Source organism: Danio rerio, chromosome 15, assembly GCF_052040795.2.
Source record: "Danio rerio strain M-AB ecotype USA chromosome 15, GRCz13ab, whole genome shotgun sequence".
In the NCBI taxonomy this organism is placed as follows: Eukaryota; Metazoa; Chordata; class Actinopteri; order Cypriniformes; family Danionidae; genus Danio; species Danio rerio.
The window spans coordinates 15,152,584-15,213,531 of NC_141035.1; the positions used below are offsets into that span (position 1 = coordinate 15,152,584).

Genomic DNA, 60,948 nt, shown 5'->3' on the forward strand with positions numbered 1-60,948 from the left:
TCAGAACAGTGTGCGTAATGTATAACTCGCACAGTAAAATGAGTTAGAAGGTAATGGGGAATTGATTTGTTCTCTTCAAAAGTTTGCAGCAAAGTAATTTAAATGTGCGGCTCTTCAAATACTTGTATTGATCTTTTGGAAGTGAGGTGTTTGCGTTGCTGGTCTACCTCTACAAGTTTTGGACCTTCAATCTAAATCTGATTAGATTGATGTGATTTGTATCGCATAAAACATTGGTTCAAAGAACATCGTGTCCAGACAAAACCCCATTATTACAGTACATGGGCAGTATTTCAATAGTGCTGATCTAAATTTCTGAAAATCCCAACATAGGCTCATTCTGAAAACGTAGCCCTTTATACGTTTCTGCATTTTGTCTTTAAAATGAACACTACATGGCAGTATAACTAGGGATGGGCAATATTTATGATACAAGCATTTGAATACGTATTTTAAATACAAAATAGTATTTTGTAGTTTGTATTTTATGGGGTTTATGAAATTGTGTTTATATTTTGTATAAAATACTTTAGTGTCTTGTATTTTTGTATTTAAAAATACTGTAAAATACTTTGTAAGAAGTCTACATGATGATTTCATAAAAAAATATGACCTCTAATTGGTGCTTTCTCAGTTATTTGCCTGGGCTTGAAATCAGAACAAAAAATTAATTGATATTAAAAACGGTAGTCAATGCTTGGAGGATGAATGGAAATTAAGCAACTCAGATGAGGAAAATAACTGACGAATGCATGGGTATATTTGGGAGCAAGTTCACAATCATTGAAAATAGTACACTGCAGAACGCTGAGACCAGTAACATTTTGTGGCAGTAAAGTGTACTATTCATCAGCAATTTTGCTTAAGAAATGAGATGGAATAAAATATCAGTCCAAAAATCAGAAATATGGAACCTACAGCACATAATCATTCTCAGTCTCAGTGCTGCAGTTGAAAATGCAGAGGAAGCTTAGAAATAATACATTAAAAAACAGCTAAAGATGGTGTACTGGTGTCCACTAAGAGGGTAAACTGAGACTCTTTCAGTTAAAAAACTGAAAAACTCTCAGGAGAATGAGTAAACTGCACAAATACTACAAGTTGTAGATGAATTGCTGATGTAGATGCCAAGAAAATAAGAAATTGACAACATTAAAATAAGTCAGACAGTGGCGATACCTACAATACTTCACTGGCTGCTTCAAATAACAACAGTTCCTCTGCAGGTGTACTTTATAGTAAATAAAGAGAAAAGATGTCTGTCCAAAGATGTCAGTGGCACAATACAGTATATTAGACACAAATATGTGATAATACTCCAGTCTATACAGACTGGTAAAAAATAAATAATAGACTCCCGTTACACGGCTGCAGGAGGATGTACAGTATATTAAGAGTCTATTTGCAAAACCAGACAAAATGTTTTATGTTGTGCACTGAAGAGTACAAAAGCAATTGGACATCTAAATTTATTCAAAAAATAACGTGAGCAAAAAATGTAAATAACCTCTTTATATATCACTATTTTACAACCTATAAGACTGTTAAAAGATGTTGTCAATTTTACTGATCACGGAATGGATGGAAACACAAAAAATAGATAAACTGTAGTTCTATGATCTAACTTAAGTACAGGGGCCTCATGTACAAAGACTTGCGTTGAATTAATACTAAAACATTGCGTATGCCAAAAGCTGTAAATGTGTGTATGCAGTAAAAAAATTAGATGTATGAAACACTGCGTACCAAGAATCCCACGCATATTCTCGTACATCTAAATGAATGTGAAACTGAGTGCACTTGCACGAGCGCAAAACTACGGTGGCCGGGAAGTGCAAAACTGTCATGACTGTTTGTCCACCAGATGCCACTGTTGTTCGCCAGCAACCACCAGCGGACTACAGTGGCTTTAAGACTACATTTCCATACATTCTTTCGCACACACACCCGGTCTGTCATCTACACTGATTTGCAACCACAGCTGTCTCCGTTCTCCGTTGATTACCTGGACTATATATTTAGTCATTCATCCTCTGTTTGTCAGTTGGTCGTTGTCATTGTTGGTATGTTGTTCCTGATCCTGATCCTGATCCTGATCCTGATCTTTATCTTTATCTTTATCTTGATCTTGCTCTTGCTATTGTATCTTGTCTTAGTGTTAAAGTTTAGTCCAAGTTTAATCTGTTTGAGTTGCTCATTTGTTTGTTTATTTTGTTAATTTGTTACTTTGATTTTTGGATTTTGTCACTGTTGCTGCACTTTCACATTAAAGATCTGCACTTGGATTCTACACCTGTTTTTGTTCCTGTTTCAATCCTGAATCGTGACACAAAACAACATTACAAAGTGTGAAACACTTTTACAAAACTCGAGACAAATTTACATTTTGAATCAATCAATACAATCAATGCTTTTTAAAACACTATTGATTGGGTTTAGGGAAGGGGACAGGTAGGGGATCGGTCGGTCATTCAGTCTACAGGAGCCTCTGGTGGATTTAAGCCAGAAGAGTATGTGCGAATGACACTCGCTAGAGAAATCTAATATCTCAAAATCGCATACACAGCGGCTTTTAGTAGAATATCGAAAACAAAAAAAAACTGCAAAAAAATTACCTCCTTGGACACATTTAGCTCTCTCCATACACGTATATAGTGGTACATTTTCAGGATGAGCCTGGGTTGGAAAATCCTCTGTCTACAGTCATGACTGTTGTCTAATTTAGATTTCTATGCTAAAAGCATGTATTTGTTCTGCCTAAATCTTTCTCATGTCACATTTTCCTATTTCTAGTAACACTTGACCAGTTTTATACCTGATGCAAAGCACATTCCATTCCCAGCGAATATCTGCAAATGACCACAGGGGAAGAACACATCCAGATACTCCATCAGCACAATCCAGTTGGCAGCCATTTTACAGTACAAAGCAAGTAATTAGTGCCTCTTCCAGTCAGCCAAGAATCTGTTGCCATCTCAAATAACAACCCAGGTCCAACATGCCAGCAGACTTGTTCAGGTCTGAAAAGCACACTAAAAACAGGAGAGGGGGGGAGGGGGGGGAATCTCCAAATGTCAGCTCCTTCTGCATTCGTGTGTAATAAGCAGTGACAGTTTTGTAGCTAAATCATTTGGTAATTTGAATAACAAAGTCTGCTCCCTCTCTAAGTGTAATCTCATTTAAGAATAGTGAGCATCTGACATTTTATGATTATAATTCTAACAATTTGTGAATTAATTTTCCCAGCGATTCGGCTTCTGATGGAGGATTTACAAATTCTCCAGATAATTGATTGAAACCTAAATATCAGATGTTAACAAATTGTTTTCTGAATGTGATATTTAGGATTGTCCACATTGTTATTTACTAGTGATCAAATAAGATTTATTTTCAGGAAATGTGATCATTTTCTCTCTACTATGGTTGCCATAGTAATTATGTTGGCATCCACACTATGCTAAGCAGTTTTCTTGTATAATGAGGAACAGTAAGCTGGCAGCATGTAGGGCGACAGATTTGTCCACTGTGGCATCTAGAGGAAGATCTATGTGTTGCTTTATTTGTAACCACTCACTCGCCAGAATGGCTGTATTTTAGTGTGTAGAAATGAAAAATCTGTTCAAGGACTATTTATAGAAGGACTTTAATTTTAAGTTTTAAGTAAATTAAATTTTCTAGACACATGCTAGCAATTTATCAGTGTTTTCACGTTAAAACATGATAGTAGCCCTGCTACTAACAACATGCTAATCCATGACAGCATTTTAAAATCATGGTAAACTTTTGTCCCACAAGGCAGTTTATTTAGCAGTTAAAACATGTGTACTACACTACTATATGCCACAATAATAAACCACAGTTTTTGTATGGCTATTGTTGGAACATCACATGCAGAAACTAGTTAACTAATTTTAGCAATATTGTAAATGCTATCATGCTAACAACATATTAATCCCTGCTAGCAAAGTAACCTAATACAAAAACAAAAACAATCTTAGGGTGCTTTCACACCTACACTTTTGTTTCGGAACGTATCTCGTTTGCCCAGTTAGCGCGGTTCGATTGGCATATGTGAACAGGGCAATCACGCTCTGTTCCGCGCCAAAGTAATCGCTCCGAGATCGCTTGAGTGAGGTGGTCTCGGCTCGATTGAAACGAACCCTGGAGCGGTTCGATTGCAGTGAGAAAGCGATCCGATCCGAGCGCGGTTATATTACAGTGTTTTATGGATATGTAATAGGCTTACGGCTACACGAAGAGAGAATTATGAGTAGGGCGGGAAGTTTCGCGAGTCTCCGGATGCCTGCAAACGAGTGATGATCTCCCGGTAATCTCGCGTCTCTCCCAGTCCTCAAATAGGCATCGTCGCGCACCCTTCTCACCCCTCCCCACCGTGTCTCTCCTCAGACACGTCACGCGCGCGCACCCTGTCAATCACCACCAAACCACCATCTCTCCTGACAGCTGAGCGGGACGCAGCAAAATAAACCCTGACACTCTGACCAATGTAAGGAGAGTTTACTCGCACGTGACTTGTTTTAGCCCTTTTGGTCCGATTAGAAACTTTGCAGTGTGAAAGCGAACCGCTCCAAGAGCAAAGAGCAACAATGTAACAATTTTAATCTCTGTTTCGGAACAACTGAATCGATTCAGAGGTGTGAAAGCACCCTTAATCAATGATTGCAGAACAATGTTAGAAGCAGAGCAACATGTTAGTGTAAAACATACCAGCTGCATGTTAAACATGCTTAACAATTGTTAGCCATTTAAGTTGCTTGAAAGGTTCTAGTATACTGATAAAACCTGCTAGAAACATATAGCATTTTGAATGTTAGCTAGACTGTATCACCAAGGAGGACACTGGCACCCAGAAACACGGCGGCCCAACTCACCCTAAACAGGCTAAATTTGACTTTTGTGCAGGATCGGGAGTAAAGGTGCCTTCTGAATATGAAGAGAAGTGTAGCTGCTTATGCTGTTCACATATCTTTTGCGCGCTGGATTGCATTGGGATTGCATATTGAGTGCGTTCAACTTTCCCAAGTTTACCCAGTTGAAAACCATGAGCCACGAGCCAAGAACTGACGGATCAGCTTCAGGCTTTGTATGGAATATATATTTCTGTAGTATAATTATCTCAGACAAACTCAGGACAATCAAACACTGCAGTGCTTTTTCATACTATGGATGTCAGTGATTACAGGTATCCAGTTTTCTTCTAAATGTCTTCTTTTGTGTTCAAAAAAAAAAAAAAAAAAGGACTGATGAGTTTTTGGTGAACTCTTTATGTTTTGAATATGTTAAGTTGCTGTGATCAACACAATGTAAAGTTTTTATTGAATATTAAATTACTGATAGAGCTGGAGTTTATTCTGTATTTCTATAGATATATTTTATATGTTTTAGAAGAAACTTCAAAGTAAAGTAATTATAGTAATCTGATGTATTTTTACATTAAGTAATCCATTACTAATCCATTTACTTTTTACTACTGTAATCTATTATGTTTTTTTTTTAAGTAACTTGCCCAACACTGTATATTCATGTACACTACCAGTCAAATGTTTGGGGTCAGTTTTTTTTTTTTTCATGTTTTTTTTAAGAAAATGATTTTGTTCATCAAGTTGTCATTTTTGATTTTTTTTATCTTAAATTGTTTAATATTTAAAATTGTAAATAACTGCTTTCTTATTTTATGTAGTTTCAAATGAAATTATTCCAGTCATTTCTGCTTTTATTACTATTAACATTTATTATAATAATTATAATATTAATAATAATACTTAATATTAGAGTGATTTCTGAAGGATCATGTGACTCTGAAGACTGGAGTAATGAAGCTAAAAATTCATCATTAAAATCACTGGAATAAATGATTAATTAAATAATAAACTACTTTTGAACAGTTTTTTTACAGTGCAATAACATTTTACAATTTTACAATGTGTTCTGTATTTTTGATTAAATAAATGGAGCCTCGGCCAGCAGAAGCTTATTTCAAAACATACAAGAATCAGACTGACCCCAAATTTTGACCGGTAGTATATATATATATATATATATAGTTGTACAAATGTTTTCTAACTCTTTATTTTTCAACATTTTGTTTAATAATTGTTTTAGCTGAATGTTATTTGTATTGATTAAAGTAAATTTTATTGTAATTTTTGTTGTGTGATTTACTCAGTTAATATATGTGGTCTGTCACATGTGGGCCACATAAGGGCCACAGAACTCAGCCTTACTAATCTTGAATACAAGGCCCATATCTGGGCCACATAAAAAAAAAAAAATAAATAAATAAAAATATTTGGCTCAAGCTTGGTGGAGATGTGGCACTACTTTGGTTCAGTTCTGGCTACAAGGATGTGGGCCAGTACTGGGCCGGGGAACACTAACTGATCTGGACCACATCTTAGCTGTTTATTTGGGCCAGATCAGGGCCAAAGGAAATTTGTTGACTGGGTATGTGCTAAAACCAAGTGTGCCGCACTCCTGCTTTTGAGTGACGCTCCCGGCCATTAGATGGCCCCCTGGGGGCTGGCTGCAGTACAAGTCATAAACCCCACCTCCGTTGTGTTAATGAACAAGCACACATAAATAAATTAATCACACATGCAATAAAATGTCCCGAAAGACATTTTGAGTTTCGGCATGTTATTGAGTTAATCTACTGAATTTGCTGTTAAAAAATGTGAATGTTCTAGAAACTGAATCTCATGTAACAAAGAAAGCTGTAAATGTTATATATTATTTATATACATCATTTATCTTTGGCTTTTTATTTGAAATACCTAATAAACAATACAAAATAAGGTAAATTCTTCTTTGCCAGATATTTAGGTATTGAATAAACCAAATGAAAACAGAGGCAAACAATGGTAAACAATACACAATTGATGCTGCGGCAGCTGATGTTTATTGTGCAAATTGATAAGGATTCTTGTATATAGTGCAGGGTAGGGATGTGTAAATATTTTGTTAATATTTAGAAATATTGCTGTATTTATCTTTTAAACAAACAATTTTTCACGGATGGTAAATAGCTGTCCGTGATAGGTATATTTTGGGTCCAATTGATTGCTAATTAAAAAAAAAAAAACTTTCTAAAAATGTTTGTGTTATTTGTATGTTTTTGCTTATATTTTAGAAGTGCTATTTCTACCCCTATGAAGATATAGTAAATACCAACAACCTGTTATAAGAGAAATATACACGGTACACGGCAGGACAAGACAAGGCAAAATACGTCATAATGTTCACTTGACATCTTACAAGACTCAGCAATGTGTGTGTGTATGTGTATGCGTGTGTGTGTTTGGGAGGTGTAAAGATGGACTGTGTAATTTGTCCTGAACAGCTTCAGCTGTGTCTGTTTGCAATCATGGGGGATCTAGGCCAGGTGTGTGAGTGAAGTACATGATAGGATTTGTAGTGCAGTTTAATTTGTTGTCCAGCAGCCTGCAAGAGCAACACGGCTTGTGATCATAATACTAGCATCATGCTAATTAATATTATAAATATTTCTGTCTTTCTTTCTTTTTTTCTTTCTTTTCCTTCCTTCTTCCTTCCTTTCTTTCTTTTTCTTTCTTTCTACTTCACCATGTTTAATTGTTCCAAACTAACTAGCTTTACATTTTATTTTCCCTACACATTTTTTTACTTTTTGAAAACATTTAGTTTAATTTGATGTTTTAGAGTTCAGTATTCTCTTTCAAAATTATTGTATGCAGTTTTGGATTTGTTTAAGCTGTAGCACTCTACTAGTTTTGTGATAGAAATAGAGACAGAAAAGAAAGAGAGAGAGGCATGTCAATTATATTCTTTGCATTATTGTATTGCACTCTATTGTATTGTGCACATTTATGCAACCTAAAAAGCAAGGCAGAAATTAAAAAAAAGACTTTGCTAGAATGTGTTCTCTCAAATATTTTTGGCAAGTTTTACTCATTTGAGAAAACTACTTTTAATCATGAGCGGATTTCAGCCTGGCAACTTTCAAAGTATATGTTCCTCAACACTGAGTATTGCTAGGTTGAGGCAAAGGTCCTTTTGAACCTGCAGTGGTGGGACGGTAGCCAATTTTGGCAGATGAGCTTGAGAAAGTTGCCGCCGTCTGGCAGGGGAAGAGTAATGTCTGTGGACCCGTCTGATGTGTTGGCCCTGTTCTGCTGTAACAGATCCTGGATGCTCATCTGTCCTGTGAGCCGTCTGAGATGTTTTCTGAGATGTGTGTCTGGAAACACTGACACATGACATGTCCGCCTGCAGCATGCCAGTTGCCCACTCTTTTGCTTCTGGTGATATGAGACATAATGGAAATTATGTGTAGTTGTATTTTTTTTTACACTTTCATTGAACAAAATAGTAGATATGCTATGTATACTACACAAAGCTGTGGACTAAATGTTATTATTTTGCAAATAATCTTCAGTTTCTTGCAAAGGCGTGTGTTTCATCAGCCTGATCTCACGAGAAAACGTAAGTATTTTACGTTTTGGCAGTTTAGTGGCTAATTCGTACAAATTCGTACGAGTTCAGTCGTAAGAAAATGTACGATTTTAAAAAGGAGGCGTGGCACCTAACCCCACCCCTAAACCCAACCGTCATTGGGGGATACGCAAATCGTACTAAAATCTACGAATTAGATCGTACGAATTTGTACGAATTAGCCACTAAATGAAAAAGTTACGAATTGCCGTGAGATTGTGTTGGTTTCATAAGACCTCAGTGTAGGAGTCACAGGTATTAACTTTTTATGCCTTTTATTTTTAAAGCACCAGAAGCTGTTGATTTGCATTGTATAAATCACAAAGTTAATATTCGTCTAAGAAAAAAAAATCCCATTTAATTTTTATCATACTGAAATTATAATTCAGCAAATTCAGACATATTTGAAATCATTAAAAACTCTGTATGTTAAAGGGTTAGTTCACTCAAAAATTCATCACATACAGTGCTTGCCACACAGACTTTACTTGGGTGGGCTGCACAGTTTTATTGACAGTAGAGCTGGGCGATATGGCAAAAAAAAATATCACGATAATTTTTTTTCATATAAGTCGATATCGATATTTATCACAATAAACGTAAAATCTTTATATCTATCAATTTTACAAGATTTTCAGTATGCCAATCGCTTTGTGCAGCTGATTTAACTCATTTAGTGAAATGTTTTAGCTGTCTGACAATATAAATAATAAAAAAAGTTTTAAGTTCTTTTTCAAAAACACCATAATGTCCACATTCTCAGATGAGATGCTTGATCTCTGTGCAGACCCAGACATAGTGATGCTCATTTTTGATTAAGTTTTCGTTTAGATAGATAGGTTTCCATTTAAATTAATGATAAAAATATACATATACTGTGTATGTAAAGTGTTTTTAAATAACATATTCACCAGTAAAATACATTGCAGTTTTGTTGGAAACTTTTGTTACGGTTGTAGCAATAAAGGTTGTAATTTTGCCTGCCGTTCGTGATGCGTATATGGCGGTTATATCTGCGGGCGCTGCGGATAAACCGCAGGGCGAGTAATAAAAAAATACATTTTAATTAGCTAATTGCAGGTCAGTTGCGGGTGTATAGCGGGACATGGCAGTGGATCAGCTTAAAAGCAAAGAGTGGGCTTTGCAGAATGGGAAGATATGAGAAGCCCAATAATGGAGGAAGTGCAAGAGTAGCCTACTGTTCAAAGTTTCAGTTAGAGGAGTCAGAGAAAAATCTGCCATCGCCCTGGGAGAAACAAGATCGATTATTTCCACGACTGCAGCCTTGCCTTGCGAGTGCAAGTGAATGCTCATTCACTGCAGTCTGCAGCTGACCGCGTTTCGGAGGCGAGGCGGAGATGTCGCGGCCACGCGGGGAGAGCGCGCCTTTTCCTTTGATCTCGTTTTTTGTGTATTTTGCTGACATGATTATGATTTTTGTTGTTTTTGCTTTCCCAACAATATTGAGCTATATCTCCTCAAATTCCCTTTTTTTTCTCAGAATAAAGTGGATAGGGAAGATGTCTTACGACTTCCATTTTGCAAACATGTAGATAATGTATTGTTAAAGACATCAGAGATGAACGTCATCTTTATATTTATTTTATATGGAAGAATGTAGTGCACTGCGCTGAAGGACTTTCTTTTCTTTTCATCAGTTTTTAGCAAGGTAAGAGGGGTTATTTATAAATTAGAATTGTTTTGTTATATTTCTTACTTTTCTTTGGCTTCACTATCGTCCCCTTACTCGAGTTTAACAATTTTTTGTTTTGTTTGAATTTGCTACTTTATTATATTATTTTTTATTAGTGTAAATGTTGTAGTGTAAATATCCTTAATGCAGCCTGTAGAGCAAGCATCAAGTTTTCATTGAGATGTAATTGAGATTGTGTTGTCTGTTATATTTTTTGTCTGTCTTTTCAGGTTTTTTTCTCGTAAGGCACGGCTTTCGAAAATGATGACATGAGACTGGTTTACCGGCACTTGTTTAGGTCTGTAATTTCTTAGCATCTTCATAAGAGTGGTGTTGTTTTAAATGATGAAACAGGCTTGTGGTGTTGCCTGCTTTTGATGACACGAGTCGTCTGCGCAGTTTGCTGTGCTCGTTGCTACAGTACACAGTAGCTCAAGACTGAGGTCTAATTACGTTTCTTGTCAACAATGTCTGTGACTCTGACCTTTTTTACCCTTTTTTTCTTACTCCTTTAAGTAAAACTAACACTGTATGGCTTTAAACTTGTATGGCGTGCGGCATCTGGAAGGGAAGGCTGCAAAATGCATGCGCAATGTTACGCATAGTGCGTAAATATTATCGAGCAATTATTGAACTGTCATTATCGTTTTATCGAAAAATTTTATATCGTTATAATTATCGATATCGAATTATCGCCCAGACCTAATTGACAGCTTACTATTATTATCATTCTTTTACTTTTTTTGTATCCGCACAAGACAACCATACATCCGTGATTGATTATGCACAACCAGTGGAAAATTTTCTCTTCCCCTACATGTTTCATAATGCTCGTTGTGTGTGCACGAGAACTGACAACACATCCCACATGCTTTGCAGAGATGCGCCTTTTTGGGATTAAAAAATCCATCCAGCCGTCACTTAAATCTCCCAAAATGTCCAGGATTTGCCTTTCACTGTCGCTCTCTAAGCTGTTGTTAATTGTATGTGTTTTGCAATACCTTTTTAATTAAGCCTGATATACTTTTGCTTGGCATCACAGCTGACTGCATGTGCACAGCCGCGAGAGTGAAATAAACAATAAATATTTTATTATTTATTCTAAACGCCTCAGAAAAAACTTTACTATATACTCAGAGTGTGAGAATTCATTAAGTAGCACCATCTTTCAGCCCCTTCAACCCAATGATCTTGAGGAACCAGTGCAATTGGGGAGAAGTAGATTGACTTAGACTGAACAGGATTGGCGAAAGAAGAAGTGATGCTGTCTCTACTGTGGAAAGCCAGGCCACTTCAGCTCCACTTGCCCTGAACTGACAGGAAAACCCATCTCTTGTCCAGAAAAAGTGGGACCCTGGCAAGAGTGGATACTTACACCTGTGCTTTGACTTCCAGAGTGTCTGTTCAAGCCACTATCACCCAAGGCAACCAACTTCACCACCTTAGTACCTTCATTAGTTCCGGAGCTGCTGGTTTATGGATATCAATGTGGCCAGTGATCTAGATATTAGAACTATAGTCCTCCAGAGACCCCTCACCATCACAGCACTACACAGCAGACCTCTTAAAGATAGGGGCACACAGAGAAGAGATACCCTTGATATCCTTCCCCTGGATTAGTCTATCATAACCTTTTATAGACTGTCCCAGATGTGTTGTGAAGAGTTAGGGTACTAACTGCTGTTTTTCTGATTTTTTTACATTTGCCATTCTCTTGAGCCACTGGAAATATTTCTTGGACCTCAGCCACATCCCTCCAGATTTCCTTCAGCCCTCACTACAACCATACCCACCACAGAAGAATGACTTCTTTTTTGTTTCCAGATGGATTGAAGCCTTTGGCCCTGTATTGATTATAAAGGTTTGAATTATATCACCATTATCACCATCGCTATCAATTACCCCCAGATAAACACCGCTTTTGAGATACTGCATGGCGTCACCATCTTCACAAAGTTGGATCTCTGACATGCCTACCATCTGGTCAGGATCAAAGAAAGAGATGAGTTGAAGACTGCTTTCAACACTCCAACAGGCCACTATGACATTCTCATTTTTTTCAGTAACTATCAAGAACATGTACAACATGTCCGAGAGGTTCTCCTCCAGTTGCTGAGAAACAGGCTTTTCATTAAGCTGGAAAAGAGTGCCATGTCTCCAAAGTGTTGTTTCTTAGGTACAAAGTATCCAAATGTAGCCTTCAGACAGATCCTGGCAAGATAGATCGGCCAAAACCATGTTCAGTTAAGGAGGAACAACAATTTTTGGGGTTTGCCAATTTATATAAGAGAACCCCTCTCTTCCCTCACCAAGAAGACTGCCAAGTAATTTGAGTGGACTAACATGGCCAATAAGGCCTTCAACAAACTGAAGCTTCTTTTCACATCTGCCCCCATTTTAACTTATCCAGATCCACAGCTTCCTTTTGTAGTGGAGGTGGATTTTTCTGACATGCTTCTGAGTCCAAAAGACCCGCGTTCAATCCTCATTTATGGCCTGTTTCCATGGAGTGGTACAGTACAGTACAATACGGGTCACCTTTATCAGACTTGCATTTCCACTGCCAAAAGGGTGCCAAAAGGGTACCATTGGTTCAGCTTTGCGTCTTGTGCTGCTTTTTAGTACACTTTTGTTGTGCTGGATATTTGTCTGTAAGGGCACCCAAAAGTTAGTACAGTTCGGTTCCCTTTTAGGTACCTTTTGATAGTGGAAATGGCCATAAAAGCATACCGAACCGAACCACGTCACACAGAGAGAATGAACTGACATCTAAACTTGCTGCAAAATATGTGTACACCTTTAGAAATGGTTTATCAACTCATTTGCCTTATTTAAATAATCTACACTTTTTAGTCTTGTAATTATTATAATTTTTAGAGATAACATCAGCTAAATTATTTCTAATTTGCTCTATATAATATTAATTTGATGACTCTGATTTATTAAATATTTTGTATGTACATAAAGTGTTTTGGCAATACAATTTAAAATGTTAAATTAGAATTATAAATAAAATTATTTGTCATCATTCCAGTCCATTGACACCTTCAGTATAATATCTTTAAAACACAATGTAAGATATTTTGGATTCAATTTTAAAGCTCTCTCATCCTCCTTAGACAGCACTGGTCCCGGCTCAGAAAAATATCCACAAAACATATTTTATGCCTTCAGTGGTTTAATCTGAAACTTATTTAGCTACAATAATATATTTGTGTGTACATAAAACAAAAAATACAACTTTGTCCAACCGTTTCTTCTCTTCAGTGTCAGTATATTGTGCACGTTTTGTCAGTAAATGCTGTTTTTTTTTCTTTTTTTTTCATTATTGGCTGAACTAACCTTTTAACCCAATAAACTGTGTCACATTTCATTTGTCTGACATTTTCAGCTTTACTCCAATACAGTTTGACAGACAGATCACTTGTTACAGCCTGGCCCATGGACGGCAACAGATTTTTTGTCTCTCTGGGGGAGGCAGTAATTACACGCTTTGTGTTATAAAATGGCTGCCAACTGGATTTTGGAAAAGCAGTGTTCATCTCTGGTGGATGTTTTTTTCTGCGACTATGGTCGTCAAAAGATTTGTCCTTGGAGAGGACAGAATGTTGTTTCGGATGATGAGTACCAAAAGCTTATGTGCATAATAGTCCAACAAAATGGAAGAAAAAAAATGCTCTCAAAATAGCGAGAGATACACAATAGACATACTTAGGGATTTCCTGTATTTACTCTCTTGGGCATCAGAATGAGATTAGAAGGAGATTGTTTTGATGAATATGAAGTGTAAAATTGCTAAGGCAATCTCTGCAGCTAAATATGTAGTATGGCAGTGTATGGTTTTGTGTACAGACATGAAGTGAACGCCTATTTGTAATGAACTAATGTGGCTTGTTGTGCCAATTCAACAAATGGAACTAGTAATTATTCACACTGTTCAAATATTGCTTGAAAATACTCACCGGCCACTTTATTACGTACACCTAACTAGTGCTCTATTGGATTGAGATTTGGTGAGTGTGGAGGCCATTTCAGTATAATGAACTCATTGTCATGTTCAAGAAACCAATCTAGTATGATTTGCGCTTTATGACATGGTGCGCTATCCTGCTGAAAGTCGCCATCAGAAGATGTGTACATTGTGGTTATAAAGGGATAGACATGGTCAGCAACAATAGTCAGGTAGGCTGTGATGTTGACACAATGCTTATTTGGTACTAATGGGCCCAACATGTGCCAAGAAAATATCCCCCACACCATTAAACCACCACCACCAGCCTGAACCATTGATACAATGCAGGATCCATGCTTTCATGTTGTTTATGCCAAACTCTGACCCTACCACCTGAATGTTGTAGCCGAAGATCAAGACTCATGAGACCAGGCAACGTTTTTACAATCTTCTATTGTCCAATTTTGTGGAACCTTGTAGCCTCAGTTTCCTGTTCAGGAATGGCACCCGGTGTGGTCTTCTGCTGCTGTAGCCCATCTCCCTGAAGGTTGACGTGATGTGCATTCAGAGATGCTCATCTGCATAAGTCTGTTGTAACGAGTGGTTATTTGAATTACTGTTGCCTTTCTATCAGCTCGAACTAGTCTGGCCATTCTCCTCTGACCTCAAGCATCAACAAAGCATTTTCGCCCACAGATCTGCCGCTCACTGGATATATTCTCTTTTTCAGACCAATCTCTGTAAACCCTTTAAGATGGTTGTGCCTGAAATTCCCAGCAGATCAGCAGTTTCTGAAATACTCAAACCAGCCCGTTTTGCACCAACAACCATGCCTTTTTCAAAGTAAATTAAATCACCTTTCTTCCTCATTCTGATGCTTGGTTTGAACTGCAGTGGATCATCTTGACCATGGCTGTGTCCGAAACCACCTACTACTCAGTAGGTATTGCATTTAAATTTAAACATACTACTTTATTAGATTAGTATGTTCTATAAAGTATGACTGTGAGCAGTGTGAATGGAACTCGGATGTACAACATTCTTCCATTTTGTCATAATCTACCCACAACCTACCCTTGTGACTTGTGTCACTTTACTCCCATTTATGAGCTCTTTTGCGCAGCATGTATCTAATTTAGAATTTGGCCGTAAGTAGGTCATCAGGGTAGTTCTCACATACTGATTTTCGAATTCTATGAATTTGTACATACTACTCTGCTCGCTTACTGATATTAGCATACTTTATAGTATGGAAGCATGCAATTTCATACGCAGCCCATGTCTACATGCCTAAATGCATTGCTACCATATGATTGGCTGATTTTTGTTAACAAGCAGTTGGACAGGTGTACCTGATAAAGTAGCTGGTGAGTGTATGTGCTGTCTGTCTATCTATCCAAATAAAATAGGCGATATATGGCTATCTACATGATAGTACTAGAAAAGTTATCAACATCAAAACATGCTGTCAGTTTTTAGCAATTTGAGACATGTTAAAGCATGCTAAACATAAAATCACTGTAGCAGTGTAATGATATTGTGAACACATTAACTTAGTTAGCTGCATGTTTATTTGTTACCAGCATGTTAAATTTATTCATACATTTATTTTTCTTCGAATTAGTCTCTTTTTTCAGAGGTTGCCACATCGGAATAAACCGCCAACTATTTCAGCATATGTTTTACACAGTGGATGCCCTTTTAGATGCAGCCTAGTATTGGGAAGCACCCATGCACACTCATTCTCACACACACACACACACCTATACACTATGGCCAATTTAATTTATTCAATTCATCTATAGCACCCTGAAGAAACCCACATAAACATTGGGGGAACATGCAAACTCCACACAGAAATGCCAACTAGTCATGTGAGGACTCAAACCAGCAATTCTCTTGCTATGAGGCAACAGTGCTAACCACTGAGCCACCGTGCAAGGTAAATTACAACAAATAATATTATAAATATGAAATTGTCAAAGCAATGTACACTTGATTTTTTTTTTCGTATTACAATATCTACAACTTACGCACGTTTGTACAATATATACAGTTGAAGTCAGAATTATTAGCCCCCCTGTTTATTGTTTCCCAATTCCTGTTTTACGGAGAGCAGATTTTTTACAACATATTTCTAAACATAATATTTTTAATAACTCATTTCTAATAACTTTTAAGTTTTTTTTTATATTTGCTATGGTGACAGTAAATAATATTTTACTAGACATTTTTCAGGACACTTCTGTACTGCTTAAAGTGGTATTTAAAGGCTTAACTAGGTTAGTTAGGCAATTAGGCAAGTTATTGTATAGTGATGGTTTGTTCTGTAGACTATCGGAATAAAATATTATTCTGATATATATATATATATATATATATATATATATATATATATATATATATATATATATATATATATATATATATATATATATATTTTTTTTTTTTTTTTTTTCTTTTTTTTTTCTAGCCCAAATAAAACAAATAAGACTTTCTTCTTCAGAAGAAGAAAAATATTATCAGACATACTGTAAAAAATTTCTTGCTCTGTGAAAAATCATTTGGGAAATATTTGAAAAAAAGAAAACAAAAATCAAAGGGGGGCTAATAATTTTGACTACAACTGTACAGTATATTCCCAAATAAAAAGTGTTTCACTGAGCATTTTTCTAAATCAGTTTAAGCTCCTTAATAATTGCTCAGTCTTGCATAATCTCCTAATTCCTCTGCTATGACTGTCTCTCACTAAGGTGTCACATCCATAAAAAGCAGTTAAACTCAGTCAACATCTCTTAGCTCTGTTATTCTAGCTCTCTCCTTGACTCTCCTCCTTTCCCTCCTGCGGTTTTCTTTCATTCTGAATGAAATGTAGATGCTGTTTTCATATGAAAATGCAAAACGGGGGCCTCCGTACTTTGAAAGATTTATGATTTCCCAAATTAGCCTGGTTAATAATTCAGGGTTTGTATAAGCTGATTCTGGAAGGCAGGGAATGAGAGTCTGTGTGCCGTACTGGGCCGATCTGCTGAAATAGGGGCCAGGATGCTTCAGTGCACTGACAGGCCGTTTTTTTGCAGGTTAAAAAGGCTTCAGCATAATGAACTAGCTAAGGGACTGGAAGTCTAAAGGGCTGACCCGACTTTTTCAAGTGTGGATGTGAATATGCACGCACATTAACATTCCCAAACCCTCTCGCTCTCTGTTTCTATGCCCTCCCATAAGCCAGTTCTCAGACAAGACCTTTTTTCCCCCTGTGATTATCCTTTGAAAGCATCCAGTAACATTTACCGTGCAGCTAATTTTCACAGGCCAGAGGAGAACCTGTTCATGGTTTTTAACTTTCTGTGATGCAGAAAAGGTTCATTCACCTCTGTTTAGGCAAAGTAGAAGTAATGCCAGACTTAAAGTGCTGTATGAGGGCATTAAAGGGATATTTCACCCAAAATTATCTATCATTAGTTCACCCTCAAGTGGTCACAAACCTTGAGTTTCCTTCTTCAGTTGAACACAAATTTACTGATGTAAATTAGGACAGAATTTAATTTTAGGTGAACTATCACTTTAAGGTTGATTCAAGTGATTATTTCAACATAGACTCATTCAAAAAATGTAGCCATATTTATATTTCTGGAGATCCCAAATTGTGTAGCCAGAAGTATGTACGGCTGCATTTTATCTTTTAAATGAATATGCCATTCCTTTTCGCACTAGCAGCTGCTCGCTTACCTCCATATGAATGGCTTTCCCACTGTTACCAGTTTGCCCAGTGGCTTGCAGAATATGTCGGCAGACTTGAGAAGCAGAGAAGAGTTGACCGTGATGATGGGGTTGGAGTCTGGCAAAACACAGTTCCAGAAAGCAATTAAGAAAAAAAAAAAAAGCCAAAAAATAAAAAAAACAAGTAAAAAACAGGGTGAGAATGTGGTAAAATCTAAAACTGTGGTAAAAATCAGGGGGCTTTTCTTTTTCTGAATAGCTTTTCAAAACTATCGGTTGGATTTAGAGAAGAAAGTGGGTCATGATTAGTCGGAGCTTTTTAAAACACTATCAGTTAGGTTTAGGGAAGGGGGTGGATGGGATTATTGGTTGGTTGGTCGGTCGGTTGGTTGGTCGGTCGGTCGGTTGACAGCGGCCTCTGGTAGATTTATGCGAGAAATAGACATTGTCAGCACTGCTGTGAGTGATGTTAAGATAACTATGGGCTGAGCATTTTCATCTTAAAACAAAATAAATATGGAAATAAATTGACAGTGGTAAGAAAACAGCAATTAAGAAAGCATCTGTTCAAATCATCTTGTTTATGTATGCAGCAAAAGCTGAATAATCTAAATTACCAGTAGTCAAGTATTAATTTAATACTAAATAATTGTTAAAGGATTAAATTATCAAAATAATCCAACACAGGCTCATTCTGAAAACATAGCCCTAAATACATAAGTAGAGACTGCCAAATATGTCCCTGGAGGTACGTTTTGGCACTTATTTGGCAGTCTTTATTAACGTATTGGTCACAATTTACAATAAGGTTCATTATTTAATGTTAATTAATACATTTACTAACATGAACAAACAATGAACAATACATTAACTACTGTATTTGTTCATGTTAGTTAACGTCAGTTAATGAAAATACAGTAGTTCATTGTTAGTTTGTTAACTTATGGTGAATTAACTAATGTTAACAACCACGGACTTGGATGTTAATAATGCATTAGTAAATGTTCAAATATGAGTAATAAATGCTGTACATGTGTTGTTCATGATTAGTATATGTTAGTAAATGCATTAACTAATGAACCTTATTGTAAAGTGTTACCAATGTATTTAGGGCTATGTTTCAGAATGAGCCTGTGATGGATTATTTTGATAATTAAATTTTATAACAATTATTCAGTATTTAATTAATACTTGACTATCCATTGGTTATTTCACTGGTAATTGAGATTATTCAGCTTTTGCTGTATAAATAAACAAGATGTTATGAACAGATACTTTCTTAATTGCTGTTTTTTCACCACTGTCAATTTATTAGCATATTATTTTGCTTTAAGATGAAAATGCTCAGAATATATTTATCTTAACATCACTCACAGCAGTGCTGACAATGTCTAGTTCTCACATAAATCTACCAGAAGGTGCTGTCAACCGATGGACCGACAGAAAGTTGCTGAGGAGGGGGTTGGGATGAATATCTTTGACTGAGATTGTCATTTTGAATTTTCAGAGCACATTTTGTTTGTTTCTTTTGTAATTGGTTTTGTTGAGTCTGATCTTTTAAAAATGTAAGTGCTGTCATTTAACGAACTGAGGGCAACGCACAAGACATTGGCCAGCAAATGAAGGCAAAAGCAGGTGCAGCCTGGTGTAATCAGCATTGAACTCCATCAATGGAATTGTTTGTATTCTTATTGTAATAATTTCATTAAAAAAAAATAATAATAAAATATATATATATATATATATATATATATATATATATATATATATATATATATATATATATATATATATATATATATATATATATATATATATATATATTGCATTAGTTATTAGGACAATGTTTACTCGTTGTTTTTAAATATTAGGAAATTACCCATAAAAACTTTAATGTAATACAGTTTGGTATATTTACCACCGGCCCACAGTCCTTAATCAAATTTGGTCTTTGGCCGTTTATAAGAAAAAGTCTGGATCCCCCCGGTCTAGATCAGGGGTTTTCAAACTGTGGGGCGTGCCCCTCCAGGGGGGTGCGAGACATTTGAGACGTGCACTTGAGTAAATTATGAAGGCAATTTTATGCGTTCACTAGAGGGAATTTAATTACCGTTAGCTCCACAGCTACTGTAACTATCAGGCACCTGTAGAGTTAATGTGTCCCAGTAAAATATATACAAATAAAATGGACCGGGTGCTTGTTTTAAACTAAGGATAGTGAATGAATGAAAAGCTGCTTTTCCACTATCGTGCCAAACCGTTCTAAGAACACTTCGGTACGGTTACGGTTGTTTCTCCACTGAGCCTGGAACGGCGCGGCACGATTACAAACCGTTCTTGGCCCGGAATTCTCGGCACGGTTAGACAACCGTGCTGAACTGTGCTGACAGATTCTGTGCGTTGACGTCGCGACTCGGTTGCTAAGCTACCACAGCTGGCTCAGCAGAAGCGCGCTAGTCATCAGACATCCTCAATAAACTTCAGTGCATTTAATATAAAATAATGATCCAGGTCTAAACGATACAGTTTGAAAAGGATTTTAAAACCATAGAGCAGTCTCTGGCAGAGAAGTGAATAACTCATCACATTCTTACGAAGATATTTTATTCATTAAAGTTATTATTTTATTGACTTGAATACAGACCTACTTCGACTGCCTGAATGTGAGTTTATTGCACGCAGCGCTGTATTTCACAGCACAAAACTCGCTCTGATCCGGGAGAGACATGTCAGCGACTTGCGCTGCTGACTTTTTTTCCTGCTGCGCATCGAATAAAGCGAATAAAGTCACGCTTAGCATCGTCGATGTCCAAATTGCATAACAACATCACTATATCCATGGAACACGAACTTGCAGACTCTTTAACAACGAGGAAATAATTGCACTTTTTAATTAAAAGCCAGGACAGCTTGTTAATACCGGCGAGACCACCTGAAGGACGGCGTGTTCGTGTTGTAATGTCGGCCGTTCAAAAGACTTTGCTTGAAAGCTTTACGGAGCGGCACTGTAACTGTCCAAGGTACTGTTGTATGATTTATATTATAGCATATGCACTAATAAACAAGTCAAAAGAATGAATGAATTAAATAAATATGGATTCTTAAATGTCAGTATTGCTTTTACTCAAAAAATATCAATAGGTTTTGACAAATGTTTTATAAAAATAAAATGAGCAATTTTCAGCTATAGGCAATTATATGATTCAGTTATACATAAGTTATATGACATTTATGAGGCATGTAACATGTTTCTGTGTTTTAGTTTTTTTGTTCTTGATCTTTAATATAGCTACGCAAATATTTTCTAAAACGTCTAGCAATAATTCGCCTACAGCTTGTTAGTTAATTATGAACACAAAAATCATTAATCAATAAAAATAAAATTATCAAAATAAAAAGATAATAGAGCAGCATTCGCTAAAAATAATAGTGCTTTATATGCTTTAAATCCTGCGATATATTTTCATATTCGTTTTTTATTTCACTTGCTGCATTCGTTATTTAATGTTTGAATAGTAAAACAAATAACAGCCATCACTTAATTGGTTTCATTTTACCATCAAAATGTAGTATATTTTATTTCATTATCAACTTTTGATATAAAAACGCAGTGTAATTTAATTAATTGTTAAAAATGAAATAATTTATGTGCTGTGTTTTTATTAGTGAAAGTGCCCGCTCACCTTTGAAAAGGCCTGTCCAAAATTATATTTCCGCCACTATAATGCAAATGCACTATTATTGTTGTCTTATCATTGTTTATTTTTCTGTTATGTTCAGAGATTTTAAATATTATTTATTTCCCCTCCAATTATTTTCAATCATCACGTTACATTTTGGTAATTTTCCCTCCAAATAAAATTTAGCCAGAGCTGCGCAACATATAGGCTAAATAAATAAGGGTGCACATGTACCTATATTTAGCACCCCTATATAATAGAGCGGCATAACAGTGTTTAGTTACATGGTTGCTTTTGCTTTTATGAAAAAAATAAATAAATAGTTTCGGCTCTTATTTAACTTTAATTGAACAAAGGGAGCCGTTTACATTGCGTTACCAAGGCAACTACTGATGCGTTTTCTGTAATGTTTTAAAGAGCTTTGTCGCAGCACGACAGTGGAAAATGAAACCGTATCCGTACTGTCTGGCCCGGTTTGGCACGGAATGGAACAGTTCTGTTTAAAGAACGATTCAGCACGATAGTGGAAAAGCGGCTAAAGTCAAACCGGTGAGCCATCTGACAAAAAAAGTGCCCTTCTGAATCAAATCAGCACGATACCCATCTGGATCTTTCACTTTGAAGACTACTGACTACTTTACATGAACATCAGTAATAGTTATTTGCCTTAATCTGAATAAGACAATAAAATAATTATGTGAAGTGCTTTTAGAATGTTGTGCCACCTGGCTATTCACCTTTCCTGCAGAGTCTCATGTAATTGTGGGTGTTTCATCCTAAATTTCTCGACTTTAGCTGCAGTTCGAAAGTTTCATCCATGCCCCTTTGACAAACTGGGGTATTTTACGCGGATATGGAGGACTGGTGAAGAGTGTTGCTTTTATTAATACCACAGGTCGAATGGAAAGAAAAGTAAGTGAAATTGGATAAACTTGGTGGGGTGTGTGTCCTAAAAAAAAAAACGTACAACTAATCTAAGTGAAAAGCGAAAAATAACTTCGGCACTGCTTTTTTGTTTGTTTTTACTTTGTTTTTACATTAGTTTTTACATAAAACTTTCCAAGACAGGAAATAGTTGGTTTAGACTAGGGGTTCTCAACTGGTTTGGCTATAGGACCCACATTTTTACATGGTCATCAGGCCGCGACCCAAATTTTTAGGAACTATAATACAATTTTAGGAATTATAATTAATTTGTATTTATTTGTTAACATACACAAGTAGTGACAGATAAATCATAAGAAAATCACCAAGACTTACAAATAAACAATATTTTATTGCTGTAATTTAACAAAATGTACCAAATTATAGAAATATTATAAAGTGAAAACGACAAATACTGTTAACAGTGGTTAGGAAAAGGAAAGGTTCAGTTACCATGAACTAAACTGAACTGTTAATAAAACAAGTTGTCTGATTTCTAAATGTCGTTTTAATTTAGATGGTTTCATGCTCTCTTGTGAGAGCACCTCACTACATATGACACATTGAGGCTTTAAGTCTTTTTTTTGTTGTCGAAATATGTAAAACCATACTTTACATATTTGGGGTCGCACTTGCGCTTCGACATATTTGTTGCTATAATTATTTTCAATTTCACATGTGAAACAGCAGCGTTGTCGCACATGAATTTTAAAATAAAAGTGCAGTATAAGCAAAATAAGTTAAATTAAACTTTTGTTGTTTTTTTGACCACACACTCAACAACCCACTGAAAATGTTCCATCAACCTACTTTTGGGTCGCGACACACCAGTTGAGAAACACTGGTTTAGACTCAATTTTTGTGAAACTGCAGATTCTAGTTAAAATGAATGCTCCAGAGCACTATGATGGAGAAGCACTTTTGTTCCTTTTCACACTTATGATATTTACAGGAATATATTAATAATGAATCAATGATTTGTTTATTTATTTATTTATTTATTTATTTATTTTTGTTCTTTGCACAACCTTATTTAAATGACACAAAACAGCTAAACTATGTCTGTGATTTTTAATTGAAAATGTTTGCCTCTCCTATCTATCTCCATATAAACAACTTTTCTGGCATGGTCAGTTTGCTCGGGATAGAGTACAGATCCACAAAAGAGGTAAAAGTAATGTAAAATAAAGATAAAACTACATCCTTGCAGTGCACATATCTCTTATATTTGCTTTTGAAAACTATCTATCAGGTTTAGGGAAGTGTTTAGTTCAGTGGTTCGCTGGTTTAGAGGATCTGTAGCCCCACTTTCTCATGGATGTATATTTGAAACACAACAAAATGTATCCTAGATAACATATTTGAGATTCACAAAAACGTAGACAACAGCACCCTCTATTGGATTTGTCACCTGAAACATACAAAGGCATGAACCCATAACAATGTTTTTCACATACATACACAAAAGAAGTATGCTAAAGCCTGTTTTTCCAGTGGACTGTATGCAAGGAGACTTTAATTTTGAATAATCCAACTAAGTCAAGCCATTGTAAACTAATTGTGTTGTAGATTTGGTTTGATTTTTACTGCTTGATTGAAACACAACAAAAAGTGTGCCTCACACCAGACTAAAAGCACTGCATTAAATTCCATTGTTTTCCACCATGTCTTTAAAATATGGAGTAATACCATAGTATTTTAAAGACATGTTGCTAAACAATGAATTAATGCTGTGCTGACAGACTCCAACAAACTAAGTGGCCTTTAAAACAGCCTATCGTCTGGTTTTACAATTGAACAACCAAATAAATAAGTCTATTTAACTGACTATATTTTAAATAAATTACATTATCAATGCTGTAAAATCGACCTTATAAAATTAAAAAGTCACGTTAACCTTTCAATGGAACTTTATTGGTAGTTTATTGCATATGGCTCATTGCCTTGGCTGAATATTGCCCATAATACTGGCAATAATGGGTTGCCTCCAAATATGTCCATTATTTTGAATATGTAATTACTTCGTCACCACTAAAAGAGTAAATTCCATATTGTATCAACGCGTGAATTATGTATATACACTTATTTCACGCGGCATCTAAAGGGGGACCATCAAAATAAAGTATTACTATCAGATTATCAGTTTGGTAAATGACATCTAAAACCTGTGTTTGGAAAAGAAAACATTAGCTAACTAGTGCCATTTCCCTTAACTTAGCCAAAAACAGGGTCTGGTATCTCTTTGTTTTCAGTATCCATTCAGAATAAACTTCGGGTTACTCAGAAGGCAATGATAGATTTGTGTCACTTTATATATACAGCAGGTACACAATATTCCTTTGTGACTCCAGGCAATACTTTTGGGTTTCTCCCCATCGCCACCTCGATTTTCCTTTTAAAATGGCAACCATGTGAAATCAGTCTATAATCTGGACATATCATATTCACCATGTTGTCATCAGTTAGACTTGCTTTCATCAGTAAATTTAGAGCAGTTCTCTGTCCACACAGCATTCTCCTTAAGCAAGTGGTATTCTAGGCTGTAGATTTTAATTTTTTTTGCTAGTGAGAGGTTTGGTCACTGCAGGGCTTTCAGTGCAAATTAAGTTTATATACAATGTATGCCACATTGATAAACCTATAGGAACATACAATTTGCGGGGTTTTAACTCTAATGGTCAGTATAATGATTACATAGAACATGTTTTTTTTTTTTTGTTTTTTTTTAAACATTACATATACAAGCGCTGTCATCTTACAGCAAGAAGATTGCTGATGAGAGCCCCAGCTAGGTCAGTTGGCATTTCTGTGTGGAGTTTGCATGTTCTCCCCATGTTGGCATGGGTTTCATCCAAATTCTCTTGTTTCCCCCACAGTCCAAACACATGCTCTATAGGTAATCTTAATAAGCTAAATTGGCTGTAGTGTATGTGTGTGAATGCAAGGGTGTACGGGTGTTTCCCAGTGCTGGGTTGTGGCCGGAAGGGTATCCGCTGTGTAATAACATATACTGGATAAGTTGGCAATTCATTCCGCTGTGGCAACCCCTGATTAACAAAAGGGATTAAGTCGAAAAAAAAGGAATGAATGAATTACATACACAGTAGCACAGCCAATGCCAAAATACAGAAGCTAACAGCATCCAGCAAAAAATATCCTGCATTAAGGACACAGTCGAAAATGAAAATTTCAGTAGTAAAATCCCACATAAAAGATACTTTAGTAATTCATACTAAATAGTACAGTATTTTTACACCGTAGTATAGTAAAAATAAGGTATAATATACTACATGTACTACAGTATATACTATTTACAACACTAATTATTGCTACAAAATACCATACACCGGGGTCACCAATCTCGTTCTAAGGAGGTCCGGTGCCCTGCAGGGTTTAGTTCCAATTTGCCTCAACACACCTGCCTGTGTGTTTTAAGTGTACTTAGTAAGACCTTGTTTAGCTTGTTCAGGTGTGTTTGATTTGGGTTGGAGCTAAAATCTGCAGAACACCGGACCTCCAGGAACAAGTTGGGTGATCCTTGCTATACGCTGTAAAAAATGGTGTTCTACACAATTTCTTCACGTTGACCCAACACAAATTGATTAACTTTATTTTTTGTTTATTTATTTATTTTTTACAAATTTAAGTAGATTGAACAAAAAAACTTTAAGTTGTCCCCCAAAAAACTCAATAATTGTGTTGATTCAGTTCATTTAAAATAAGTCGTTTAAACCAGCAGCAAAAATCTCTTTTTTAGTGCAGTATTATATATTATCTGTAGTATAATTTAGTTTTTACTACAGTAAACTGTGGTGTGTTGCAGTAAAGTATATCCTATAGTTGTAAAAATCTAGTGTGTCGTGTTTATATTACCATAGTTGTTGTGTCACCATAAAGTAGCTATAGAATTTCCTCAGCATATTAATTCAAATACATTACTATAGTATGGTTTGAAAACACTGTATTATTTATTATAAATTACTGTTTTTTTTTTTGTTTTGTTTTTTCCCCATGTGTAATGTTGCACCTGACACGGTGGCTCAGTGGTTAACACTGTCACATCACATCAAGAAAGCTGGTTTGAGTCTCGGCTGGGCCAGTTGGAATTTCTGTGTGGAGTTTGCATGTTTTCCCCATGTTGCTATGGGTTTCCTCCGGGTGCTCCAGGTTCTTCACACTTCAAAGACATGCGGTATAGGTGAAGTGGGTCAACAAAATTGGCCGTAGTGTGTAAATGCAAATGGAAGAGTGTATCTGTGTTTTCCAGTTCTGGGTTGTGGCTGGAAGTGGCTGAACCCCCTGATAAATAAAGGACTAAGCCGAAAGAAAATGAATGAATAAACAAATGTCGCACCTCTGACCACAGTGCATTGTTCTCTCAACATTCTAGACGTCATTTCCATGTAGGATGTAAAAAACAATCCTGAGTTGTCTGTAATGCAGCATTACTCACAACCATGATCCATATGACATATGACACATGCAATAACACCGTGTCTATGCTGTGCGGCACATGCACATTTGTTTTGCACCACAACAAGTCTTGATTTAAATAGACAAGACAAGGTTACGTGTTGTGCAAAACGACTTACCTCCAGTTTTGTGTATAACGTTGCATATTGTTTCACATGGTCTTTCAGAGTAAGGTTTTTTAGGTAATTGCAACTTTTTAATTTTGAATTTTTAACTTCTTAACACGTTCACCATGTGAGGTTTGCTTCGACACATATACTCCGTCTGAAATTGCATACTACTCATGTAGATACTACATGTGAATTTGAATTTCCTACATGACTGTTAAAAAAGTATGTTCTGTTATGGAAATCAGACGTAGTAAATCTGGTATTTTTCATTATTACATCATCTATACTGTTTCCATAATTTGTGATTCACAAGTGTTTTTCCGTCTGTTTATGAACTAAGAACAGGTAAATAGAAAAATAATTATTTAAAATAACAGAAGATGTACTGGCAGTTTATTACAAGGTTTTTGTACCTTTGTATCTTGTGAATTTAATTGGAATTAATGGAATAAGTGTTCCATTTATTGGATATGCACTGCAGAATCTCACCGGATGTAGTACTGTAAATCATCTGAGTATTTTTTGCTTGCTGTTTTTTAAATACTAACAGGGCTCTCGTCTATCTTTTTGAACTGGTGCACCCAAAAAAAAATTTCTAGAACAAAACTTAGATCCTCCCAATATTTTGACCACATTTAGCATTTATCACCGCAGTTTTACAAGTTCCCTTAAAAAAAGATATCCAGATATAAGATATTCTTAAGAGATAAGTACTTACTAGGAGCGTGTCTATGGTGTCGATTTGGATTAGTCAATTAACTTGAATTGCATGCTTTTGGACGGGAACCCGGGGGAAAACCACATGAGGATGGGGAGAATGTGTAAACTCTGTACAGAAATGTTGGCTGGCTTGGGAAGGACTAGAACCAGTGACGTTCTTGCTTTGAGGCAACAGTGCTGTCCACTTGTCCTCCGTGCCACCCTTCTATGAAAGGAGGAGGGGTAGGGGTGGAAGGAGGTATTCTTCAAAATGAAGATGGCTGTTAAAATATAGGGTATTTAAAGTGGCTTAGGAATCATCTGATTGGTGTATCATAAATTGAATAATGCGGGATTAGTCGCAAGCAATCATATCTACGTGATCCACTCAAAATTAGTTTATAAATAATCTCCACTAATTGCAACATATATTTACATTGTCTTAATAATTGAAACTGCTGCTTACGACTGGATACCATTGTGAGAGTTTAAGCGTGAACACACTGAAAGCATTGTTTCAGGTGAGATTTAAATGCTGTTTTTTATTGGCAATGAGAGTTTTGTGTGCTGCTAACGTGTGTTGGTTTTCATGCGTTTTTGCAATTTTATAAAAAAGTTGATATGTTTTTAACTCACTGCGTTTTACGCGCCTGGAAAACACAGCATGTGTCACTGCGTGCGTGCCACTTTTTGCACTCACAAGATGCATCTACATTTAAAATAACAAACTTAAACTCATATTTGTACGGCCTCTTATTACTTTAAGCCTTGCACCTCGCAAAGTCATATGGAGAGCTTTATATCAACATTTGAAGCAGTTGGATTAAGTTTGTGGCGGTTGTTCAGTTTAGGTTATGTTTCCTTCTTAATAATAGTTTCCTTTAAAATCTTAAATACCATTATTATTCTTGTTTGCTGGTCTTTCAGCAAAGTCTGATATAGGCCTACTGTGGCAGTTTGAGACTACAGTATACACTAAACTGAGGACTCTTCTCACACCTGGACTCACTGCGACGGAGAAAACGAAACCACACAAATGCATGTAAAATCAGATTCTTAAGCCATAATCTTTAAAATAATGACTTGTAATAAAAAACATTGACAGACGTTATGATATAAGAATTACAGCGGAGCATTGATTTAATTCTTTTCTTTCCATGGAGCAATTGGTTTGATGTATAGACCTGCTATTTTTATTTGACGGAAGAAAAAAAATGTTGCCTGATTTCAATTCAATTCAATTCACCTTGATTTGTATAGCACTTTTACAAAGTAAATTGTGTCAAAGCAGCTTCACATAAAAGATCACAGTAAATTGAAACAGTGCAGTTCAGTTTTCAGAGTTTAAGTTCAGTTCAGTTTAGCTGAGTTCAGTGTGGTTTAATAATCACTACTGAGAGTACAAACACGCTAGTGGCGACAGCGGCGAGAAAAAAACTTCACTAATTGGCGAAAGTGAAGAATTAAAAAACCTAGAAAGAAACCAGGCTCTGTTGGGCACAACCATTTATCCACTGGCCAAACTTCTTGTGCAGTCAAGGTGCCGGAGGCAGGAAGCTGGACCTCAGCGAAGACTCATCTGTCCCTGGAGCGTCGCAGGAATCAGTCTTATGCTCTCGATTCCTCCATGACCAGCACAGCAGCTGCTCAGGATACAGACTGGTCCAGGATATGGAAACCTTGGGATAATCTGGTTGCTGGTCTGGTCAGGATATGAAAACCTCGGGATCATCTTGTTGCTGGTCTTGGATCTTGATTTGTAATGTTAGTGAAAATTTTGACTGCAGGACTATTTATTTTATTATTTTATTTAGTAGGCATATATTCTTTTTGTTGTTGTTGTTGTTGTTAATGGAATGCTCCAGGTACATTAAAATTCTGTTGTTCACACATCTTTGAATAGATCAGTATTTAAAAATTCAATATTTAATGTATAAGACACAAAATAAACTGGTCAATAATTGTTTTTTTTTATGAAATTATATTTTAATATTAGTCTGATCGGTTAACAGTTAATATACTGATAACACAATTGTCTGTTTGGAAAATTAAATAAAATTAACATCCCTATTTGTGTCTATTGAACCACAGTCAGAGACTTTTTAAAATGTATTTATTTTTTGCCCTCGAATGGCTGGTCGCACCGGTGCGACCTCTTTTTTTTTTTGTCGCCCCATTGAAAAATTAAATCACACATGCAAACAAATTGGTCATACTCTAGAGCCCTGACTATGAATTTGGACATATTTCTTGGCTCACATACTGTTTTTCACTGTTTTACTATATAGTACATATGCGGTAGGACAGTACTGTATGTGTAACACTAGGAATCGGGTTACAATGGTGGTGAGGGTCCAAACACAGTTTATTAACAGCTTAGTCAAGCAGGCAATGGTCAAACAGGAACAAACAGAATCACAGGCATAGGTCAGTGCAGGCAGCAAACAGAATAAACAAAGAAACAAGGCAAGGATCTAAAGCCATTGTAAGACTAGACAAAGAAAACCCTTTGTGTTATTACAGGTAAACATATAACAAGACTCAGCAATGAGTGTGTGTATGTGAGAGGTATATGTATAGTCCATTTAATCAGTCTATGATTAGTTTCCAGCTCTGTGTGTCCAATCAGGGAGAGGACTGGAACTGGTGTGTGTATGAGGTGCATGATGGGATTTGAAGTCCAGTTCCATGGCAGATTTTTCACGGATCTGCAACCAGCTAGATTGCTCGTGATTGTTACAGAATTGGATTTCAGATGCAGCTGTTTTTTTTTTTTTTTTTTTTTTTTGGGTGAATACATTTTCCTCAAATTGTCATTTTAGAAAAAAAAAGTGCAATCTGATAAACTTTGCTGAGATTTGCTGGAATTTTTGTTGAATATTTTAGATGCCAAGCTTTTTTTGAATGACTGCAATGAGTTATGCACATTGTAAACATGCAGTATTTTAGAAATCACACATTTGATTTGATCGACTTCTCTTGTTGTGGTGAAAAGGTTGTCCTATCCTGCAAGGTCAGAGAAAACTTTAAAGTTAGACTGCCAATTGTATAAAGTTTGTCAGATAATTAAGGAGATTACCATAAGTCTCGCAATTTGCTCAAATATTCCAATGTGTTTCTGCACAATGGTCTATTTTTTTTTTTTTTTTGTCAAATTACCATATAAACCACTCTTAAATGGCACATAAAAATGAAACATAATGTCACTGATTGCTTTTTGTCTTGGTAAAACCCACCATAATAAGCTGCAAAGTGAACTAGACTTGATATTAATAGTCAAATGTCTGACTTCAACTCTAGGTGGGCCACTTTAGCTGTTTTAATGCTGGCAGAAAACTCAGTAATAGATCATTTAGGGCTCTATTAACTCTCAGAGACCGGTCATGCTGCCTAAACCGCTCTCTTTATTCTCTATCTATACTTACACCCTGAAAAACAACACTTTCCACCAGGATCAACCATAAATGCTTGTCTCAACACTTGTTCAGCACAAGTATGTCTTTAGGGTTTGCTATAGTCTTCACATATCAGTCTTCCCTATAGTGAGCTGCTCTCAGAGATGACTCTGGAAAATAAATAGCCTTACAAACCTCCAGGTCATTGCTGTATAAAGACACAGGGCGTTGCTTCTGTTTTTGTGGCGTCTTTCTCCTGGTAAATAAGGAATGAAAAGATTGTGAGACCCATTTTCTAGGTAACTTGGTGTGATCAGAATCATTGACATGTGTTCCCTGTAGGAAAACAATTTTATCTTGTAAATTATCCAAATGACTGATCACTTTGTTAAGCTTAGTGGGACAACCAAGTCCTTTCACATTCCAGCTTACAAAATGTATGAGTTTACTTATTGATATACATTTTAGATCATTTATTGAAGATGTATAGAAATATTTTCAAATTTATCAGACAGAATAGATTGTGTAAAATACAAGTAGCCACAAAAAAAAAAAAAAAAAAATCAGAGGAAAAAATAACAAAATAAAAAAAAAATTCTGAACTACAACACATTGTTATCCCCCACCCACTCCAACACCTCCCTTAACTAGGTTTATGCAAAAGCCATGGGACAAAAAACACAAACGATGAACTTGTCGTCTAGAATGCGTTAGTGAAAAGAAACTCAGACAAGCGCGTCATCAGGTGAGAAAAAAATTGAGCACACAGACCACAATGCGCAGTATGTGTCCAGATAGTGCTTAAAATTTTGGCAAGATCAAAAGATTTTAAATCTAGCTGTTAGGCGAATAAACAGTCATGCAGAGTTCTCAGACTGATTTTCCGAGAATGAAATAATAATAGAACAGTAATGGACTGGTCCAAGTAAAATGCAATCAATCCAGATTATTCCAAAGATAAAGTTCCTTACAAGAAAATCTGGAATGGACAATTACCTCAAAAGGTAGCCGACTAATGATTTTCAACTAATCAGGCATAACACTGGTCTTTGTTCCACTTGCGTCTGCTGCGAGGGTGTTTTTCACATATTCCATCGCTTTGTGGGGATTCGTAAATAGCTGCTCTGTATTACCCGGCAAGGTAATTTAAAATCTAGCAGGATGTCTAAAGCCGAATTGAGCCCCTTCAAAGTTCCATATGAATTTGCGCACTTCTTCAAAAGCCGCTCTTTTCTTGGCCTCGTTAGCCATGAGGTCAGGGAAGAGAAAGACAGGTTTTCCCTTGTATGTCAGCCTTCCTTCTTGAAGCGCCATTTGGAGAATCTGTTCACGAATATGGAAAAAGTGGACTCTAATGATGAAGGGCGTGGGTGGTTGACCAGGTTCGGGCTTTGGTTGAAGTGAACTGTAAGCTCGATCAAGCAGCAGCTTCTCCTCGTGTTCAACAGATCGCAGAGAAAGTTTAAAATGAACTCCGTTGGACGGTTGCCTTCTTCTCCCTCGCTAATTCCGATCAGTCTGATGTTATTCCTCCTTGATCTGCTTTCTTAATCTTCAAACTTTAAAGACAGGGCTGTAACCTTTGTTTGGAGATTATCCACGGTGGTTTCAAGGTACGTTAGAGAATTGCTCGTTGCTGTCGCCAAATCCTTGACAGCTCTCTGCGAGCCAAGCGATTGTTGAATTGTGGCAACAGCTGAAGTCAACTCTTCCTTCACTCCGTTGATACCTGATTGTAGATCGCTGATCGCACTTTAAATTTAATACAAATGTCATTTTTCATAGACTCTAGAGATTGTTTAAACATTCCAGCTGAAAGTGATTCTCCCTCGTGAGTACCTCGTGAGTCAGCCGAGCTAACGTTAGCTGTATTAGCTCGCATCTATCTGCCACCTCGTTTGTTGCCAGGAGCCGCCATTCTAAACATATCCACAAATTTACTGTCTGAATGTATGTATAAGCCATATTAAAGCAAAATAAAGTTAGAAATTAACTTCTAGGTCTGATTATTACTTAAATGAAATTTCACCTGTGAGGAGCTCTATAAACGCATTTGCATTGTGTTTGCGAGACCCCCCCCCCCCACCTTGTGGCCTCTTTCTGCGTCAAATAAAATGTAGGCGTTTAATCTTTCAGGCCAGTTTAAAAGCAAGAGATATAAACACTGCCAAAGAGCTGTTTAGATCAATCAAAGCACATTGTGTCTGTACATGCTGTGTTAGTGTTGATTGGTTCCCATATTCCTCCAAGTTATCATGGCTGATTGTCTGTATTGATCATGCTCAATCAGCAGTAGAGAATCTGGAGCACTGGTGGGAATCAATGTGAGCAAAGATGAAAGAGGTGGTTCAGACATATACTTCAGTTTAAAGTACAACCACCTACTGATTTTTTTTTTTTTTTTTTTTTTAAGATTCATGTATATGGTGTTGCAGTCAAGACAAGTTCATTTTGAGGTTGAGTCTGGTTCAAAACTGAAAACTGAAGAGGGTCAAATTTAAGTCAAGACAGAGTCCTGAAGAATGTAAGGGCTATGAACATATGGTCTGGGACTCACACCAAGACTAGTCTTGAGTACTACAACACACTGGCTTTAAAGCTCTGCATCTTGACTTGTTTTGTCACGGTACATTGAAAAGACTGATAATAAAAGATGGGATCCAAGTGCATTTAATGAAGAAATAATCATGCAGATAACAGAAAAACAACAGGACATCCAAAAACATGAGTATCAAAATAACAATAATAAACAAAACAAGAAACTAATGCAAGGTACCGGAACTCACCACACGAACAACATACAAAAACAAACCACTCAGTAACAACCAACGGGTGCAGGGTGTATACAAAAAGTCAAAATAATCAGTAGTGACAGGATTCAGCTGTGTGTGTGTGTGATCAGTGGAAGTGAAACCTGGTGTTTGTGTAGCAGAATGAAGGGATTTGTAGTTCATGACTGAACTGTAGTTCACCAGCTATATCAGCAGTCCCCAATTGCTGGTGAACATGACAAGTTTTTAATTCGATTACATGCCAGAAAAAAAAAATATTAATTAAAAATAAAAAAATAAAAATGTCTATAAAACCTTTGAATACATTTAATTTGAAGTATTGCCATGAGCTCTGGATCAAAAAGGGTCATTCTGGTGGAAATTACTAATTTTTTCACCTATTATTTGTTTCTTTTTTAAAAGAAAGACATTTAAATAGTGATAAAAGCCAACCATTAATTAAGTGATCCTCCATTTTAAAAAGGAGGGTGAAAGGCAAACTTTTTGCCTGGTATTTAGAATTAGAGAAATATGGGAGCATTACTGTGTTGTTTTTAGACAGAATCAATTCAATCTCACAACAATTCGTAACTTTTTGATTTAGTGGCTAATTCGTATGATTTTGTCAACGAACGGCGCGGCTGCAAACGGCGCTCGCGAGAAACGTTCGAGATGTGAAAAAGGGTGCACAGCGGCCTCTTGCGGATTTGCAAAAAAAAAAAAAAACTGCACAAATACGTATTTTGCTGTCTCCAAAAACGTCCACGAGATTACGTTTTCAGAATGAGCCTGGGTTGGAATTTGTACAATCTAATTCGAACATTTTAGTATGATTTGCCTATCACCCAATGACGGTTGGAATTAGGGGTGGGGTTATGTGCCACGCCTCTTTTTTTTTAAATCATACATTTTCGTACAACTGAACTCGCCACGTAAAATACTTACGTTTCCTTGTGAAATCAGGATAGACTGATAGGTTCATTAATAGAAGAAGGCTTTAGAAATCGGTACGACTATGATAACTGCACATTATGAATAATTAACTAAGCATAAGCAAATAGTTAATAAATAATTTAAAAGCATTAACTTTACATTAGTAATAGCCATTAGTAAGCAATTTATAACTACAGCTACATGTATAATGTGCTTAATAATTGTACTTTATACATTGTTAATGATTATTTTTTCACTGCAAAATACAGTATTCATTATTTATATAGCAGTTATTTAAAGCAATGGGTTGTTTTAAGGATCATTCAGAATGAGTAAGTAAATGATTAATAAACTATTTAAATAATAATTTATACATATTATTATGCAGGCATACACTGAAAAAAAATATTCAAAGAGGATTGCTTGGATTTACTACATTTTAAAGCTAAGTGGTTGTAAACAGTTTATTTGGGCTGAATTTAAACAAACAAATTAAGTTGAACATTACTAATTTGTTTGTTTAAACTCCACCCTTATAAATTGTTTGCAACGTATAATAATGTAGTAAATATAGTAATAGTTACTCTGTAGGTTAATAAATGCTTCATGCAGTTTTGTGACTTAATCTAAAGTAAGGACTGTTCATGCTTTATAAAAAAAAAGGGTAAGGAATCTGTATTGCTTTAAATGCCAACAGTGACTGTTAAATTGTTATAATTACATTGTTAAAACACTTTTCTTGTATCATTATAATAAAAATAAGAAAACAAGATGAATTTCTAGATTCAGATTTATTTGATCTTAAGATACTTCTTGTTAGGGGCATAAGTTAGGATAATTCTGGGCCTACGCACTTCGGGGGCTCCCAGAGATCTGCTTTATTAGTATTAACAGTACTAGCAGGAGGCCAAAACCTCAAATGTTCTTTCATAGGGCCCAAAATTGCTAGCAGCGCCCCTGCTCTTTGTTAAAAGCAAGTGAGAGAGAGAGGAAAAAAAAGCTGTTTGTGAAGCTTAATGAAAGACTTTATTCACAATGAACTATAACAGAGCTTGTCGTCTCTAATAAGCAAAATAGACACACATTTAATCTTGCCAAACATTATAGCAATAATGTATATTTAAATTATTATTCCAAGTACTATTTGCTAGCAGAGAATTATATTATGGGATATCATTTCAAAGCAAAATGACATACATTTTACTACAATACATTCCATAAGTACATGTTGTTCCCTTCTACAGTCCATCCATTCATTCATTTTCTTGTCGGCTTAGTCCCTTATTAATCCGGGGTTGCCACAGCGGATTGAACCGCCAACTTAATTTATTAAGTTTTTTTTTACTCAGAGGATGCTCTTCCAGCCGCAACCCATCTCTGGAAAATACAGTCTTTCCAAAAAAATAATAATAATAATCAAAATAAAATTAATAAATGTTCTGGTTGGATTAATATATACTTTTGTTTCATCAGGGGAACATTGATTAAGATTTTTACCTGGAATGATGGTCCAGTGAATCAAAACTTGGAACTCACTTGGAACTGACGGCAGAAATGATGAGATTTACAATAATAATAATAATAATAATAATAATAATAATAATAATAATAACAGCATGCATAGACAAAACAAAATTAATACCCATTGCCCCCACGATAAATTAGAGTACAATGAAGTGGAACGTTTACAACAGTCATTCACATTACAGGATTCTTTACCTAATTATCCCAGCTACTCCCATATGATTCGTTCATTGATTCATTTGTTCCCAAACCCCTCCTTAGCGCAATGCTAATCTACGCTAATTGGACCGATGACCCAGTCTGTTGTGATTGGTCGACTGCATTCATCGCAAAATAGAGAGAAATGCCCACTATGGCTACAGTATGAAGTAGCAGGTAGTATGTGAGAGCCCAATGCAGGAGTGCAATATAATAATGCAGTTAAACACCAGCATATACACCTACTCTGAGCATATACCCAAAGTACAATGACACGCATTCAATATTAATTCACACAATGTTGAGCTACTTTGAAAATTCACCACGCCACGCGTGTGAAGGAACAGCTTATGGTGGCCATAGCAAAGGCAAACAGCAGAAGACCGCGAGCTCACAAACGCATTTAACTTGGTAAAGAAAGAAGCACGTGTTGCGTTTACAATGTGGTTTTGGACACTATTTTATTGGCCCCATAAAGATTTAACCTGAGAGATACAGAACAAGCACTGATGTATAATAGATAAGTAATTAGAAGTTGTGCAGGACGATTACAACTAATAACACACAATTACACATATTTAGCAAACTACACATAACAAGGCAACAATTTTAGTTACACGTACATGCTATGATCTGGAGGAAGAAGAAACTGGTCCATATGAACTGTAACAGTTCAGTCTGTCAAAGTGCCATTCATAAAAGCCTCTGCTCTTCCTTCCTTTAATAGCAAACGGAGGACGAATCCTGCATTGCACCGTAGAAGTAATTGTTTCAAAATAAAAAAATAAAAAATGACAGTAAAAAACACAGCGCATGATTGGCTGTACTGTGGTGTTGTTGTTAATTAATTTTAACCCTTTTGTTACGACCGGGGGGAGTGACAGAGACAATAGGAGGTAAGATCCACAATGCAGGTTTATTCAGCATCAGGCAAGCAATGATCAAACAGGTACAAACGGGTATATGCAGGCAGTCCAGAATCGTAGTCGAAAAACAAGCAACAGGTCGAAAGGCAGGCGGCTAAACAGGAGAACACGGATGAACAAGGCTAAGGTCTAAACTCAGGAAAACAAGACAGGGAAAGCGCTTCGTAATGCTACTGGTACAGATAACAAGACTCGGCAAACTGGAAGAGTGAATGTGTGGCTTAAGTAGGGTGTGTATCAGTCTCTAACAAGGTTCAGCTGGTGAGAATGCAATCAAGCTAGATGTGTCAGCATGGGTGTCTGGGAGCAGTGCATGTATGAGAATGTAGTCCTGGGAAATGCGGAAGTGTAGTCCATAGAGTTCGTGTGATAACCAGCGATCTCTGAGAGCGATCGCTGGTTATGTGACACCTTTATTCCCTGCAGCTGAATCTCCATCTGTCAGTGATTGTCATCTTTGTGTCATCATCAGTTTCGTGATCCTCAGCGCTCCGCAAGCGTCTGTAGAAAAAGCCACATTTACATTTTTACTGGATCTGGAACTACATATTTGGTAATGTATCGTATCGGCATCGACGTGTTCAAGCAAAAGATTCAAACCCAACTTGATTCATTTATTCGACTCTGAGTCAACTATTTTGTTAAAGAATCGGTAGTTTTAAACACGATTCACTTTCAGATTTAAACCTCAGCTGGATGTTTACATTCACTCGGTGCTGTTACACATTGCATGAAAGGATTTTCAAAGAACCATAATAGGGGCTCTTTAAATTTAGCTTTTTATATATACATGATAATATTATATTTTAGATGAGATGAGACTGTAGAGAGAACCGAGTATATATATATATATATATATATATATATATATATATATATATATATATATATATATATATATATATATATATATATATATATCATCTCAGGCTCTGTATTTGTTATAAACTCATTCATCTAAAATATACCCTAATCAGTTTATTCTGTGCGTTATTGAGAGAGAAGGTATTTTGGAGTTGACAAATTGAGAGAAAGATAAAGCAACATGAATTTTTCATCTGTCCTAGAATCCTGACATGAAATGCTTTTCTTTAGAGCATTCATCGAAAACAATGAATTCTTTCATTTATTAAAGCAGAAAATGAGTGAGACTGTCAAAACAGACCTTGGTAGTAGAAACTGCATCAATAAAAGGCTTAACTTCAAAGCCTTACTTTTCTCATTGTTTCTTTTATTATCTTTTTACAATGCATTTGCCGAAAGAAAGGCGAGTGTGCATCAACAAAACTGCACCATATACATATGAAACTAGATATACACATCTGTTTTGCTTTCACCAGCCACATTAAGCGAAGCTGTCACATTTCATCTGATCCATCCAAAGTCATTCCTCATCATTTTAAATGTGTATGTGTGTCACAATCCCCTTCATACATTAACATTTCAGTATGTAATCTGCTCTCAAAACATTAACATTTCATCAAACCACACAAAACAGAAATCATAGTAACGCTTTCATGAAAAATGCATTACCATTGGCAGGTGTATTCCTTCGTCTGTCTATAAAATACAACCATGAATGGGGGTCATGGCTTTGTTATCACTTTTAAATGATTCAGGCACCTGAAGCGCTCTTGAATGAATTCATTAAAATGGATAAAATGTTTTACAGGACAGGGATTATATGAATTTAAAGGTTTCTACTATTATGTGCAAGCTTCTATCACCTCTTCAAATTCCCCTTGCTTGCCCAGGCAGCAATATTCCAATACCATTTCATATAACAATTCTCACATGCATTTATGACTCTTACAATACATTTCCTATCATGTGCTTTTGCCAAAATGTTAATCCTAAATGTGCTACAAGTTGAAAAAACATAGAAAAAATACTAGCAAAATAAATAAATAATAAAAAAATAAAATAAAAAAAACATCAGTTTGACAAAATACACAGCATGCAATTTCTCATAACACATGCAAATATGAAAACATACAGCAAGTTAAGAAAAAAATCATATGGAAAACTATTAACATATTGAGAAAACATTTTTTATGAAAAAATTAATTAATCGATCAATCAATTTGACAACATACACAGACACAAATTTGCACAACACATGCAAATACAGAAACATGCTGCAAACACCGCAGATCATGATGAAAACTGCTGATGGAACCCGAAATTGATGAACTCCTTTTGAGAGTCAGCATTTAACTTTAAATTGTACAATTGTCAGTTTTACGTCTTACTTTTTTCAATGCTGTTGATTTAATAATTGATGATGCCTTGGGTTAGAGGAAGGAAACTCAAAGATAAAATTAATAACAAAAAAATAAGTTTAAGAATTAGGGAGTCTAGCTGGTACTAAATTAATGAGATGTGTGCGGTAATGAGGTAAACAGGAACCAAATAACTTTTATCAAACAAACTTTGGTAAATAAACATTAATTGCATCAAATTACAAACTTAGTTGTTTTTAATGGTGACCATAATAAAAGAGCAAAGTATAAAATATTTTAAATATATATATATATATATATATATATATATATATATATATATATATATATATATATATATATATATATATATATATATATATATATATATATACATTGCACATAAATTGTAAATATTTTATACTTTGCCCTTTTATCATGGTTACTGGTACATTCATTCCATTGATTCTTCCATGGCGAGGTGCTACACTAAAATTCATCCCGCCACAGCTACATTACAGCTTCTCATTCAAAACAATCAGTCATTGTTTTTTTTTTTTTTTTTTATGTTTTATAACGGGTTATAATCACACCAAAACTTATTAAAAGGTAAGTGAATTATAACAGCGCAAACCTTTCTGTAAACGTAGTATTTTTGTGAGTTATTTGTTTAACCCGGGTGACTTGCTGACTGACTGACTGAGAGGTGTGTGATGCGTGAGGCTAGAGAGCACGGTGTAGCTTTCAGTTAAGATGAACACAGTTTTCATAATTATACTTTAGAGAAAAAGGTCTATAGTTTATAGTCTATAGTATTTAAGGTCGTGCAAGAAATTTTGTGCACGAACAGGAAATTGGAATGCAAGCAAAGAGATTTGCATGCTTATATTACATGAATTCTATTTTGGCTCGTAATACTGCGCTCACAACATTTCTCACTGATATATTGTCATAGGTAGTTGGTAGATGTGTTTAAGGCCTGCCGCCACAGCTGGAAATAATCTCAGAGCAAACACTGTATATACTATCTGGTTCTCAAATCTGATTGGCTGATAGCCGTGCAATATTCTGCAATATCAGAACTCGTACAGCTTCCTCACCCTTCTGTATTACTCCACCCACATAGAGTGACAACAAATCAATAAACTCACTGTAGTTTAACAAATATTGCAGCTCTTGGACAACATAATGTACTTTTGAGGTAAGAATGTAGTTGTGCCTAAATAATTTTAGGTAAGAATGTAGTTGTTTAGATTGCATATATGCTGCTATTTAAAGGATAGTGTATATTTTAAATAATTATAATTTTAGAGAGACAGCCCGTAAATTTGTTAAAAGTGTTAAGTTAACTTAATCGATTTGTGTTGGGACAACATGAATAAATTGTGTGGAACCCTGCATTTTTTTTACAGTGTAGGGTTTTTCTTAATGCAAAATACAACGGTAATCTGGTAGTGAATGTGTTGCTTTGGCTTTTTGGGGTTAATTATTGTGATATCCCAGTTGCAAAAAAGAAATTCCTGGACATTTCTCTAGACTGATGGCATTTCATGTCGTTCATCCTTAAAATTTTTAAATGTCAGTAAAATCACTTTTAGTTCTGCTGCTCTGACGTCAGCTGCAGATGTGAATGAATGGCAGAAAAAAAGTTGTTCCTCATACAAAAGGTGTTTTTAAACTCTTTGTGTTTGATTTTCTTTTTTATATACACAAGTATGCCATTGTAACTGTAGTAAAAATGCAATATCACACTCGTAACGATATGGCTGCACTGTATATCGTCACTGGTAGGACACTAAGACACTCAAATGCACACCTCCCACCAGTGCCGATATACAGCCTACTTGTGTGATATTGCTCATGTACAGTAAGGTCCATAACTATTTGGGCATCTACACAATTCTTTCATTTCTGGCTCTATATTACAACACAATAGACTTGAAATAAAATGAATAGGATGTGCTATAACGGCAGACTGTCAGTTTTAATTTGAAGGTATTTACATTCAAATGAGGTAAATGCTTTAGGAATTGCAACAGTTTGCATATGTTTCTCCCACTTGTTAAGGGTCCAAATGTAATAGGACAATTGGCTTCTCAGCTGTTCCATGGCCAGGTGTGTGTTATTCCCTCATTATCCCAATTACAGTGAGCAGATAAAGGGTCCAGAGTTCATTTCAAGTGTGCTATTTGCATTTGTATTCTGTTACTGGCAACTCTCAAGGTGGGATCCAAAGAGCTGTAACTATTAGTCAATCAAGCCATCATTAGGCTGAAAAAACTAAGCAAACCCATCAGAGAGATAGCAAAAGCATTCTTTAAAAGAAAAAAGAAAAAAACAACAACAACTAACCACTCAACTCAGCAACACCAAAAGACCCAAGAGACCGTGGAAAACAACTGTGGTGGACAACCAAAGAATTCTTTCCCTGGTAAAGAAAACACCCTTCACAACAGTCAGCCAGATTAAAAACACTCTTCTAAAGGTAAGTGTATGTGTGTCACAGTCAACAATCAAGAGAAGACTTCACCAGAGTGATTACAGTGGGTTCACCAGAAGATGTAAACCATTGTTGAGCCTCAAAAAGAGGAAGATTAAAGTTCTAAAAAAAAACCTTCACAGTGCTGGAACAACATGCTATTGTCAGATGAGACCAAGATCAACTTGTACCAGTAAAACAGTAAAGCATGGTGGTGGTAATGTCATGGCGTGGACATGTTTAATTGTCAATGGATCTGGTTCTCTTGTATTCATTAATGATTTGACTGCTGACAAAAGCAGCAGGACAAATTCTTAAGTGGGTCAGGCCATATTTTCTGCTCATATTAAGCCAAATGCTTTAGAACTCTTTGGACGGTGCTTCACAGTGCAGATGGACAATAACCCAAAGCATACTGCAAAAGCAACCAAGGAGTTTTTGAAGGGAAAGAAGGGGAATGTCAAGCAATTGCCAAGTCAATCCCCTGACTTAAATCTGATGGAGCATGAATTTCACTTGCTGAAGGTAAACTGAAGGGAAAATGCCCAAGAACAAGCAGGAACTAAAGACAGTCTGGTGATGCATCTGGTGATGTGTTCCAGACTTCAGGCTGCCGTGACTGCAAAGGATTTGCAACCAAGTATTAAAAAGTAAATGTTTGACTTATAATTATAATTCTGTCCAATTATTTTTGGACCCTTAACAAGTCGGAGGCATTAAAACTGACAGTCTGCAGCTAAAGCTCAACTTGTTTGTTTCATTTTAAAATCTATTGTGTTGGTGTACGGAGCCAAAAATGTTAGAATTGTGCCGATGTCATGGACCTACATATATATATATATATATATATATATATATATATATATATATATATATATATATATATATATATATATATATATATATATATATACGCACACACACACACACACACACACACACACACACACACACACACACACACTGCAATCATGATCGTAACAAGGTTTACATCCAGTCGAAAAACCTTAAAGTAAGAAAGAAACTCCCACAACATCATGGGTATGACATTCAGGTTATTAAAGCAAACAATGTACATGTACAAACAACAAGAAACCAGTGTTCAAATATAAGACCATGATAAACAATAAACTGAACTCTCAGATTTCCAACAACAGCTCAATCTTTTAACAGCAAGTAAATTGTGTCAGTCAGTTTTTGGGCCTTTGACACATTTTTATTTATTTATTTTTTTGGTCTGCACTATTTGCAGTGTGTTTCTGTATTTGCAAGTGTTTCGAGAATTTGCAGCCAATCTGATGATGATTTCTCAGTCAGTAAGTGTTTTTCTATTCATGTTTGTTTTCTTATCTAGCACAGTGTTTGAGCTCTCTCGACCACTGTGAAAATTACTAGCAAACTTCACCTTTCCACAAGTCAAGTGCCAATCAGGTCTCTGTAGGAGGAGCATTGGAGTAAAATATGGGACTTCCCATTCAGTCTGCCCAAAAATGTCCACAAATTTATTATGAATTGTATGGTTTCAGGGTATGACAAAGACACAGTTTGGAAGATGGGTTTATTATGACCTCATGTATTATTTAAATACAGTTAATATAAACTTTAGTATACTTTTTAAAGTTGTTTGTAGTATTTTTTTCAACTAATTATTTAGTTTTGAGTGGCACTTTACTGTGGTGCATTTTCATTTTTAATGCACAACATCACAGAGATGGCCTATAAGGGAAAAATGAATGTGAAGACTTCTTTCAAGCTGTTTATTTTTTTTATTATTATTGTTTATGCGGCTGCATAATCCTAATCTCCCAGATGTATTTCAAATCGAATGCAATGCAGACACAGTGACATTTCCATCTTTGCACATTTTCTTTTACATATTTATTTATTCATTGACATTGCATTAAAATTAGAAGACCTCCAAATCCAACCACACTTCTGCATCTCATCTTGCCATATACGTTTGTTGAACACTGAACTCCTACGTATAAGAAAAAATTAAAAAATGCATTTTAAAAGTAGTCAGATCAAATAATTTATTTATGTAAATATTTTAAAAGAGGTTCTACAACATAAAGATCTACAAATGTATGAATATGTAAATATTAGTGTTCATTAAATCTTAATATTGAGAAAATCACATGTGAAGTTGTCCAAATCAAGTTTAAGCAATGCATATTTCTAATCAAAAATTCAGTTTTGATATATTTACAATAAGACATCAAAATTCAAAATACCTTCATGAAACTTGATTGTTTCATGAGACTCGATTTTTGGAATCATTTGAACCCATTCGCTCGTCCTGATTTTGCCAAGTGCTAGTTGTCCTGAGACCAACATATTTTATGATGACCCAGGGACAACATCTCTATCAGCCAATCAAACGTTATTACGTCATCATTATGAGCCTCCTGCAGAGTCCGCCAAAAACGCAAATTCAAAAAAGAAAACACACCCACCCACACACAGGCAACTGCCATTTTCACCAGTGAAGAGGACAGGTGAAGAGGACAAGTGAAGAGGTGAGATCACCGGTTTTCTTCTGTAAGTTTACAGAAGCAGTAATGATTGTAAAATTCATATGTGTTTATGGATTTGTCCCTTTTTTCCAGCGAAGTGAACGAGCAACGTTTAACTTTTGTTTGCATTAAGTTAGCCTAATTAGCCGTCCCTACCTAACGTTAGATTAGCGTGCTGCTCTACCGTTACTGTGACTTACTTTCTGGTATTAATTAAAACAAGCTAACAATATTTTTTTGAATATTTAAATCTAGCAAACGTTATTAAACGCGACTAAACTTGCCCTCTTGCTAATTTAGCGACCTTTTTTCTAATAATTCGGTTTTTAGCATGTATTATGACAATTTCATTTAAAGACACGCCAGAAATGTGGACCAAAACAGCACTAGTTTAAACACAAGACAGTAACGTTAGTACAGTAACGTTATTTGAGGTTTTAACTTAACTACTGTGAATCACTGCAAAATTCAACTAACGTTAGTGATTTCATTATTTATTCTGTTAAATATGTTGGCATCATCACAGGTTTATTAATATAATTTATATTTTACCCTCAGGTCATCATCGCTGATTTATTAATATGTTAACCTCAGGTCATCATCACTAATTTATTAATATATTTAATATGTTAAACTCAGGTCATCATCACTGATTTATTAATATATTTAATATGTTAACCTCAGGTCATCATCACTGATTTATTAATATTATTAATATGTTAACCTCAGGTCATCATCACTGATTTATTAAAATTATGAGTATGTTAATCTCAGGTCATAATCACTGATTTATTAATATTATGAATATGTTAAACTCAGGTCATCATCACTGATTTATTTATATGTTAACCTCAGGTCATCATCACTAATTTATTAATATATTTAATATGTTAAACTCAGGTCATCATCACTGATTTATAAATATATTTAATATGTTAACCTCAGGTCATCATCACTAATTTATTAATATATTTAATATGTTAACCTCAGGTCATCATCACTGATTTATTAATATGTTAACCTCAGGTCATCATGCTGATTTATTAATATTATTAATATGTTAACCTCAGGTCATCATGACTGATTTATTAAAATTATGAATATGTTAACCTCAGGTCATCATCACTGATTTATTAATAATATGTTAACCTCAGGTCATAATCACTGATTTATTAATATTATTAATACGTCATCATCACTGATTTATTAATATGTTATCCTCAGGTCATCATCGCTGATTTATTAATGTTATTAATGTGTTAACCTCAGGTCATCATCACTGATTTAATAATATTTTAACCTCAAGTTATTATCACTGATTTATTATTAATAATAATAATAATAATAATATGTTAACCTCAGGTCATCATCACTGATTTATTAATATTATTAATATGTTAACCTCAGGTCATCATCACTGATTTATTAAAATTATGAGTATGTTAATCTCAGGTCATAATCACTGATTTATTGATATTATTAATATGTTAAACTCAGGTCATCATCACTGATTTATTAATATGTTAACCTCAGGTCATCATCACTAATTTATTAATATATTTAATATGTTAAACTCAGGTCATCATCACTGATTTATAAATATATTTAATATGTTAACCTCAGGTCATCATCACTAATTTATTAATATACTTAATATGTTAACCTCAGGTCATCATCACTGATTTATTAATATGTTAACCTCAGGTCATCATCGCTGATTTATTAATATTATTAATATGTTAACCTCAGGTCATCATGACTGATTTATTAAAATTATGAATATGTTAACCTCAGGTCATCATCACTGATTTATTAATAATATGTTAACCTCAGGTCATCATCACTGATTTATTAATATTATTAATACGTCATCATCACTGATTTATTAATATGTTATCCTCAGGTCATCATCGCTGATTTATTAACCTGTTAACCTCAGGTCATCATCACTGATTTTTTAATATTATTAATACGTCATCATCACTGATTTATTAATATGTTAACCTCAGGTCATCATCACTGATTTATTAATATTATTAATATCTTAACCTCAGGTCATCATCACTGATTTGTTAATATTATTAACATGTTAACCTCAGGTCATCATCTCTGATTTATTAATATATTAACCTTAGGTCATCATCACTAATTTATTAATATATTTAATATGTTAAACTCAGGTCATCATCACTGATTTATAAATATATTTAATATGTTAACCTCAGGTCATCATCACCAATTTATTAATATATTTAATATGTTAACCTCAGGTCATCATCACTGATTTAATAATATTATTAATATGTTAACCTCAGGTCATCATGACTGATTTATTTAAATTATGAATATGTTAACCTCAGTTCATCATCACTGATTTATTAATAATATGTTAACCTCAGGTCATCATCACTGATTTATTAATATTATTAATACGTCATCATCACTGATTTATTAATATGTTATCCTCAGGTCATCATCGCTGATTTATTAATATTATTAATGTGTTAACCTCAGGTCATCATCACTGATTTATTAATATGTTAACCTCAAGTTATTATCACTGATTTATTATTAATAATAATAATAATAATAATAATAATAATAATAATATGTTAACCTCAGGTCATCATCACTGATTTATTAATATTATTAATACGTTAACCACAGGTCATAATCACTGATTTATTAATGATAACATGTTAACCACAGGTTATCATCACTGATTTATTAATATTATTAATATGTTAACCTCAGGTCATTATCACTGATTTATTAATATGTTAACCTCAGGTTATCATCACTGATTTATTAATAATAATAATAATAATAATATGTTAACCTCAGGTCATCATCACTGATTTATTAATATTATTTATATCTTAACCTCAGGTCATTATCACTGATTTATTAATATGTTAACCTCAGGTTATCATCACTGATTTATTAATAATAATAATAATAATAATATGTTAACCTCAGGTCATCATCACTGATTTATTAATATTATAAATACGTTAACCACAGGTCATGATAATTGATTTATTAATATTATTAATATGTTAACCTCAGGTCATCATAGCTGATTTATAATATTATTAATACTTTAACCTCAGGTCATCATCACTGATTTATTAATAATTTGTTAACCTCAGGTCATCATCACTGATTTATTAATATTATAAATATGTTATCCTCAGGTCATCATCACTGATTTATTAATATTATTAATATCTTAACCTCAGGTCATCATCACTGATTTATTAATATTATTAATATGTTAACCTCAGGTCATCATCACTGATTTAATAATATTAATAATATCTTAACCTCAGGTCATCATCACTGATTGATTAATATATTTAATATGTTAACCTTAAGTCATCATCACTGATTTATTAATATTAATAATATCTTAACCTCAGGTCATCATCACTGATTTATTAATATTAATAATATCTTAACCTCAGGTCATCATCACTGATTTATTAATATTAATAATATCTTAAGCTCAGGTCATCATCACTGATTTATTTATAATAATAATATGTTAACCTCAGGTCATATTCACTGATTTATTAATATTATTAATACGTTAATCACAGGTCATAATCACTGATTTACTAATGTTAACATGCTAACCACAGGTCATCATTACTGTTTTATTAATATTATTATTATGTTAACCTCAGGTCATCATCCCTGATTTATTAATAATATTAACATGTTAACCTCAGGTCATCATCACTGATTTATTAATATTATTATTAATACATCATCATCACTGATTTATTAATATGTTAACCTCAGGTCATCATCACTGATTTATTAATATTATTAATACGTCATCATCACTGATTTATTAATATGTTAACCTCAGGTCATCATCACTGATTTATTAATATTATTAATATGTTAACCTCAGGTCATCATCGCTGATTTATTAATATTATTAATACGTCATCATCACTGATTTATTAATATGTTAACCTCAGGTCATCATCACTGATTTATTAATATTATTAATATCTTAACCTCAGGTCATCATCACTAATTTGTTAATATTATTAACATGTTAACCTCAGGTCATCATTACTGATTTATTAATACATCATCATTACAGATTTATTAATATCTTAACCTCAGGTAATCATCACTAATTTATTAATATTATCTTAACCTCATGTCATCATCACTGATTTATTAATATGTTAACCTCAGGTTATCATCACTGATTTTTTAATAATAATAATATGTTAACCTCAGGTCATCATCACTGATTTGTAGTATTATTAGTACGTTAACTTCAGGTCATCATCTCGGATTTATTAAAATCATCTTTTAAAAATCATATATATATACACACACACACACACATATATGTGTGTGTGTGTGTGTGTGTGTGTGTGTGTGTTTTTTTTACATAAAACAAGCAATAAATATTTTGTTCAGACTTCCTTAACTCTTTAAAACCTAATAAACTCTTTAAGTCTGTTTAAAGCTGAAATTTTAAACACATTTTAAGGATTGAGCTTCTAGATTTTAGTTTTGTGTAAAACCATTTCAGATTTACTAGGCCCAGCAGCACAAACTCTCTTATGGCATGGAAAAGTAGCAGTTTTTGGAGATGTTATAGTGTTTTATTAAACGTGATGTGTTTTATTGTAATATTAACATAGTACAAACTTTTCAGCCTGTTGTCTAGTCCCTTTATCAAGAAGTCAATTTATCAACTAGAAAATGAAAATCTAGCATCTTTTGTAATTTTGTATAACAGGCAACTCGTGATTGCAAGTAACATTATTGTTTGTTTGTTTTTCAGGAAGAGCATTGAACAAGATAAATGTGCAAAACCTGGGCCCTAAATCATGCTTTGATTTGGCAACTCATTTCTTGGGACCTCTCACAGTTGATGTTTTCTTCTTCCTTTCTAGAGGACTGCCTGAAATAAGCTTAGTACACAACTAAGGTGGTAAACAAAAACAAAACTCAGATTACGTTTTTACAATTAGAATTTTATTTCATTTTAGACAGTTGTTCTATTGTAAATGTTATGTTCTAAACTGATATCAGATATACTGTACAAAATAAAATTAAAAAAAAACTTTTGTTTTCTTGGCGTTTTCTTCTTGGTTTAATAGCAAAACTGACATCTAGGGTCAGTTCTTCGTACGTGGATTACTCAGTTAGCTGGATTTGGATAATGATGATTTGACACGATCCAGGATCGTTTCGTTCTTCAAACCTGATCCGAGAGTTGTTGTCATAGCAACAGTTCTGGTAGCTCAAACCTGGTCGGGAGCAGGTTCAGTTAATATAAACAGGATTAGATCGGGTCAGTTCAAGCAAAGATAATACAGAAAGAATGTACCAGATTCTGACATTTTCTTACAGTAGTGGTTATATACACTTGGGAAAATAGTAAATATTTTTTAACTATATATATATACACACACAACAGTTCTGTCTGGATTTTGAATTGGCTAATAGCCGTGATATATTTAAGTAATTTAAGCATCCGTACTACCTTTTTACCCTTTGTGTATAACTCTGCCCACATACAGCAGACACTACAGTTTGACAAATATTATTGCTGTTACACAACAAAATATACTTTTGAGGCTTTTTTTAGTCGAGAATGTAGTTGTTTTGATTGCAACTATGCAGTTTATTTGCAAGAATAGTGCTTATTTTAAAATATTTACAATTTCTGAGAGACAGCTCGTCGGCGACAGTTGACGTTTTCTATCCACAAGATGGCGACAGAACCGCATAATAAGTCCTTACGGCTGTTTTACACCGCAAGCGAAAGCAGTGCGTGAGCAGCGCGTATGTCGAGCAGAAGCAGCACGCAGGTGTTTGCCTTTCACACCAGCTGCGTCTGCAGCGCGCAGCTCTTCGGCAGCTGCTGCAGAGATCAACATATCGCTGTCTATTCTATCTAGTTACTTATGTCTCTCTATATACAAATACACTTTTCAAACTTTTTATCTGCAACAAGACCAACGGCAACCTCCTCCTTTGCTGTTTCTTTAACCTGCAAATCTTTATTTTACAAATTTTATAGATCAAACAGTACTGTATGCTTCTCAAACTCTATGAGGAGTACGTCAGAAGACAATCGCCAGTGATATTTGGTTTTTGATTGACAGGATGTTGTAAGCCTATAGTTATAATATCTATACAGTAGTTATAATGATATTTATACATAATCCACTTCAGTAATGTCCAGCGGCAGAGTAACTGCATGTTAATTTATGCTCGTGCAAAGGATGAGACGGATAAAAGTGATCAATGCATGCCCTTCTTTTACTTATTTTCGTGTTGTCAGGTTCACAGTGCAAACAGCTCCCAGGTGAAATAACTTGAGCGAACATAAAGCAAAGCCGAATAAAGCTTTTTCCTCTGCTTAAGCAGCACAGCACACAGCGAGTTCACATCATCCAGCATGCATGTCGAACTACACTACCCACAATACACTTTGCTATGGACTACAATTCCCGTAAATCACTTCCCCTCTCCAACAAAACTGATACTAAAACTGTTTTACTATTGGTTTTGTAGTTCGAGCCGAAATAAAGGTTTGTTGCAGTTTTTATTAGTTTAAGTTCATTTGATTGACTATATGTAAATCAGTTTATATTATTGACATTTATTGGGTAAAATTGTTACTTTTTACTGTTATTCAATGTATTTAGGTCATTATCAATGCACTGTCACTTTAATTGAGCGTGAGCAGCGCTATCGCTGCACTGGTGCTTCAGCGATGCTCACGGCTCGCTGACGCGCTGCTGCTGCGTGCGGTATAAAAGTTCTAATCTGTTAACATGGATGCCAAAAAAACATGTGCCGCTGACGCTTGCGGTGTGAAACAGGCGTTACGTTTAAAAAATATAATAGTCTGATTTCTAACTATAGCAGATCAAATATTAAACTGGTGAGCACACCTGCCAACACTTCCGTTTTTCATGGGGGTATCGGGTATTTCAGACCAGTCACCCTGTTTGTGTCAGAGTCTCTGTTTATAGCATCTTCCAAAGTTAGACCACAGATGACCAATTGTCTCCCAGTTGTTCCTGAAGTACTTGCAGACATATTTGAAGTTCCTAAACCGGCAGTGAAACATCTCAGCCTTTTCCTTAAATTCTTGTGCCTGTAAAAATTGACAAGGAAAATCATGTTTCATGATGTTAGCATAAGAACTGCTGTAGATTTTTAGGTCATTAAATAATCCTTCACACAGGCATATACCCCAGTGTGTACGGTAAATCTACTGAGAATCTTTATTGTTCTTTTACTGTCTAAATCACTGTAGGTCTATGACTGGATAAAACAACATAACATAATACTATTTGCAGTAACTAAAACAAACCCACCAAACAATCCATGTTTATAACAAAAAAGAAAAGTTGCAAAGTTATCAAATTATAAAATCATAGTTTCACATTTAATCAAATTATTATAAATTTAATCAATTCCTTTTGGACTATGTAAGATCCATGATCTGAAATGTTATTCAGAACAGAATTAAAATATATCTTTATTTAAAACAAAAACATTTAGCTCATGCTGTAAAATGTACTTTAAACTGACCTAAAAAGGTATTAATTAAGGTTGTTAATATAAATGGAATGCTTACAAATGTGTGTAAAACATGTAAAGTTAATCTATGAAACTCTGCACACCTAGCCTAGTTTATTTCTGAACACAGTTGATAAGCAGGATAAATTCATTTTTGAAGGAGAGTAATTGTGTGTGAGTGAGAAGAGGCCAGATGCAAGTGTTATCTGAAAATTTCTCTTAAAATTAGAATTTTTTTTCTACAGCTCCTGTGTGTAGGTTCTGTAATTGAACTTTTATGGTAAGGTGTGTTTTTTTTCATTGCCTTTAAAGTTAAATAACAGCATAAACAATAAAGGCTGGAAAATATGCACATTTTCAGCATACGACAGTAGAATGTAGTTTGGGTAACTTTATTGACGTTGCTGGCAATCGTTCTTCTCAATATCATTCTTTTTGGCAAAAATAAAATAAAGAGGGGATAAGGATGTACATATTCATATTTACTTTAACATGTTCAATACAGCCAACAGTAAAATTTTACTAATGCACATTTATCCAAATCTTAATATGTATATGAGGAAAATCTATTCATGAGACCATTTGAATCGAATATTAGCAAAACTATCATATTTACACAAACGTGTAAGCCATAAAGAGGTGTTTGTACAACAAAGTACAGGGGGTATAAAACGGATTATAATCAAATGACCCTTGAATATTTACAAAAATAGAGCGCTTGCGGACATATTTTTCAATGTTTAAATCAGCCCCGGAAATAAACTGCATGTGTTACTCTTGACCGCACACTGAGAGAAATCGAAAGTAACCCTGTCACTTAAAATGTAACTTTAAATGTCCAGTAGGTGGGGAGTCAAAACCAGAAGTATGTGATAGCACAACAATGATAGCGATTCAAAAATATATGTTTTGATGGGCTAAATATCATTATATTTTTGATGTCAGTTGTGGGCCGGATGGAGGAGGCAGGGCCGCAAATGGTTTGAGGGTCGGCAGTTTGAGACCTGACTTAGAGGCTTTTGCATCTGAACTCTTCATACTGTATGTGGGTTACCATTTTATATTAGCTGTCATTAACATAATTTTTTCACATATTAATAATGCATGTTACAAGCTTGTTACCAAAGTAGAATGACACATTAGAACATACAATTGTACTATAAGGGTGCTTTCACACCAGTCAATTGATTCAGTTGTTCCGAAAAAGAGATTAAAAATGTTAACATTGTTGCTCTTTGCTCTTGGAGCGGTTTGTTTTCACACTGCAAAATTTCTAATCGGACCAAAAGAGCTAATACAAGTCACGTGCGAGTAAACTCTCCTCACATTGGTCAGAGTGCCAGGGTTTATTTTGCAGCGTTCCGCTCAGCTGTCAGGAGAGGTGGTGGTTTGGTGGTGATTGACAAGGCGCGCACGCGCGACGTATCTGAGGAGGGATGCGGTGGGGAGGGGTGAGAAGGGTGCGCAACGATGCCTATTTGAGGACCGGGAGGGTGATGCGAGATTACGCGGAGGTCATCACTCGTTTTCGGGCATCCGGAGACTCGCGAAACTTCGCACCCTACTCATAATTCTCTCTTCATATAGCCGTATGCCTATTACATATCCATAAAACACTGTAATAACCGCGCTCGGATCGCTTTCTCACTGCAATCGAACCGCTCCAGGGTTCGTTTCAATCGAGCCGAGACTACCTCACTCAGGCGGTCTCGGAGCGATTACTTTGGCGTGGAATAGAGCGCAATTGCCTTGTTCACATATGCCAAACGAACCGCGCTAACTGGCCAAACAAGACAGGTTCTGAAACAAAAGTGTAGGTGTGAAAGCACCCTAAAACAAATAGCAACACACCTTTGAACAGCATTTCATCTCTGACATAAACTGTATGATGTGCGCTCTTGAATCTGCCTTTTCAGGTCCACTCACACCAGATTCAGATATTGACAGCCAACGAGTTACTGCCTGAGTGTAATAAATGGTGGAAAAACGTAACACAACATATTTAATATGGTCAGAACTTCCATGACACATTCGACATTATTAGGATCAAGTATTATAAGCTTCAAGTTAAGGGGTACTTAAATCAAAGTAAAAACAGTATATGTTATTGCTACAGCTCAGCAAAAGTTTGAACTTTTTTTTTTTGCTTAAGTGCATCGATGACTGACATAAACACACAATAATACCCAGATAATGTCAAGTAATATTACAGTATGTTGTGTGACATGTTGCAATGTGAAATAAGCTTAAGCTCAATCCACTGATTCATTAGCAACTGAAGATAAAAAAAATGTGAATGGTAATACTGTTAGAGATTTACATAAAAAATATATTAATATGACAGTTGATAAAAATAGAATATGAATCTATAAAATGAGGAAAAACAAAAGCAGTATCTTAACTTTGTACTTACTTGCGTTACATGGTACCAACAAAGGAGAATGTCTGACTCGTTGAACACCTTACGGATGGCATTGACTTCAGCCTGGTCTTTATCAACCATAAAACACCTAAAAAATAAATACTATAAACTTTAAGATAGAGAAAACAAATACAAAATATTACAAATGTTTGCTCTCCAAAGAATGCATTTTGTTGTTTACTGTTATTTACCTTCTCTAGAAAAAAAACTATTTATGCAATGCATGAAATCAACATCTAGCAAATACCAATTTTGACCCGAATTTGCTAATATAAAGTAAAAATCCACTATATTAACATTGATGACCTGAGGTTAACGTATTATTAATAAATCAGTGATGATGACCTGAGGTTAGCATATTAATAATATTAATAAATCAGTGATGATGACCAGTATATTAATAAATCAATGATGATGACCTGAGTTTATTGTATTAATGATATTAATAAATCAGCGATGATAACCTGAGGTTAACGTATTATTAAAATGAATAAATCAGTGATGATGACCTGAGGTTAACATATTAAAAATATTAATAAATCAGTGATGATGACCTGAGGTTAACAATTAAAATTAATAAATCAGTGATGATGACCTGAGGTTAACACATTAATAATATTAATAAATCAGTGATGACCTGAGGTTAACATGTTGATTATATTAATAAATCAGTGATGACCTGAGGTTAACATGTTAATATTATGAATAAATCAGTGATGACCTGAGGTCAACATATTAATAAATCAATGATGACCTGAGGTTAACATATTAGTATTAATTGATCAATCAGTGATGATGACCTGAGGTTAATGTATTATTAATAAGTCAGTGATGATGACCTGGAGTTAACATATTAATAATATTAATAAATCGACGACCTGAGGTTAACGTATTAATAAATCAGTGATGATGACCTGAGGTTAACATATTAATAAATCCTTGATGATGACCTGAGGTTAACAAATTATAATTAATGAATCAGTGATGATGACCTGAGGTTAACACATTAATAATATTAATAAATCAGTGATGATGACCTGAGGTTAACATATTAATAATATTAATAAATCAGTGATGACCTCAGGTTAACATGTTAACTATATTAATAAATCAGTGATGACCTGAGGTCAACATATTAATAATATAAATAAATCAATGCTGATGACCTGTGGTTAACATAATAATAATATTAATAAATCAATGATGACCTGAGGTTAACATATTAATATTAATTAATCAGTCAGTGATGATGACCTGAGGTTAATGTATTAATAATATTAATAAATCAGTGATGATGACCTGAGGTTAACATAGTATTAATATTAATAAATCAGTGATGATGACCTGTGGTTAACGTATTAATAATATTAATAAATCAGTGATGATGACGTATTAATAATATTAATAAATCAGTGATGATGACCTGAGGTTAACATATTAATAATATTAATAAATCAGTGATGATGACCTGAGGTTAACATATAAATAATATTAATAAATCAATGATGACCTGAGGTTAACATATTAATATTAATTAATCAATCAGTGATGATGACCTGAGGTTAATGTATTAATAATATTAATAAGTCAGTGATGATGACCTGGGGTTAACATATTAATAATATTAATAAATCGACGACCTGAGGTTAACGTATTAATAAATCAGTGATGATGACCTGAGGTTAACATATTAATAATATTAATAAATATGTGATGATGACCTGAGGTTAACAATTTATAATTAATAAATCAGTGATGATGACCTGAGGTTAACACATTAATATTATTAATAAATCAGTGATGATGACCTGAGGTTAACATGTTAATAATATTAATAAATCAGTGATGATGACCTGAGGTTAACATGTTAATAATATAAATAAATCAGTGATGATGACCTGTGGTTAATGTATTAATAATATTAATAAATCAGTGATGATGACCTGAGGTTAACATATTAATAATATAAATAAATCAGTGATGATGACCTGAGGTTAACATATTAATAATATTAATAAATCAATGATGACCTGAGGTTAACATATTATTAATTAATCAATCAGTGATGATGACCTGAGGTTAATGTATTAATAATATTAATAAGTCAGTGATGATGACCTGGGGTTAACATATTAATAATATTAATAAATCGACGACCTGAGGTTAACGTATAAATAATTCAGTGATGATGACCTGAGGTTAACATATTAATAATATTAATAAATCAGTGATGATGACATGAGATTAACGCATTAATAATATTAATAAATCAGTGATGATGACCCGAGGTTAACACATTAATAATATTAATAAATCAGTGATGATGACCTGAGGTTAACATGTTAATAATATTAATAAATCAGTGATGACCTGAGGTCAAAATATTAATAATATAAATAAATCAGTGATGATGACCTGTGGTTAACATAATAATAATATTAATAAATCAATGATGACCTGAGGTTAACGTATTAATAATATTAATAAATCAGTGATGATGACCTGAGGTTAACATATTAATAATATTAATAAATCAATGATGACCTGAGGTTAACGTATTAATAATATTAATAAATCAGTGATGATGACCTGAGGTTAACATATTAATAAATCAGTGATGATGACCTGAGGTTAACATATTAATGATATTAATAAATCAGTGATGATGACCTGAGGTTAACGTATTAATAATATTAATAAATCAGTGATGATGACCTGAGGTTAACATATTAATAAATCAGTGATGATGACCTGAGGTTAACATATTAATGATATTAATAAATCAGCGATGATAACCTGGGATTAACAAATTACTAATAATAATAAATCAGTGATGAAGACCTGAAGTTAACATATTAATAATATAAACAAATCAGTGATGATGACCTAAGGTTAACATCTTAATATTAATAAATCAATGATGACCTGAGGTTAACATATTAATAATATAAATAAATAAGTGATGATGACCTGAGGTTAACATATTAATATTAATTATTCAATCAGTGATGATGACCTGTAACGTATTAGTAATATTAATAAATCAGTGATGATGATGTATTAATAATATTAATAAATCAGTGATGATGACCTGTGGTTAAAGTATTAATAATAATAATAATAATAAATCAGTGATGATGACCTGAGGTTAACATATTAATAATATTAATAAATCAGTGATGATGACATGAGATTAACGCATTAATAATATTAATAAATCAGTGATGATGACCTGTGGTTAACGTATTAATAATATTAATAAATCAGTGATGATGACCTGAGGTTAACATATTAATAATATTAATAAATCAGTGATTATGACCTGAGGTTAACATATTAATAATATTAATAAATCAGTGATGATGACCTGAAGTTAACATATTATTATTAATAAATCAGTGATGATGACCTGTAACGAATTAATAAATCAGTGATGATGACCTGAGATTAACCTATTAATAATATTAATAAATCAGTGATGATGGCCTGAGATTAACATACATATATATATATATATATATATATATATATATATATATATATATATATATATATATATATATATATATATATATATATATAAGCGATCATGACCTGAGGTCAACATAATTAACAGAATAATTAAATTATATCACTAACGTTAGTTGAATTTTGCAGCGATTCACAGTAGTTAAGTTAAAACCTCAAATAACGTTACTGGACTAACGTTACTGTCTTGTGTTTAAACTAGTGCTGTTTTGGTCCACATTTCTGGCGTGTCTTTAAATGAAATTGTCATAATACATGCTAAAAACCGAATTATTAGAAAAAAGGTCGCTAAATTAGCAAGAGGGCAAGTTTAGTCGCGTTTAATAACGTTTGCTAGATTTAAATATTCAAAAAAATATTGTTAGCTTGTTTTAATTAATACCAGAAAGTAAGTCACAGTAACGGTAGAGCAGCACGCTAATCTAACGTTAGGTAGGGACGGCTAATTAGGCTAACTTAATGCAAACAAAAGTTAAACGTTGCTCGTTCACTTCGCTGGAAAAAAGGGACAAATCCATTAACACATATGAATTTTACAATCATTACTGCTTCTGTAAACTTACAGAAGAAAACCGGTGATCTCACCTCTTCACTTGTCCTCTTCACCTGTCCTCTTCACTGGTGAAAATGGCAGTTGCCTGTGTGTGGGTGGGTGTGTTTTCTTTTTTGAATTTGCGTTTTTGGCGGACTCTGCAGGAGGCTCATAATGATGACGTAATAACGTTTGATTGGCTAATAGAGATGTTGTCCCAGGGTCATCATAAAATATGTTGGTCTCAGGACAACTAGCACTTGGCAAAATCAGGACGAGCGAACCCATTCAATGTATGTTAGGCTGTTGCCAGATACATACCCATGCAACTTTAAGCCTGATTTATACTTGGCGCGTTTGCTAGCTTGCTTAAGTGCGCACGTCGTATGTAATGTCATCACGGAGTTTGAAAAGCTTTGCTTTGGATGCACACAACGAGATTTTGGCTGGCAGAGTGTACACAATTTTTTGAGACTCGAGCAAACACAATTCACTATGCAGTGCAGCATTTCATTTGCATTTAATTGAATTATGTTGAACATGAAACAGTTTGAAGAGATTTTGTCTGATTCAGGTATGCCTGTTCAGACATCTGTATGATCCGTCCATTCATGATCATATGGATAACCAGACTACCAATAATTCTTGGCCACAGCAAAGGCTGTGGGAAAGGAGGCAAGTTTTGGTTAAAAAGTTTAGGACCTCAAAACTTGAGGGATCAGTCTATTAAAACCAAAAAGCCAGACCACGGCAAAAGTGAGGACCCAGGTGATTTTAATACACAATTACCGAATATCTTTACTAACTGTACTAATGTACAGTTACAGTTTTGAATTTAAAACACTTAAATAGTTACAAATGTAAAATTAAGTAACAAATGATTGCTTTGATAACTGGAAAAAAATATTTGAATCTATCGCTTTATGTGTTTTCTAATGTGTGAATTGTGGAGCGGGCTAAATTTCTAAAAAAATAAATAAAATCTGTATTTTTTTTTTGTAAACATACTTTTTTTGGTTTTTATTCTTGCCATATAAAAATATATATTTGTATAATAGTTTAACATACTATTATAGGTAGAACTGTCGGAGATATGAATCCTCTGCATCTCTGCATTTCCCGGTAGATGCAGAGGATAAACATCTGAATAAACATAAACAAAGAGCATTGATCACACTCTTACCAAAACTGTAGACAGGGCAATCGACACAAACTGGAACCATGTCTTTTTTTTTAAAGAAGACGAGGGCAAATCTGGATTTCACCATTTGCAGATGCGAAAAGCTGTCGGCTAAATTTTTTTTCCTTACAAACGTATTTTTGTGTCACGTTACCAGACCACTGTAAATCACAAATGTGGGTCCACACACGAGCTGTGGCAAGGAAACAAAACCTTTGTTGTGGCACATTTATAAATGCTGGCAACCCATGCCGCCAAACAATACTTCTTCTTCCACTTTATTTAATTGTAGATGGCCATAGATATATACACTAGATATCGCATAGGGACCCTCAGCATGCGTCAATAGCGCCGCCACATTGGTACAGTGCTCCCAGGACAAATGTCATTCAATCGCACTAGTCAAGACAGTGTTATAACGTGAAGATGCGGGACTTTAGCGCTGTCTACGGGTGTAGTAACATGCAAACAAAGAAAACAAAGCACAAAGGCAGAACATTTCATAGGTAATAGTAAGTTTTTTTCTGTTTTTGAATGTTCTGAACTTTTGTGCTAATCAGGTAACGTTATTGATGACAGTCACTTACTGCATTCACCATAAGGCAAAGCAGCTCCAACTCGCACTAAACACTCGGCTTATGCTAGTTTTGTTGAATAAAATCAGCAAACAATGCAAAAGAAATATGACAACGAGATGCTGCATTGCCAGAAACTTGGATTATTGTCGGCTAACGTTAGTGAAAGAGTCGTTCCGGGGATTCATTTACAAACGAATCGCTTCCTCCGTCAGTATGAGAAGTGAAAGCAGGAGAGGAGTTGTGTTTCAGGACACGGATTATATTAAATTTAACAGGGAGGGTGAATAGTACATTTCTGTACACACAAACACAAGCTTTTTGTCAGGAATGCCCGTGCGGTCACTGATCCATCAATGTAGAAAAGTGATTTAAAATTATAACTTTCGTAATTAGAAAAAAAAATTACACACTAACATCCAGGAAAA

The 60,948-nt window shown here is 34.7% G+C and overlaps 1 protein-coding gene across 1 annotated transcript; it reads right to left on the reverse strand.

Moving 5' to 3' along the window:
- Positions 1-51,711: 51,711 nt before the first annotated feature.
- On the reverse strand, positions 51,712-58,865 carry LOC147840537 (uncharacterized). Its single transcript, XM_087283759.1, has 4 exons — positions 58,819-58,865; positions 54,697-54,793; positions 54,135-54,245; positions 51,712-51,855 (listed from the first exon to the last, which is right to left on the reverse strand). Exons 2-4 carry the CDS (start codon positions 54,784-54,786, stop codon positions 51,712-51,714), a joined length of 345 nt encoding a protein of 114 aa, XP_087139885.1. The 5' UTR covers positions 54,787-54,793; positions 58,819-58,865.
- Positions 58,866-60,948: the final 2,083 nt, after the last annotated feature.

What these genes read in the sequence shown, in the direction of transcription:
- LOC147840537 (XM_087283759.1), bottom strand. Translation starts at nt 54,786, where the DNA reads ATGGTTGATAAAGACCAGGCTGAAGTCAATGCCATCCGTAAGGTGTTC. An exon ending in GTTGGTACCATGTAACGCAA is followed by an intron (nt 54,246 to 54,696) that starts GTAAGTACAAAG and finishes TATTACACTCAG; the next exon opens with GCAGTAACTCGTTGGCTGTC. An exon ending in AGATGAAATGCTGTTCAAAG is followed by an intron (nt 51,856 to 54,134) that starts GTGTGTTGCTAT and finishes CAATTTTTACAG; the next exon opens with GCACAAGAATTTAAGGAAAA.